The 52,947-nt window shown below is 43.9% G+C and overlaps 2 protein-coding genes and 1 long non-coding RNA gene across 3 annotated transcripts in view; 2 read left to right on the plus strand and 1 right to left on the minus strand.

The window, feature by feature from the left end:
- Nucleotides 1–12,004: 12,004 nt before the first annotated feature.
- LOC109309073 lies at nucleotides 12,005–13,933 on the plus strand. The gene is made up of 2 exons (XR_002100779.1): nucleotides 12,005–12,117; nucleotides 13,277–13,933. It is a non-coding gene; the product is annotated as an uncharacterized LOC109309073 (long non-coding RNA).
- A 1,622-nt stretch (nucleotides 13,934–15,555) lies between these two features.
- On the minus strand, nucleotides 15,556–44,615 carry FSD2 (fibronectin type III and SPRY domain containing 2). Its single transcript, XM_019533680.1, has 12 exons — nucleotides 43,755–44,615; nucleotides 43,573–43,668; nucleotides 41,480–41,713; nucleotides 37,443–37,465; nucleotides 36,219–36,340; nucleotides 34,792–34,947; nucleotides 33,793–33,927; nucleotides 32,585–32,738; nucleotides 31,293–31,426; nucleotides 28,740–28,872; nucleotides 22,360–22,536; nucleotides 15,556–18,074 (listed from the first exon to the last, which is right to left on the minus strand). Exons 1-12 carry the CDS (start codon nucleotides 44,508–44,510, stop codon nucleotides 17,822–17,824), a joined length of 2,373 nt encoding a protein of 790 aa, XP_019389225.1. The 5' UTR covers nucleotides 44,511–44,615; the 3' UTR covers nucleotides 15,556–17,821.
- Nucleotides 44,616–52,766: 8,151 nt separating this feature from the next.
- The window catches only part of WHAMM (WAS protein homolog associated with actin, golgi membranes and microtubules), a 20,676-nt gene continuing 20,495 nt past the window's right edge, over nucleotides 52,767–52,947 (plus strand). Inside the window, exon 1 of the mRNA XM_019533681.1 lies at nucleotides 52,767–52,946. Within this exon, the coding sequence (XP_019389226.1) occupies nucleotides 52,805–52,946 (142 nt within the window). The 5' untranslated portion in view covers nucleotides 52,767–52,804. The remainder of the gene's footprint in view (nucleotide 52,947) is intronic.

Genomic DNA, 52,947 nt, shown 5'->3' on the forward strand with positions numbered 1-52,947 from the left:
TTCCATTCCTGGCCTCAGAGAGACCTCATGGTTCTTTACAGAACTTAATTCACACGGGGAAATACTTTCATTGACAACAGCAACACAGAGTCTTTAACCTTAACTCTTTCTACTCACAGTTACTACTTACAGAGTGGGTCTGACACTTCTGGCAGAAAAAATGTTCAGATAGGGTGAGCCTCAAGCAGTGAATCAGGAAGACACAGAGACAGACTCTCACTGAAAAGCTCCAATAGAGATTTCAAAAGGTCTCTTACCTTGGTTTGGTGCCAGGACTTCAGTGAAGAGATGTCTGTGTCCCAAATGATCACTCTGGGCATCTCTATCCAAGTCACAGCATCAAACTGTGGAAGAAATCAAACTTTGCATCGTGATTGAATCAGAACTGACAGAGCCAGCTTTTCTTTATTTAGGGCTACACTGTGATCACAAGGAGGATTTCATACAGCAAGGGGAATCACCCACTTGTCTGTTTCAAAGAAACCCTCTTCCTCTCTAAGTTTTCAAGCATTTTTATACTTAAGATAAAGAGAGAAAAAAAAATATGACCTTGGAGAAACTAAAACAAGTTTACTTAATTGGACATCTGTGCACAGGGTAATAAGACATGCAAGATTTCTTATCTCAAAACATGTAACTGAAATAAGCAGTATCAGCACTTCTGGTCTCTGTCTGCCTTTCTAGTCAAGTAGGCCAGAAGCCCGACTAAATTTACTCCTACAGAAACAATGTCCTAAGTGAGCAGTTGGGGTTAAGGATCTTCTTTGCTAAGTGTTGGAGCCTTGATCCTCAACCAGGGATGCTATCTAATATAAAAATAAAGCAATAATGTGGAATGGTGCAGATACTCAGAAAACTTGCTGGCAATCTTGTAATCTACCATGCAGTTCAAGGAACAGGTGCTTCACAGAGGAATCAGGAGCTGGACTTCTTGTTTTGTCACGAAACATGGAGTCTCTAACTCCTATAAGTCATCTTACTGCCCTCTTCCAAGGAGACCTGGAAGGAAAGGTAATGAGTTGGCCACACAGCTGCCATGTGATTTATTTTCCAGGCAACATTATATCATTTTCCATATAAATGAGCCTAGTGTAATCTGCTGTAATTTTCCATCTCAAGCTATGAGCAGTCCTTCAGTTACATGAGAGCTCATGAGTGATTCACTGAAAAGGCTCATTTTAACTCCATTAACCCAGAGATTCATCATAGCATCACCAGCCCATCTAGGTCAAATGGAAAGACAACAAGAGCAATGTACAGGTCACCAGCATCTCAACATCTAAGGGCCAGCATTTCTCCATAAGCTTCAGCAAGGTACTGTATTGTAGTAATTTGCCCTTCTTTAATAGAAGTGTGATGCATCATCCTTGAAAAGGGCTGATCAATACAATTCCCTGAAATGCACACTGAGACTACTGCCATTGCTTTGTATACGGAGCCGTGCTAACTAGCCTGCTGCCCCAGGCAGATTTACAGCCACATGGATGCACAATATCTCATCTGACATAAAACAGTCCATCGCAATCACTTAATTTGCGGCCTCTGAATGCTGCATTGTTTGTTCCTTCAACTGTCTAAATCTCATCGTTGCCAGGGACTGATTAGGACTAAATGAAACCCAGATCCACCAATGCGTCTGCCCTCCTCCAAGAGCTCTTCCTACCCTGGAGAGACCCTGGGGATTATACTTTTCTTCCTTCTTCAGCCTGGCAACTCCTGCTCTCTCCACCAATTAGAAAAGTCTTTTTCTCTCATGTCCCCCCCCAACCCTTCCCTTTTCTTTATAACCTAGCAGCTATCTGCTGGCATTTCTGCTCTGCTATAGCTCTTTTCATTTCACCAGTGCAAAAAGGGCAATAAAAGTGACTGAACTGTGTACCTGGGAACTCTACCTAAGAAGAAACACAGGTTGTATTGTGGCTCTACCAAACACCCCTTACTCTCTTCTATGAGGGGAATGTAGCAGTCTTCAAAGCTTGAATTATTCCTAAGAGACCTTGGCTGTTCAGCATAATTTAAAGCAGTCTTGAGGCCTGAGTCAAACACAGTTAAGCCAGACCCAAATATAAGGCCATATAGATTTATATTGCTTCTTCTAACCTCCTCCTCTCAGCAATCTCACTCTCCCCTTCCTCTCCAGCTGCCACTCAGGGATTTTTCTCACCTGGTCCACAGCTCAGTGATCAGGAACGATGAAAGCTACAAAGGTGACTTAGACCTATGTTAGAGAACCCTAGAAGAGCCTGTCTGTATCTATTAAGAGCTTTCTTAAACCAGAGCTGAAAGCAATGATCAATAGGAGATGGAAAGACGGAAGAAATTAGCAGATGTTTGATATAAAGTGGGAGGTAAAAACAAACGTATATTTAAGCAGCCATGAAGAGAATGTTATTTTACTTTTTAAAAGCATTAGGGTAAAAACAGCATCTCTCCAGTTGCAGGTTCTGTTTCTCTGGTCTTCCCCTGGAGCACTTGACTTTGCTCTACTCTCTCTAGTTTTCTCTCAACAGTCTAACCTGCCAGGCAACAAACTTTTCCCAATGGAGATGTCAGACTTTTAATCCAGACATTCCTTTCCCTTTGGTTCCACTCTAACAAACAGCATGTTCGTATAGGAAAGCCAGAGAGAAACATCCTATCCCACAGCCCTTTGCATTACCTAGGGACAAGCTATCGTTATTAGTGCCAAAGGCCTGAGAGTTACATCATGTGTTTGCAGTTTGGGAAATGGTGGCCCCGGGGGGATGTTTAAGGCAAAGAATTTTCTGATAAACATCTGTATTTTATTTCTTGTTTGAGGCAAAAAAGTGTACAAGTGTCATGCTGGGGAGACTCCAAACTGGTGGCAGTGGAGCCCTTCAGGGTTTTATGTCTCCGCACTTTTTTCCTAAAATTCTCCCATTGAGGTTTATGCTGCTGCAGCTGTGTTTGTGGTTATGGCAGTTAAGAGTGTGGACAAGGTCTCTTTGGCTCTCACTGTGTTTGCTGGCATGGGACTAGGTGTCTACACTGGAAAAAAATGAAGAACTTGCCTGACATTACTCCCAAATGGAGACAAGCCTGCTCTGAGCAGCTTTTGACAGCACAGTGTCTACACTCCAGTCCAGTCGGCAATTTTTTTCACACAAATAATTCACATGACTGTAAGCTCCAGTGTAGGCTGCACAATGATAGGTTCTTTTTCTTCTGGGATTTGTCTTTAAGGCCTCATATTCAGATAGAATAAGACTCAGCTATTCAATGAAGAAATCACCCATTAAGAACTATTTCCTCCTTTTGCAGGATTCAGTGTTTTGATTTACTGTGCTGGTGCTAACAACCTGATTATCACTTTAGATACCTGAGAATAATAAGACAGCAAGGAGGAACTGCAATGATCGCCTGTCTAATGTGGCAGAAGTACTGAATTCACCAGCAAGTCATTCTAGAGAAAATCTCAGACCTTTCAGTAGGCAGGTGCAGAATGGCCAGTAGTAAACTCATTATTACAACAAAAGAAACAAGGCTGACACTGTTCAAACTACTGCTCTGACATGCAAACCAGGCTTTCATACGACAATTTTCCACTGGCTGATCTGAAAATAAAATTCACCTGAAATGGAATAGATGTCTGTTTTTGTGCTCCATTGCCCTTCTGTATGTCTGCCTTTACTTGTCTCAATAGAGCTATCAGTGTAGCATGAACAAGGTGGAATTCAAGCAATAACAATGCTCCTATACGTAAAGAAAAGAAAAAATAAAATATTCTATTAATCCCTTACTGGGAGCTTGGAAAAAGAAAGCACCGGAGAATATACAGTCAATTGTGCCCCTTCTGTGAGACTAAGAGGGTTTGATTCATGAATCTCTCTGTGTAGCACTTTCAAATGAAGTCTCAGAGCTGTTCGCAAGCTGCAAAACAAATAATCTCTCTGCTGAGGTGTGACATCATGCCTCCAAGGTACAGTGCTCCCAAGGGCTCTTGTTAAACCATATCAGGATGGATTGCATTTCACTGACACAATGTTTGGATAGAGAAAACAAGCCTTTGCGTTCCTACAGCGCATCTGCTCAGTCAATCCTGGTGGGTCAGAACACAGGGGGAATTGGAGTGTTTCACGTTCTTTGCTGAAGCTGTGACCCTGAGCTAAATGCAGTCCTGGTACAATTCCACTGTGTGATAGTTCCAGCTGCCTGTACTGAATATTGAAAGTGCAAAGCATCTCCAACAATGTAATTATACTGCTCCCTTATTCATGGTCTTTCCTCTGAGAATGTAAAACCCACAGCAAACCCCAGTGAATTTAGCCTCACAGGACCACTGATGCTTCTTACAAATGGGGCAACCAGGATACAAAGGGGGCCCAGACCCTCAAAGGTAATGAGCTGCCTAACTCCAATGCAAAGCAACAGGGTCTTAGCCTAAGAGACTTGCCCAAGGTTATGTGGTAAGTATAGAACCTAGGTCTTCTGACTTTCCAAGCCAAGCTTCAATCTCTTGGTCATGTTTTTTTATTCTTAGGAGGTTGCTCCAACTCCATGGAACAATTTCCATTAACTTCAGCAGAGATTGGATCGTGCTCAAATACCTAGGTATTGTACTGATTCTGCCATGCAATATCTGGCATTTATGCTATGTCTCTTGGACAGCCAGTAGACAATATCCAAGCTGTAATAAGCCCGGAAAAATGCCACAAATTAGCTTGAAAACTAGAATCTAAAGGTGGGTAGTAAATAGAGGGGTTCTGTAGTCATGTATGCAGTTTACAAGAGTAAACCTGTTTCATGTCAAGTGGTATATCCAAACCCTTTATGCCTCAGTGGGAAATTTGGAGGATTCATGCCAATTGATAACACATTCTATAAACCAGAGATGCTTGCTGAAATTGGAATCTATCTTTGCTTGATTTCTTCCCACCCTCCTCAAGTGGGAACTCATAATGTAATTATCGCTAATAATAAGATAATCTGTCATATTTCATTTCACAGTAATTAACAGGAGTCATTTCACTTCTCCCAGGACACACTGCATCAGCTCACAACAACGATACTGAGCAGTTTAGGACAGGAAGTAGAAAAGTTTACTACCTCCCTTTGAAACCAAGGTAATTTTTTGCCAGAAGGTAGTTACTTAAATGAGAATTAGGTCATGTCTCTCTACTATTTCAAAGTGGGATCTTTATGTAAATCTTTTAGTGGAGCTCATTACATAAGCTCGTCTCAGATAAGCCTGCTCCTTTTCCAAGATGCTGAATGCCAAGTTTCAGCCTGGAGCGCATTTTACAGTGAAGGAGAATAATGTCGTCTTAGTCATGACACAATATCCTCAATCCTGGAAGGAGATGCATTGTGTCTTCAGCCATAAAAGTGAAATGGAATCTTCTTGACTGATTTCCTTAATAGTGCAAATAGTGTTACAAGTCGTGGTTTGTGCCCACACCTGGGAATGCATCATTGTATCTAGAAAGGCATTCTCCTTTTTTTTTTGCAGATTGTTTTACAATGCTTTTCATCTATAGCTCCCACAGTGCTCCACAAAGCGCCAACATCCTTATTTCACAGATGGGGAAATCAAGATGCAGAGAAGAGCAGTGGCTGTCTGATTCCATCCACAGGACAATGACAGACCCAGGCCTGGAGCCCAGCCCTCCTGACTGCTAATCCACTGCTCTGTTTGTGGGTCATCTTGCTCCAAGAAGTGATTTTGATATGGTCAGTCTCCTCATGCCCTTTCAAAGCTGCATTACAGAGGTGAGTTGGAACAAAACCTGAATGTAGTCCCACATTCTCACGGACTTCAGCAGGTCTTTGTGAGCACAGGAATTACTTTCTGAGGGCACATGAGGGTCTCATCTGGTCCTTTGTTTAGTCCCCAACAGCATCAGGTATTTCTGAGGGAGATGCAAGAAATCCCAAGCTTTGCAAATGTGAAGTAACTTACTGAACAAAAGAACTGCCTTCCTTATCCTCAGCAAGCAGCATTAAGCATAAAGTTTTTTTGCAGGTTTTCAAACAAACTTAAACTAGCTTTGTTTTTGGTACATAAATGAGATAGCAGTTCAATCTCTCTTATGAGTACAGGTGTGAGGGAGCTTGGGAGGCAGCTCAGCTTATACACACAGGTAAAGTTACTGGACGCTTTACAGCACATACAGCATCAGAACTGGCTTTTGATGTTACCTTGAGAGAAAAAGAAAAATCTGCTTGTCTGAGTAAACTGTTGCCAGTGAAATATCACAGCAGACTGAAATCTTGCATACCCAATACATCCTGGCAGACACGGTTTGAATGTCCTGTCCTGCATTATGACAAATACCTGAGAAGCCACATTCAGACAGTAGAAAGCTCTTTCCACTCTGCTGTCCTAGGAAGAAATGGAGAAAAAAGCCTGAATATGTTTTAAAATAAGCTGCTTGAGTAGGAAATGTTCTCTGAAGCATATCAGAGTACATGCCTAAGACTGTTCGTTAATTAAACATCAGTGACATATTTAATGCTCTCTATACATTAACAACATGGTATTTGTATTGCCTTTGCTAAAATCAGAGGCTGCTCCTACAGGAATGATTGAAGAAGTTAGAATTACACATGCAAACATTGGCCCCAAGTAAAGCCCCTTTTCAAAGATATTAGATCATATTCTGGACTCAGTTACATAGGAGTTGCTCCGCTGATTGCATCCCTTACTCCATGGTTTAGCTTAGGTCAGGATCTGACTCCTAAGGATACTGTTTACCCACAGGTCATTCTTTAAGATCATTTTGGCTTCCTGGGAAAGTCTGATCTCAGACACAAATTTACATTGCAATATCTTGGGACTCCAAATGTCAGTGCTGAGTAAAGTTCAGATCCATCATATCCATTTTGATTATCCTTTCCTCTAGAGATTTTCCGAAAGCTGAGCACTAGCACTGTGAATTCATGCACGTGTCTCACACATGCGTAAGCCCACAGAGCTAAAGGATAAGAACACTCTACAGGCTTAGCTCTGCACTAACACTACCAACATAAGTGATGCTATACCAGTAGTGAAACAGGGCTCCATCTTTTGCTACTGAGACCAGATCCATTTGCAAAAGGTGCTTTGGGCACTGACAGATGTTACATTTATTATCTGATTATGTTACTTACATGGTAAATTGTAACATTCCACACATTCAGCCAATTATGGCAAAATAAAATGGCAAACCAGCCACAAAGAGTTTCCACATTTAACATGGATTGTCTTTGTGACAGGTCTGTATTGTGCCTTGAGTGTGTGGTATGTGTCCCACACCTAGGGCTGCCCTGTTTTTAGGATGGGCATAAAATTCTTCAGATCCCAATATCCAATGATATTAACATCTGGCAGAAGCCTTACTGTGTTGTTTGGGTTTTGTGTTTGCTTTTCTTTTATGAATCAACTCTTCATCTATCATCATGAAAAAATGGCACTCTGATCACTAGATGTAACCTACCTCTCCTGCTAAATGCCTGAGAGTGAAGCAATTCATAATGCTTTGACCAGCAAGACAGTATTTTCCATGATATGGCCAACTAAATTCTTTTTTTTGTGCTAAACAGACAGAAAAGTCTGGACTGTTTTTCACGCTATTACTACCCAGGCAAAGTTTGCTTTTCCACTGTTACAGAATTAGGTCACTCCTTCAATTAATCTTCTATTTCCCCTGTAGTACCTTTGCCATTTTAGCACATATGGTCTGACCTTTTTCCCCTATTGTCTCCCATACAACTGAAAACCGGAATGAGCCCCCTACCTGACAGCTCCAACCTTTTGGAACCATTTTTCTCTCACACGTATTTATCTATAAGATGCCACTTAAAAAGCATATAATATTACAATAATTAATAACAAACTATGGCAAATAATAACACCAAACATTATGAGCAAAACCATGCTTGGCATTCCTTTCTTCCAAACTACTCCCAAACACAGATTTGTCTAGACAAGTTTAATTCCATGCTCTTGCTATAAATAACATCGAGGGCATCTATAGTCTCTGCACTGTTTTTACTTTAGAACCTTCTACCAAAAAAATGTAGCCATTATTTTAGCTACTAAAGGATCCAAACAGTCTCAACCAGACTAGACTATAGTAATGTCAAGGTCCTGGGGAGATTTAAATCCCAGTAGCCCATTTTTACATAAAAGATACTAGTATCATAAATAAGGGTGTGTACAGAAGTAGCTTTTTTTGCCATTTAAAGTGCTTTATAGCTGTGCTGTGACTTAACAGATGTGCACAGCTTTACAGCACTTAAAAATGGATACAGTGCTTTAAATTAACCCTTGTTAAATGAGGTATTAAATTTGAAGCATTGTATTTTATGGCACTTTCACAATTTACGGCATTTAAATAACTTCTGTAGGTTGGTCAAATTTCTGACCAGTGGAGAAGGCCCAGGAGGCTACAAAGCACCCCTTGCCACCTAACCTGAAAAGTACAGTGAAGCTCAGAGGTCAGCTGCCTCATCCCCGCAACACTACACCTCTGTCATATTTAAGAGTGCTTTAACTTTATAATGCTATGAAAAGTGTTCTAAATTGCAGTGCTGTAAAAGTGCATGGAGCGCTTCTGTACATACCCATAAGGCAGCTAACAGGATACAACTCAGCAATTGCTGTACTTTGTAAGTTTTGTGCCTTTTTTGTAAGCTTAAAAAAGAAGTCTTGAGTTATTGCTAGATGAAGCTGAGCATGTGCATCTGTTTCTGCCTCAGCATCGTTTTAGGACTTCCAGACACCTTTACTTTTCTCAAAGGCATATCACAAACCTAAGGTTAACGGATAGATGGATGCAAAGTAAAAGAGCAGGTTGTGAGCTTTATGATGCTAAGTCTAGAAATGGCTGCTATTGAATCCTGGTAGACATGAGCCGGAAATGTATGTTTTTTTTTCAAACTGATGGGTTATGACTGAGGCTGTTATACTGCTGCTTCTAAGATCCCTTTCCCATGTGTCAACATGAGTGATCTCTGAGCATGCGCAGAAAATAGGGGCTTAGTGGAATTGGCATTAACTCATCATAGAAGGCCACGCACTTCCATGTATGGGAATGGGAGAGATGTGACCTTTTAGTGCATACTAGTGAGGGGATGTTGTTGAAGAACAAAGTTCATGCTCTGTAGGATCAGAGTGGAAAACTTGTAGCTCATAAATCAGATGGGAGCTTCCCTAAAACCAAGCCATTGAAATTTCATTGAGGCTCTGCAGGCAAAATGACACACATATTTTCATCTGCAAGCAGTGTCATCACAGGTCGATACTGTGACTTCCTTTTCTTTTACATCAGAGCAATCAAAGCCCTTTACCTCCCCTCTTCACTTGGTGCAAGTTAATAATAGAACATGTTGTGCAGGTTTGGAAGAGATTTTGCTTAGATATTACTCTTTGATAGTCTAGTACAGTAAAAGCCAAACTTTTTGGCAGGTGAGAAACAAATTAGCCCCTCACCCTCTCCAAGTGCCACTCCAATCCCCTTCCTCTGCCCGATCTGCTGCTCGGCTTCCTTCCCTCTAATCCCTACCTGATTTGCTGCTCTGCTTTTTGCCTTACATGCTGCTGCCTGTCCCTTACCCAGTCTCCTGTGTTACACACACAGGTTGCCTGTGCCACTTGTGGCACCCTGCCGCATGTCGGCCACCTCTGGCGTAGTACATGGGGTAGGAAGCAGAGTCTACTGTATTTGCTGCATCAGTGGCTCTTTAGAGATTTGTTTTGCAGGTTCATTTCATGTGTAAGAGAGTCCAGGTGTAAACGGCCACTCCAGCGTACGGGAATTTGTAAGGGGGCTTAGAGCCATTACCTTGCAGTCCCTACACAGGAACAGAAAAGCAATGAATCCAAGCCAGACTCTACTTAAACATTTAAGCAGCTCATTGGGGCTTACTCGACTGGGCTGCTGATTATTAGGGACAGCCGTTTCACCCATGCAGCTTACTCAGGGTCTCTGTGCTCAGCCTTAGGGGCCACGTCTGCCTTGGAGGGCTTCTCTCTTTGCCAAACCGAAGGAGACAGCCGACAGCGGGCGGCTGTCGCTACCCGGTGGGTTTCACAGGCCCTGCCTGAGTCTGATCTCTGACAAGGGACCCGCAACCCGCACTGGAAAAGGGGGGGGCAGAGGTGGCTCGTTCTGCTGGTCGTTTGGCTCGCGGCCCGCGCTTCTCCAGTACCCGTGTACCGACAGCTCCGGCACACGCGGCCCTGCAAGCCCTAGCAATGGGGCTGGGAAAAGCCACAAAGCCGAGGGCTCCCGGCGGCTCCAGGCCTAGCGCTAACCAGCCCGGCCCCCCCAAGGCCCGACAGGGCTACGGGGCCGGCGCCGAGACGCGGGGGGCGGCGCGCTGGGTCCCGCCCTCCGGGGCCCGCGGCTCGTCTGGGCTGAGGAAGCGCCGTCAGGCCCCGCCTCGCCTGTGCCGCCATTGTCCGGGGCCCGCACCGCCTGGGCCCGGCCTCGGCCTCGGCCTCGCGGGGCCTGAGAGCCGGCGGCCGCCGGGAAGGCCGAGCCCGGAGCGGCGGGCGGGCCCCTGGAGGGAGCAGGTGGGGGCGGTGCTTCGGTGCCGTGCGGAAAGGACAGGGCCCGACGGCGCCCCCCAGTCATGACTGCCCTCACCCAGGCAGCCCAGACAGGCGTTTTTCTTATCTTTTCTCTGTCTTTTTTTTAAAGTCAATATGAAAAGCCCCGGCTTTAGTGAAGCTGGCCTGAAAGAAAACGAGCCCCGGCGGCGGGTAGAGGACAGCGTGGTGTCTCCCGCGGTAGAAACCTGGTTGCCTGGGGGACGGCGCAATCGCCTCCTCTTGACAAGGCGGCCTCTGGGCCCAACGGCATCGGGAAAACCCTAGAGGATGGGACACTTCCGTCTCCTCCATCTTTACAGTCGTGGAGATCCTGAAGGCTTCTTCCACCTGGTCCACTGTGGAGGACTTGGAGTTGGACCGTGGTTTGTCTAGTACCTCCCCTCTGACCTGTTTGCCATGGGTGACCCTGCCAGGAGCCTGCGACTCCAGGCAATGTAGCTCTGAGGATTGGGGGGACATGCAAGCCTCTCTACCACTACAAGGTCTTGGTCCACAGAGGGGGTGGAAAAAGCCTTGTGTTAGTTTCTTTTATGACAGAAACTTCTCTTCTGTAGAAGCACAACAGGCAAAAAGCTCTGGGCCACCGTCAGGGCCCTCCCTGAAAGGCCCTGTGTGCAGGGACACCTAGAAGTGCTTTGTGTGGCCCCCCGCCCCCCTGGGCACAGAGGACATGCCCAAGTGGTTGTGGGTTAAGGCCAGGCTGGAAGGAAAGGAGGTGTGCAGAGGATTTGCACTGTAGCAATATTGCATTTTGCAAGATCTCAGAGAGACCAGTGCAGAGGGGAACAACTGAGGGACGAACCAGCCCCCGTGGGTGTCATTCGGAGCGGTGCACACTGTCTCCATCTGTTATTTCACCAGAGCGGTGAATCTGGCTCTTTAGAGCAGGGGTGGGCAAAATGCAGCCCGCAGGCCGGATGCGGCCTGCCAGGCCATTCCATCCAGCCCTCAAGGCCCCTAAAAAATTTAGAAAATTAATATTTATCTGCCCCTGGCTGCCTGTCATGTAGCCCTTGATGGCTTGCCAAAACTCAGTAAGCAGCCCTCCGCCTGAAATAATTGCCCACCCCTGCTTTAGAGCGTATCCTGCAATCTCCATCTCCCAGGGAAACTAATCCCTTTGCGAGTTGTAGAAACAACTCTGGTTTTACAGAATTCTTATGCAAATCTCTACCCATTGGTCCAGCCAAATAGAAAAAGAGTTTAAAAAGAGACATATTTTGCAGGTCAAATAAAGTTTGCTGAATAGCTTGGCTTGTTAACCGAAATAGAACTGCATTTAGCCATCCTGAAGGGAGATGGTGACTGCTGCTCAGTCTATAGCACCCTCTTGTGTGATAAGAGGGCTGTATGTGATTATTATGCACAGCTTCTTGGCTTTGACTTGGAGTAGGTATTTATATTTAATTTATAACTGCCTGTCGTCTTGTGTTTGTTTATTCTAGATGCATCAGTTGGTGATATCTGCTAGTGTGCTTTGGTCGTACACTGGAGACCCTTCTGTCTTTTCAGCGCCTTTACATCACTTCCATCAATGGCTGCTCTAGGGCCCTTGTCAGGTAACATAGAAGTTTCTCTGACTTCAGCATTTTCTCAAATTAGAAAGGCAGGCAGTTATTTTTTGCGTTATCCATCAGGTTTTCCTGTTGGGAGGGTGTTGGTTCAGAGAAGCAAAGATCAAGCTGTGTTCAGGGGGAGGTTCAGACGGGCTTGGTGTCAGGCTAACCTGGGCCTTCGTTTTCCATCACTGCAACCTTTTCAGCTGTTAGGTTGCCTCCTAATCCCATTTCGGCACTATTTTAGGGTAGCGACAAGGATTTCATTTGTAAAAACTGGCTGCTGGTGTTTTCAGCTTAAAATGTTGTGAGAATGGGTCTAATGAATGTAAAGGTGGAAACATCTAAGCCCTGTATACGCCAACACTGGCTGTTTTTAACAACAGTGGAGCTACACTGGCTCTAGTGCAACAATGAGAGAATTTAGCAAAATTTTCTATGTTGAAAGAGCTTTCTTGGAAGATCTGGAAACCAGTCCAGTTTAATTTGTGTGGCACGCTCTCAGTAGGTTCCAGACTCTGGCTTACATCTGTTTTAAATAAGAGGTGATTTCTTCACTATTAGTTATGGAACCATTATCAGCCAGTTGTCTAAAATAGTGAGATATAAACATACTTATGAGTTATGAACTCGTTAACTCTTGTATAGGAGGAAATTAGGGTGAAGCAGCTACTTTCTAGGGCAGAGGGCGGGTCTTGTGAGTAAGCACTGGACTCTGCAGGAAAGCTGTATTCAGTTCTTGGGCATGGGGACTGTGACAAACTCCAGAGGGTGTTTGTGTGATCTTCATTTGGAGGACTAAGAAAGTAGAGCTAGTCAAGTCCAGTTGGCTTTACTGATACTATCCTCCTAGATTAAACGGTGGAAGAACAGGGCCTGTCTGTGAGATGGAGTCAGGACCTACTTCACCTACCAACAGTAATTTTTTAGTTTGTTGCAGATTCTTATAGCAGTTAAAGGGATGTGACCAAGTTGATGATTAAGTTTTATAGACAGAGCTGCTGTCGCTAGTAATTACCTGTCTGAAATTTTCAAACTCCTTTGTACCTTTCCACGCTGCTTCCTGGTGGTAATGTCGTTTTAGGCACATCAAGCTGCATGTTGTTAAATTCTTACTGTTAAATTTTTGCATCTTGTCTAATCTGCTTATGTTTGTTTGTAGCATCCTGGATCCCTTCGTCCCAGGCTCCTAATTGGGCTGGACTCGTGAGAGAGGCTGGCTATATGAAAGATCACGGTAACCAGTTTGCAAGCTGAAATTGTGCTAACTGAGAAGCTGTGTTCTGCAATTATCTCGTGAACCTGTCAGCTCTCCAGCTGGTGCTTTCATGCTGCTGCTCACTATATCACAAAAAATGCAGTCTTAAAACAGCTTCATTTGATGCCCTCAAGTGGTGACACTGTGTACTGGTATATATAAATTAAGAATGCACAGATGAAATGGTAGCAGTCAGAAAAGTTCATTAAATACTTGGCAGCCCAAGTGACACAAACGCCAGAGTCTAAAATTCCTTGCTCTCCCATGGGCTCTCTGTGTGGCCTTGGCAATAGAGTATTATTCATTATTTCTATTACCACGTGGCCTAGGATCCTTGAGCATCCTGGTTTTCTCATCTACAAAATGCAAGTTGTGCCTCCTTGCCTTGGCAGATGTTGTGAGTGTAAATGTATTAATATGAGTAAGCTGCTCGGATACTGAAATGACAGGGAACCATAAAAAGAGACAGAACCAGCAGGGGGTGGGGGAATGGACTGAATAGAGACCACCGCCATCACTATCTGAGACAGTTGTGTTATTCATGACCTTGTCATGCTGGATGAATAAGCAAAAGCAGCCTTGGAAAGAATACTGAGGAGTGAGCTAGAAAGTGAAACTATCAATTTGATTTCTTTTGCAAAATCCTAAAACAGATTTAGCTCTAGGGTCATCACAGAAATGGACACAAGCACAACAAAGCATGTATTGAGTTTTATGGGAGAGTTAATCCAGCCTGCTCTCAGTAATTTAAAGGGACAGTGGATACTTGCAATCAAATAAATGAAAGACTAGAAGTACTTTCAGGTGCTGTGCTTGTCTCTCAGCCCTATTATACAGGATTGTGGTTTACCATCATTTTCTTCTTCCACAAGCTTCTGTTTTTCAGTGCTGCACTAGTGTGAGGCTGAACTCAGCATGGTGCTGTCAGACGCAGTTAATAAACTGACAAAGTAAATAAAACAGCAACAGATTGGAAAAAAATAACATGGAGCTTATTGTAACAGTTGGAGGTAGGCTGTTTTTAGAGACATGTAGACTGTTTTAGATGTGCCAGTGGCCCCCTACATGATCTACTTTTAGCACTGAGCCACATTTTCTTTGGCCAATCCAGAGAGGAGAATTGATTTTGCTTTATTCATAGGTTCGTCTACCCCTGAAGTACCGATTATCCAGTGACATCCATAATTAAGGAAAATACATTAGCAGGAACATTCTTTTCTCAGATGAACCTGGATGGAAATGCTGTTAGTCTGCTATGGGGCTTCCCTGTTTAACAAATGGCAATATGCTCCAACTTAAGGAGGAAACTTATGCATCATTTTCAAATGCAGGTTTCAGTTTAGTATGGGGTTAGGCCCTCATTATTTTCAGTACAGATGCACTGAGCTTTCTCTTCTGTGCGAAGCATGTCTGCAAAACTCTGTATTGAAATAACCTTACAAGGATTGGGTGCATAACCAAATCCAGTCAGTAAACTTTGTAATGGAAATGGTGCTAAGTCATATATTTGCAGGTAACTCGGAGTGACAACTGGATTTCAAAAATTCAGGTTGTTTATGCCTATTTCCTAGCTGCATAAATATTTAAGTAAGTGACAAACTTTGGTTTCCCATGGGAGCCCCTTGGGTTACAGCTGACAAGTGAAGCTTTTATTAAGCAAAACACAGCAAACTAATTTCCTATATTGTTTATAACCAGGTAGTTAATTATTGGCATATCTGTTTTTAGATATTTTTGCAGTTCACTTTGTCAGTCACTTCCTGTCTTTGGTAATGCACACTAAATTCTGTTGTGCTCAGCATCCAGTTCAATATTAAATTGGCGCACATGCTGCGTGCTACAGATTTATAAAGTAAGCAACACAATGACCTAGCTATATGGCACTAGTATAGATCACCACTACCATCTTGTCTCAGCAGCTTACAATTGCGTAATGTATTTGCCCTCACAACACCCTTGTGTGGGAGCAAAGTCTTGTGGCCCCTGAGGACAGCTTGCCAGTTGAATCTGGTAGCACCTTAGATGAATGCACAAATGAAAGGATAAAAACATGGATTAGCACCTCATTAGGATGTAAAGCTGTTAGCATGTGGAAATCAGTTTGTATATCCACTATCTCTACTTTGGGAGTGCTGCTTACTTGCTAAGTTATTCAGTCACCTTTGTGCCTCTTTTCTGTTTTGCTTTACTTCTTTCAGATTTTTTTTCTATATGTGAAAAAAATTGATAGTAAAGAACTCTCAACAGGTAAAGGCATAAGAGTATCCAGTGGGTGGAAGCTGAAACTGGAAATAAGGCACATTTTATGAAGTGAGGATAATTAACCATTGGAACAGCTTACCCAAAGGTGTGGGGGAGTTATCACTTGAGGTTCTCAGTCCAAATCGAAGTTGGTGTAACCTGTCATTGTGCTGCTGACTGCAGTAGAACTGTGATGGTTTATACCAGTTGAGGATCTAGCTCTTGATGCCTTACCAAATTCTGGCTTTTGGTCAATCAGAAATGTCACCCTTTGAAGTTTATCTTAGTAGCAAAACATAGAGATTTTGGTCAGACTAGAGGCTATAGAGAGAGAAAGAGACAAACAGACAGACCACTGTAATCCTCTAGTCTGACTAAAATCCCTATGTTTTGCTACTAAGGTAAACTTTAAAGGGTGAGATAGATAGATAGATGTATATAGATATATGTAGCTATTAGGAGAGACTTTAAAGGGTGATACTTTATTTTGATGCTAAGCCCCTCTTGATAGGGTGCTTACAAACCTAACCTGACATCCTCTAAGAGAAGACAGCAGCCATCAGTGTCTTAACTAGATGTCATCTCCCACTTTAATTGTTTCTCTTAACTTGTTTTACAAGGTCTTTGTTTTATTCTTTTGAATGTGCGTGTTGTAGATTTTGGCCTTCCCTGGAGCATCCCAGGGTATGGAAAGCTGTAACAACAATTTTTTAAGAAACAAACATGGTGAATAAATCTGTGATAATACATCGCAGCCAGTTATTTTGTTGTAATTCAAATTGTTTTGATATACTTGAATGAGGGTGGCTGTAGCTTGAACAGCTTCAGGACTGACTGTTGGTATATAACATGTACATTTTACGCTACAGATAATTACAATCCATACACTAAGTCCAAACAAACGCATTGCATCTGAAATATAGTAATTGGGCAATTGTGAGGCATTTAAGAAAGGGTTTGTGAGTTGCAGTGTAGCTGTTACGTAAGGGTGTAAGTGAGGCTGACTAAGGTAAAAAGATACCTCTGATGCACAGGTCGAAGGTGTGCATTTATGCTAAAAAATGGAATGAAAATCACAGGGATTTTGTAAAAATATCTTTAATGTGTAAAATACATGCTGGAGTATTTCAAAAGGTCTTGTTTAGAGTGGTATGAGTCAAGTAGATGATTCACATACGCATGAGACATTTGATCGTCTTGTTTCATGGCATTAATGCAACTGTAAAAACATTTGATGTTCATTTTTAGGGGGAGGGTTGGGTTATGAGTGAATTTTGGCTTTAACTGTTGCGTAGTGATTAAGCCTTTTGCTGCTCTTATCATCTTTCTTAGCTCAATCTCAAACAAACAAGAATAAAATTTGCTGACTTAAAAAAAAATTTTGGCTAAAGATACTGGAATTCCTTAGGCCTAAAGTGAGGACTGGACAAGCTTTAACAATACCGATTTGCATCAAATCTCAGCTGACAGGATCCACCTCTTGAAAAGGGAAGGTAGGTCTCTGTCTGCTGCCAACAGTGCAACCAAATGTTAGGATGCCTCTTGTAATCTGTATAGCTTTCCACTAAGATCAGGGCTGACCTTCCCTGTCCTTTCTCCCATCCTTTTGACAAGGTGTTAATGGCATTCGCAGATTCATTGGAATCTGACAGGCCGCAGCATAAGCACTTCTGCTATGGCCTCAAACTTGTGACCTTTGAGCTGTCAACCATGCAACTTCAGGCCCACACTACCCCAGCCTCCTCATCAGGGCTGATACTGTAACATTCCTTATTGACCAACTTGTTTCTACTGTTAGCTTGCAGAGGATTCAAAATCTATATCCTAAAAATGACACAGCTTCGTTGCTTATAGTCTGTATCCCTGGAGTATTTCCTCCATTTCTGTGAAAGTTCATAAGCTTGTAATAATGCTGTAAAAGTGTTAAGATAAAAAACTCACCAACCTTTCAGAGCTTAAAAGCACACTGAATGAAGAAGAAATGATACGAGTCTGAGGGCTCAGTCCTTCAAGTCTTTAGTTCACACAACTCACTGTTTTCCCGCAGGAATGTGTCCCACGAACATGCAGTAGGTGAGCCTTTCATCATTTACTGAGGCATAAAGAGTGTGTGCTTGAGAGTGGGGAAGTGATTGTAAAGTAAGGCTGTTGTCAATTTGCATTAAGCACAGATGTGACATAATTTGAGTAGCAACTGTTGAGCATAGATCACGAAAGTGCAATAAATGTGGGTGCTGCAATGCCATTATGGATCCTCATGAAGCCAGGCCTTTCTAAAGCAAAGCAGGGGTGGACATAGTGCTGAAAGTGACTGTTGAATGTATAGAAATGCTGTGCAATATCCAGGTTAAAAAATGACAGTTTGCAGTTGTCATAGTCCAGCAGGATACCAATCCTTTTTGGAGGAACTGTAATCCTAATGTCTGGTGTTGTCCCACTATGCAGAAATTCATATTTGTGCCTGCAAGTGGAAACAGGAAGGGGAAGAACAAGTCTTGACACTCAGCATGTTTGAGAAGGAAGCTGTGTTCCTCTGAGTATATGCAGGCCACGCCCATCCTCCCATAGCAAATGGACCACCTCACCAGTCTAAGACTGGATGTGCAGCCTTATTCTTCCCACAGTCTGGGTCTGTTTTGGAACAGATTATAACAGGATGTTTTGGCTGCAGTTGTATTCACCATCATTTACAAAGGACCAATGTCTCCCCATCTGGAAAAAGTCAGAGGAAGAAATTGGCCTCTTGTGTTTCTCTCATCTATGCAGAATACACAGGGGTTTGACCTCAAAGCACTGAGGGCTGGAAGTCCAACAGCCACCTTCACAATTCCTGAGTCCACTTCCTACTCCATATACGAGCTGTGCTGGACTCTCTGCCTTCCCCTTCAAATGCATAGGGAGATTCAAAGGGAGTTACAACTTGACAGAGAGCAGCATTTTCTCCTCAGATCTGCAATTGGATGATTGGAGGCTCTGGGAGGAGAAAGGCAAGAAGAATACCTACTCTGCTTTTCTGCTTGTCCTGGGCAAGCCCTTTTCCCCAGTTACTCACAGAGTCCAAGCACTGTGGTTACTTTAGAGAAGGTCCATGAAGCTGAACCAGGGGTAACTAGTGCTTTCTGAGTCTGGGGTGGGGCACAATTGCAGATCAGAAACTGCAGACTGGAAGCAGCTGGCCCAGCAAACTGTGGACCACCAGCCGGAGCACAGGTAAAACTACCCCCATCCCCTGGTGGGGGGGTGGGCCCACGCTTCAACCATGGCTGCCATGGGCCCTTGCAGAAGGGGCTGTGGCCTCTCCGCTTGGCTCTGTGGGGCTGTGGTTTGCCATCCTGAGCGGTGCTAAGTTAGGGGCCAGCCTCATGGGGGACATGTACCCCTTCTACCAGTCGCCTGTAAGCTGAACCATGCTCCTAGTGCTTTGGGAAGCCAACATTCACTTCACATATGTGTTAGCAGATGCAAAATGTATTCTATCCAAAGCCATCTAAATGGCTGGCTGGATGTCAGCCAGAATAATATCTGCACCTGCTTACGAAGCCACTTTTCCTATCGGCATTTCTCAATCTATAGGTAACAACCCAAAAGTGGGTTGCAAGAATATATAAAAGGATCATGATCAAACTTTAAAAATGAATTGTCCTTTAAAGGAGAAAAATGTGGGAAGCCAGGACCCATTTGTAAATATTGATGGGTAGTCCAAACCCAGAGCTCCATACACCCACCCCTTGCTCTACACACTGGGGTAGGGCTGAGGCCTTGGGGGCGCAGGAGGCAGCAGATCAGGAATGAGGGACACTGGGTCAAGACTGGCCATCAATGTTTACAAATGGGTCCTGGTACAAAAACAGTTGCGAACCACTGTTTTAGATAGCATCTCTGGCTGCTCATCCCAGAGGAACTCCCACCTTAAGTGGAGTGACACTACTAAGAAGTTCCTCTGAGCTTCAGCCACTGCATGTTCATGTCCCTCATTTCCGAGAAGATGAGCTTTTTACGTCGTGGCTCCTAGGGCACAAGTAAAAATCACTGCAATTGTCACTGTGATTGGAACATTTAATGGAACACACGGTGTCTAATGCAGCCAGACCTTTTATTCTCCATTAAGGCACCATTTGAATAATGCAACAAATGCTCAGACACGCAATACCCTTCCTACGTGCAAAGTGTGACAGTCAAAAATACAGGTGGCTTAACAGTGAAGGGAGGTGGAGTCTGCAGCCCTCATTTCTTCCAGCACTAATGAATAGCTGATACAGCATCTCACAGGGTCCAGCTTCTTCCTCAACCATCCTTGCCTGCACCAGTTCAAAGGGTTGGCAGCTTTTCACAGGGAAATGTCTCACCTTGATGCAGAAGGGGTTTGCCCTAGTCAGGTTTTCTTTTCCCTAATAATCCTTATGAAATACCTCTAGAGTAGGGGTTGGCAGCCTATGGCCTGCAGGCTGGAACCTTTGGATCTGGCCTGCAGAGGTGAGGCTTTGGCAGCGGGAAGAGGTGGGGCAGGGGATTGGAGGGGCACCTTCTGTTCTCCATGTGTCACTATAGCAACAGATGCCAGCTGCAGGCACTCTTCCCTCTATGCTGCCCTGAGAAGATGTGCTGGATGTGGACACTTTTTCCTGTGGGGCTGGGGAGACCGGCTTAGCCTAGGCATGGTCCAATTAGAGGTCTGGTTCAATGTAGAAATGGAAAGCATAGAGGCTGTCTGAGAACTGGTCCAAGACTGGATGCTTATGTAACAGTTTGGCATTTTCTTTTGCTTTGTGGCAAAGCAGAGATGCACTTCTGCAAGCACACTAACAACATGGCAGAGCCCTCCCATTCCTTAGTCCATGCACTAAGGGAACTGAGTGCATAGGATTTAAGGCCCATCTTCTCCAAAGCAGGTTTGAAGCTCCAGCGTCTGCTCCCTGCTCACCACTAGGCTAAGGGTTAGAACTTTGCCCTCTTCCTGAAACTGACCTGCTGCATCTTGTATTTAATACTCATTAGCTAAATCAGAGTACAGATACTGCCAGTGTACTGGGCCTAGCTTGGAACCCACAGCCTCAACTTGACAGGGCAGCAGCCTTGTCACTGAACCACACATACCTTCTGCTTTGTTTTTTTCCTCCTGGTCCTCCATACCTGCCTCTGTTGGCTGCTTAGCATGCAGGTTTCAAGAGGACAGATAGTAACAGCTGTGCATGATGCCCAGTCTGTACTCAAGTGAGCAGAGTGCTTTACAAAGAGGCAGGTGATGCTGGTTCAGATCCTTGCTGCGCTGACATGTGAGAGCTGCTGTCTTCTGACTAGTTCTTACTAGTTCTGGGACTTTGCCCCAGGGATGTATGTGTCCTTATGCATGTAGCTGGTTGTTATTAACACCTATTGGTATTGCAGAATCTTTGAGTGAAAAATCCATAACCAGTCTTAGGAACACGAGCCAGCACTCAAGCCCACTTGTTTGGAGCAGGAGTCTCCCTGGGCTTCTACAATGCCTACAATGTAGGAGACAGTGAGGCTTCTACAATGCTTACTCTCCTTTTGGGCCCATGGGTGCTCTATAGGCCAGCTTCAAGAAGAGGATGAAGGGATGGAAAGTTCTCTCGAAAGTTCTCTCGAAAGTTCTCTCAGCCATGACTTAGGGTTTAGGGCATGTAGCCAACCCACAAATTGTATAGGTTCAAGTGAAGCTTAGAATCTGGGTGTCATGTCCTGGACAAGCTGGCTAACTGTTAGGCTGTGCCAGCGGTGTTGCCTACGTGGATGGCTAGCTGCCAGGACAAAAAAAGCTAGGAGAACTACCTGTCTTCATAGGCACAACAGGGTGCCTCCCTGCACATGATCATCTACAGCATGATCTTAGCAGCTGCTACATGCGCCATCTAGTGGGTAAAACAGGCTTTAACACTTGGGGGGTGGGGCACACTTTTGTAGCGCTATAGATGCCCTTAGAGCATTACTGAACGCAAGCATGTTATGTGGTCAGGATGTCTGTGAGGTTATAAAAGCTGGTGGACTCCACCACAAATATGGCCAACAGAAATTTCTCTGTAGTGCTATGGTTTTATAATGTTACATGTAATATGTGGACAGTTGCATGTAATGGTACGGGGTGGGGAGGAGTGCATCTCTTTATTCACTCCCTCCCTCTATAGTGCTGTCAGAGAGCTGCTGCTGCTGCTCCAGGGGCACAGCAGCTCTTCTAGGGGGTGCTGCTGTCACCACTGTAGCACTTTGTGCTACAGATAGACACATGTCCACAGCCTGAGGCCCTTCCAGTTGGGTGTTACTTAGGACGAGGGGTTCAGAGTATGAATCCCAGTGTCACATAGGCTCCTGCTTCCAAGAAGATACCCTTCCCCTTCCCTCCCCTGGGTAGTGTTTCCTATTGCTTGACTTAGTCAGCCTCTTGCTTAGCGTGCTGTCTGTTATGGAACCCCAGTGCCTAATTCTTCCCATTTAAATTACAGGACTTGCTAAGCTGAATTCGTGACTTCCAGCCCTAGAACAGGTAATCTAACTTTTAAGCAGGGGAATGCTCAATGCCACCTTATCCAAGTCCCTTTTTAAATCTTGTGCCTCTCTATTCTGGCCTTGCCAATTCCTAAAACTGAAGATGGAAATTTACAGCCACATATTTTAATGACTGACTTAGTCTTCACTTAATCAGCCCCAGCAGCTAAGGTTCCAGCCACCATACATAAAGAGGAGCTACATTTGCTGTTGTTACCAAAAGAACAGAAATGTAGAACCGTTACCTTGATGGCGTGACAATATGCCTCAGGCACCAGGATGAGTTGTTTGCCCCCAGGTACCCATGCCGGTGTGTGTTTTCATAAGCCACACCAACCCTGTATTCCGTATCTTCTTCAACTTCCACTTCCCAGTAATGCTTTCCTTGGAATGGTATCATGCTTCCCAGGATAGCAATGCATCTGTGGAAAAGATGAGAGGCATGTCTTGTTTGTTTTAATATGCATTTAAAGGATGCAACTTTTGTGCACAAACATGAAATATTTACAGAGAAGAGTGAGGCGGACTGCTTCCTCAGCAACACGACCTAGCTCTTGCAGCTGCTATAAACTCATGCAGCTCAGCTGAGCAGCTGGCCCAGAGAAAGGACAAAGTAATCATTGACTTATTTTATGACATCCAATGGATTTTTACATATATATTGCATGGGTTTTTGAGGTGTGCTTTTTATAGCTAGTTTTACTGTTGCTAGTTGCTGTGCCTCCGGTTCAGGCAAAACACAGAGCACATATCACCTTCCTCCCTCCCTCACCTGTCAGTTCACCCATGAGACTGGGACTGAATGCTATCTTGTAGTACACAAGGGCTCATTTAGTTCATATTCAGTTGTGACTCCTGGGCTTATATCTGCAGCATCTTGGAATGCCACAGTAGTCTCCCATCCCTGTACTATCCAAACCTAGGGCTGTTTACCTTCAATAGTCAGGTGCAGCTGCTGTGATCATTGTAGTATGCCACACTGAGCCAAACAAATGTGCCAGAGTATGGCCTTGATCCCAGCAAACCTTCCATTGACTGCAACAGCAGGCCTGCTAGCAAATGTCTGAGTTTTAAATAATTACCATAGTGGTCTTGTGTTAAAAGAGACAAAAATAGATGAATATCACCATGGTCTGCTCACTGCTACTAGCAGAATCTCGCCATACTGCTGGCTTAACTGGGTCGAAGTGGTACGCACACTCCCATCATAGCAAGGTAACTACAGCATGGGCAAGCCCTTTATCTATTTCTTCTCTTACAACCCAGAGCTTCATTCTTCTTTTCCTCTTCAACCACCCATATGCAGACCCCAACATCGCAGCTCTCTTTAACAGGACAAAGAACCTGGTGACTGCTTCTGTCCTCCCTGTTGGGCGTTGCTGAGCAGTCACAGTGCTTGAGGGACTAGCCAGGATGCACATAGCCTGGATGCAAAATTAAGGTTTAAGACAAGTAATAATGGACCAAAACCTGCTCCCAGCTCTGTGCAAGCAATTCAACAGCAGTTTTTCTATGGGAAATGAAGTTGTCATTGTTACGGTTATGTCTGGACTAGTGTCTTCCTCACACTGGGTGCGTCTTGACAAGATTTTTTTACTGTGCAGTTGACTATTTAACTGCACAGTAAACGTCCCAACATCTACACACGTGCCCCTCTTAAGATGCATGAAACTAATTAACTCTGCAGCAAAGTAAATACAAGTACCACTCCGCTGCAGAGGTTATTCGTGCTCATTAATTACACATGTAGGTTCATACACTCAGTAGCACCTTGCTTCACATATTAGACATAATGGAACTGATGGTGCTACTAAAGACAAGCTGAGACTCAATATAAAAATGGCTGGCAGCACCTACCACAGCACCTGCTGTGTCTGGTTGTCAGAACTTTATGAAACACTTTCCATCTCACTTGTCCATAGGGCTGTTAGCCAGAGACTAATTTCATTTGTTTGATGCCTTTAGCAGTGTACAGTATATGCAACTTTTCAAACTTACCAACGACACTTTAGCAAGGACAGTCAGTCCTACAGAGTAAGCTAGCCACAGTCGGGCATCCTTTTAGAAGACACATACCCATGGTGCAGCAGCCTTCATGCCAATGTCATGAAGGAAAGACGGTATTAAATCATACAAATAAGGTTTAAATGTGGATTTGCAGACTGTATTCCTCTGATGGAAATAAATTTGGAAAGCAAAGGGCTTAGCTGTCAAAAAAACTCCACCTCAGCCTCCAGGTGATACTGACGGATGATTAAAATCCTAGGATGCTGGGAGCTGGGGGCGTAATGAGCTACATAAGCAGCAAAAGAAGACTGTGAGCCCCTCTACCACCTAAGTAGCAAACCCTTACAGTAATCCTGTAGTTCATTAGGGGCCAGTGTTAATGGCTGAGAGGAGAGTAAATGACTGCTGAAACCTGGACTCAGTTAAGAATTCCCCAACAAAACAAAACAAGCTAGCAGCCTGAAAAGCAACCATGCCAAACGGATGTGTGAGCATCTATGAATAAAGTATTACCATAGTAATAAGAATTTCAAAGCCACCAAGGCAAGCCTGAGTCAGATTTTGAAGGGCTGCCATGGCTCAGAAATGGATTACTCTCTAAGATTACATAAACTTCAGAAAAAAAGTGTTTGCTGTGTAATTTTCTTGTAGCCCATGTACGAGTATTAGTCAGGGGCTTTTTTTGCCAATATCCTGGTAAAAAAGGAAGGGTCAGGGAGTTCGCAACAGCATCAAAAGCTTAGCCTCAGAGTTGAGGATTATTTCAGTGCCAGCTCTGGCTGTTTATGTGCAACATAAAAGAGCCTCTAGGATGGGAGATGAAATCCCATTTAGAATCATCAGGATGTCTTTAATGAAGAGAATCTTCTAGCTCCTGGCTCTCTTCCATTTTGCCCTCTAGTTACACACTCATCTTATTGGCAAAAGGGCCTCATGTTTTGCAGAGAAGATCTAAGGTTCATTCTTTTTCTATTCAGTGCATTAATCCATGCAGTGGTCCAGAGTGCTTATGTGTTCTTTACTTGGGAGAGACAAGAAATGGGCAGTAATAACATGAGCTAAATATTAGCTGTTCCAAACACGCAATCATGACTGAGGCGGGGACGGCATTAAATAGCAAAGGGCCTAATTTGGGCTACTAATTGTGTTCACTTTGTTATAATAGTGAACACAAGTTAGTTTACCTATAATGCCAGAACACAAGGAAAGGAGGGATTATAGAGTCCCTGCTAAGAGCCAGGGTTGCCTAAGTACAGGACAAGACAAGATGGTTCTCTAATACCCACAGGGCCTGGAATAGCTTTGTTGACATTTCACCAAAGATGATATGGCTGCACCCAGGAGGCTGGGGGACAGCTGCATGACATGAACATAACAATGGAGAGAGGCATATGACCAAGCAGGGTGGCAGCTCCTGGTGGAAGGACTCTGAAGAGAGGAGCTGGAGTCAGAGACCAGGAGAAGAACTCTGTGAGCTGGAGAGACTGAAAGGAGAAGATCAGAGCAATCTTGGAGGGTGCTCTGGGCTGTCTGGGTTAGATTGGGACAATGAAACTGCTGTAGTCTTTGTGGTGACGGTGGGGTGGTGTGGGGGAAACATGGGTAAGCAGAGACCCTCTGACTAGTGGGCCTTTGCCCCATAAATGCCTTTACTGAGAGACTGTGCTTTGCTGCTTGAAACTTTGGGGTGCACTGCATCTCCTCAGCAGAAGGCGCAGTTGTTCTCAGGAGCAGAACTGGTGGATACTAGCTCCAGGAGTCAGGGCCATGGAGAATGAGGGAAGGCAGGAAACCAGAAGGCCAGGATTACAGAGTGGGAAGCAGTCTGGGCTCTCCCCCTGCTCTACAAGCCACGGGCTGCTTTCAGGGGATATTCTCAGAGACCAGACAAGGCCACAGTGCTCCCCAGCAAAGGACGATCTGAGACAGCCACCACTGACATACAGTAGTATTTAAGAGCTAAATCCACAGAGAGGCTGGCCTAACTGCCTTTCCAGGTGCCTAAAAAAATCCCAAATTTAGTGTCACAAAACTTGGGCTCAGCCACCACCTAATGCTGGACATGTCTAAAGCCTATTGGGTTCTTAAAGTTTTTAGTATGAATGTTTATAACATGCTTACAGTTCTGCTTCTGCACATGAAGTGCCTCAATCTTGACAGTGCTGAGTAGATCATGAACTCACCCACCCCCGAGCCCCTAGCTCCATCAGGAATCACCAACAAGCTGCTCCTTGGCTTATCTGGCCTGTGGGACCATCTCAGATAGATGATCTCAACAGACCAGGCTCCGAACAGAGCTGAGCCAGAAGAAAAGTGATGGTCTAGCATTCTCTGGTACAAAGAACCCAGGTCTTCCCATCTCCAGCCTCAGGCCCTACCTTGTAGTCTACAGAGTTGTGTTAATGCCACCTCTCCCTGTCTGAATCAATTAATATTGAATTATTCATGCAAAGCGGAACACTTTCAACAGGATGGGGTAGAAAGCACCCATCCCTAGAATATCTGCAAGCCTGGTGGTTAGGGCACTATTCTAGGAGCGGGGAATTTAGATCTTTTTAGTACAGAAGAGACTTGAATCAAAGTCACCATCATCAGAGTGCTCTAACCACTCAGCAGTGTGGTTGAAAAGGTAATGGAGTGGCACTGCCCCTTCCTGTTCTTGCTGTGTATTGCTCAGCATGCTGCCACTCTCGGGGCCGTCTCCTCTCAGGAACTGGGGTGCCCCTCAGGACAGCAAGGTCTCATAAAGATTCGGCAGCAGATACTCAATGTTTTGATGCCCACTTTTGGGGTGGGGGGCTCTAGCTCAAGGTCCCAAACCCAATTCAGCCTTTTTTAAACCCCCATCTACATCTTTAGGCATCCATGCGCTAGAAAGTTTGGCTGTTAGGCTTCTGAATTGCAGCAACTTTCAGGGAGGTTTAGATTCTTATGGGCCAGATTTTTAGAGATATTTTGTGCCTAAAGCCACAGGAAACAGTGGGATTTGGGCCCCAAGGCACTCTAACATTCCCACAACACCTAGCTGTATATTTAGGCAACTAAGAGCCTTTAGAAATCTGTCCCTTACTGCCAAAGTCACTTCTGAGAAGTGAACGCAGACTCCTCAACCACTTAAGGGCTCAAAAAGTTTAGCCATAGGAAAGGATTGTTTCATAACGAGCCAGGTAGGTGGTTTCCATTCATTAGAGACGTATAAAAGCAGCCCCCAAAATCATCATCCATGAATAGCATGAAAAAGGAATGAAAGGCGCAGGCCTGTGCTCCGTGACGTGTGAGGTACCATTGCCATGGCAACCTTGGCAGCATTTAGAAGTAAGGAAGGGGAGAGAGAGAGGAGGAAGGAGGAAACTCTTGAAGCCTCTCAAGTGTGCAAATGTTGGATCACTATAATTAAAAAAAAAAATCTAGTAATTATGCTAATTTAAAAAATCCCACTACTGTTGGATTAAGAGCACATGGTTTTGATCCGGTTTTTGTGACACTTGTCTTGGGGCTTTGGGCTCTATCAAGAACTAAAAAGGAAATGAGTTTCAAAGGCAAACATAAGTCTGTGGGCATGAGTGTCACGCAGCCAGGAGGAAGATAGAAATTACATAACACGAGATGAGCCCATCACCGAAGTTCTAATAATGCTAAACCAAGAAGAGCAAGCAGCAGAACAGGCCCTCCTGGATGGCTGGGGCAGTGCTGGACAAGGCTGGGCAGCCCCAGGGGCCGGAGACCATTGAACATTCTACTCTGCAAAGGGCCCGTGTCACAAATTGAATTCTTATGTTAAGAGCTGTGGGTCAGTTTGTCTTTTCCCCAGGTACCCTCAGATGTGCTTTGTGAAGACAAAAATAGCTTTTTTATCTCCCCTAAACCAGACTGAAGAGCTAAAATCAATTTTTAAAACAATTGTTCATGTGCTGAGACCAAGCAGGACATTTCAGCCTCCAGGGAGAAATCTTTTCAGAAATTTCAAATGATGTGAGAGCAGTGAATCACACTGCAGGCCTTGATGACATTCTAAGTGGAGGTTTGTTAGCAGACTCCCACGAAGACTCACAGCAATATAATGGCCTCCCATTTTCAAAAATAACTCATGATTTTGGGGGCCCAACTTGAAATGCTTTACAAGGGTTTTTCAGAGTAAATTCTGGCTGTGTCTACACATGTGCCTGACAACTGCGCAGTCATTTAGTACTTGCTTTAGCAGAGCTATTACTATGCAGTCCCAGTGGCACACAGGTCATTTCCAACCCTACTACACAGTAGCAATGAGCTACTGTCGGCATCACGGTTCATGCCCACCGATGCTATGTTGCTGAAGCTCACCGCTAGAGTGATGTAGTGTCTCGTGTAGATGCTCCCACTGTCTACTTTTAAGATGTGTAACCCAAGAATATGGCCTCCTTACCCCTTTGAAAAAACACATTACGTACACAGCACAAAAAGGGAACACATAGCCATAAGGCTTTCATTTGGCATGGTAGAAATTAATCTGTGCCCAGCTTGAACATGAAACAGGTCAGTGAATCAGTACACCTCGTCAAGAGGATTTAAATCCTCATGACAAAAATTAGCAGCCGTGAAAAACATACATCAACTGTGAATTCTAAGGTCCTGCATATACCTTGTAAAACTGTTATCACGGGATGCCAAATCACATTCTGGGTTTTCTATTTCACTGCAAGCAATTGTAAATCCATCTTCTAGAACAGACAGCAAAGGATGGGCACTGTCCTCATTAAGATAGAAATAAGTGCCTGTAAAAAAACGAAAATTTTGTGATTGATTTCAGTCTCAGCACCTTAAACCCACAATCAGTTATAGACCTGTAACCTAGCTTCAGTCTAGAGAGTGGTGTCTCAATCCAGATTAGGGCTAGCCAGCAGACTGGAAAGGGCCCTGAGGCTGATTTAACGAGATTTCCTCCATTTGGGGCCCAGATCTCATAAGCAAACCTGCTTATCCAAAGCCTTAACTGAAGCCAGAAAATACATCTCATCTAGCCTTGGACTTAATCAAGGAACAAACTGACTGCATTGGGTTGGAATGAGAGGGTCAGGTTTGGTCCTTTGCTACCATAAACTAAAAAACCTGTTTACTTAAATTCTGAATTGGGCCAGACATTTAACCTATTCACAAGGAACTCGATTCTGCTGCTGACTTGGGGTCCTCTTTGGGCTGCAGCTGTGGTGATCCTGGTGGCCAGCCAGGCTCCAGTTTTGTGAGGCATATGCTGCCTTTGCATGTATCACCCCACTTTTTTTTTTTTGCACAGGTTTTTTTAGCCCTGGGATCTCCTGGAGTCAACACCCTGCCCCACGCTGCTACCTTGCAGCATGGCAAAGAGCTGAATGTGCAGTATATGGTGCCACAAACGTGCCTGTGATGCCACATACTGCATGGCCACAGTCATCTGAATGCAGCCCAGGTATCCTTCAGTGCAGTCCTAGAAGATCACCACTGAGGATGGCTCTAGCAGCACAAAGGGCTGGAGCAGGGCTCAGGAATGCAATGCAGGGTCAAGCACTTTTTGTGCTAGGCCCTCACCAGAGGCAGCGCATGAGACCTGCTGGGCTGTGGTCACTGCAGGCAGATGGCACAAAAGCAGAAGTGAACAAATCTGAAAGAACCAAACTGTCAAATCCCACAGAAGCAAAAGGAGTATCTCCTGCATTTCATGCCCATGCTGTTGTAATAAGCAGAGTTGGAGAACAATATGGGGCCCAGCTCACTGGTGAGAAGTGGGTATAACACCACTGTTACCTAGGAAGACTCCCTGGCACTTGCAAAGAAGGAATAGGTAGCCACAGCAACTCCCAGCACTAGGGGGGCATACCAGAATACTCCAGGGAGTATAGGATGAGCATTGTGAATTGCTGTTGAACTCCCGCTATTGTTGCGACAGTGGCCACTGAGGTATCTAGGCAGGCGGCTGTAAGCTAGACAAGTCCTTAGTGGCCTTTTGGCAAAGAGGAGATACAAAGACAGGGAAAGCACTGGATTTACGCTTTCTCATGTCTAAGCCACAGGTGTTTTAGCTGAAATTCATATGTATCATTCCCAGCAAAAGCACTTGCAGGTGATAACGGCTATTTTCATTCCTGGTGACACTCCTCACACCTTGGCTGCACATTTACAGTTTGTAATAATAGCAATCTACATCAGCTGTTTGCACAGTGCAGATTCGGGGGGAAAGAAATCTCTCCATACCAATCCCAAGAGAAATCAGCATAATCAAAATGCAGTTACAACAGTATGAATACAACACAAACAATAATGTGGCAATTATTGGCATGCATTTCTGAAAGTGAAAACTTTGTAGTGGGCAAAGTAGTTAGGAGGCTGTCTGTAATTTAAAAAACTCGGTTTGATTAAAGCACATTGAAATATCACACAGTTGCTGAAAACATGATTGCAAGTGTGTAGGCTTGGATGTGCTGGCGAATCGCTTCTACCCATTGATTGAAGAATGACCTAGGAGCTTCCCTGGGAATTACAAATGCAATACAAAGCAGACAAACACTTTGTTACTGAATTTTTGTCAGAATTTTGGTAAATAGTTACTCTATGAAAGTTGCCCAGGGAATGAAAGCGTGGCAGAAAGCTCAATTTAACCTGTATAATTGTTGCTGAAAGCTCAGAAGAGAATTGCAGGAATGAAGTAAAGTGAGTTTGTTGGAAACTGGAGTGTTTCAAGATTTCTGGTGCTTTTACAGAATCATTACAGTGAAAGGCTGGAACCGCAATGAGGTAAAAGCAAGTATCCACATACTATCCCTTACAAATTAGTTCTGATCAGGCAATTTGGAGGGGGCAAGAATGTCACTCCCTAGTGAAAATCTCCCTGAACAGGTATCTAAGCTTGTTAATAAATGTATGTGAGATTATTTTTTTGGTGGCGAGCACTTGGCAATTACTCAGTCTCAGGCCTGGTATGGATTGGGGTATCATCACTACCAGGGCCACCACTGTCCACCATCACTACCCTGGAGAATTAACCTCCCAGCACAGTTGTCTTTCACCGCACATTAAAAGATGCTCTAAACTGGACTGAAGGGGGAATGAGACAAATATCCATCCACAGGGCCAGTTTGCAGATGCTCAAAATATCTGTAAGGTGGATTTGCATAACATAACTCTTATCAGAAGTGCTGATGAACTACCTCTTCCACAGTACCTGTGGTGTGGACGGAAACAGGCTCACTCCTTTCACTGGAACCACCCATGTTGACAGCTCTGACAGAGATAAGATAGCTATGTCTTGGCTGCAGCTGAATTAGAGCTTCACAGTTAGGAATTCCCACAATCGATCTGTAGAAAACAGAGGACGAATTATGAGCTACAGAATAAAGGCAAATCCTTTGAAGTTATTTTCCCAAAGAACACATAGAGAATTGGATTGAACTACTCATACCTCCAAGTATTTCCTTGCTTTTGCCCTTTTCAGGTTTGTTATTACTAGAATGAAGCTGAAGGGAAACTTCTGTGAATTATGCTGTCTTTAAATTAATGTGCTTCACCTGTGTCCCAGAGCCTTGTATGTTCACTTTCTATAACTGTTCATGCAACTGAGTCTGCTAACAATAAAGCTCACCAAAAGTAATTATAATTCAGCATCTGGGAAGTAAATTAAAGTTTACTTTCTGTGAGCCTTTTCAGCAAAATCCTGATAAGAGTTGCCGTTAACTAATCAGGGAACAAAAATAAAACCACATCTCATCTGATCAGTCATGAGAGGAAAACTGCTTAAATTGGGGATTTTCAATTTAAAGCTATTGGCACGGCTGTAATACGTGAAAATCTTCATCAGATCATTTCCACCAACAAAAAAGGAGAACAGTCACAATCTGTTCATTAACAGCCCACAAACAGACAAAATTAATAGAAATAAAGTACTTGTTGTAAAACATTCACAGTTTGAGGTGCCACTTAACAACTGCATTAGCTGATCTGAATTAGTTTTAAACCTTCTATATTTTCTGCTTTTTCTAAAACAAAATGCTTTGTTTCAGATGGACTTTTGGCAACAGAGCTCCCCCCCCTTGGTTTTAGAATCTGATGGATGGATCTTCAAAAAGATAAATTAAGGACCTATAAATCTCACACACATTTATTAACAAGCCTAGACAAGTGTCCGGGAGATGCTTAATGTCTGTAACATGGGAGCTGTGATTAGATTTCGATTACTGTTTAATTTTGCCTGGATTAGACAGAGCAATCCATTACCTTTCTAGTGGTATTTTCAACTTCATATTCATAGTAGAGCCAAAGTACAGGCCTATAAAATATCTGCTTGTCAGAGGTTGCTCAATCAATTTCTTCAGGTACACTGAACATCATACCCTCACATTCAGGAATTCTAGTCTCATCTCTTTGGCCTAACAGTCTTGGTACTTCGAAACATACCTCATGCCAGCCAACACAGAAGAGCTTCATATCTATATACTATGTGACAGTTTATTGACTCACTCTGTAATAACATCTCCATTCTCTCCATTTGTTACTTTGGACAATTCGACCGTGTAGGACTCAACAGGATTAATGTTTCCTGATTCCCAACATATCAGAGCTGCATTTTCACAGCTTCGGTTCTCTTGACTTTTAATGATAGGTGGTGAAGGTGCTAAAATGTAAGCAAAGTAGATTCTAAGCAATTTTGTTATGGGCTAAATGTGCTTTGTAGATAACACTCCCGGTAGTTAAAAAAAATCTTTTTTACAACAGAGTTGTTTTCTTTATAATAAACGGTAAAAGAAACCCCTTTATGGCTTTCCTGATGTACTATAAACTGTTGGGTAGATAGATGCAGGTACTATTTAGGTAGCTTATTATTTGAGCTGTTTAAGTTATGAGAGCAACCACAAAACAATTGATTAGAAAGAAATGTGGGTGGATGCTAGTCCAACAATCCTGTTCATTTTTCATGTTGTTTTGTCCTTGTCATGGTAATTTATCTTTACTGAATGGATTCTTAATTTAAAAACAAGAAGGCATCATCCGTCAACCATCAGGCTCGTGGAGACCATCTGATGCGAGTGCCTGAAGATCTCACTTTCAATGACTCTTGAAGAGTTGGAGACCAGCGTTTTACAAAAGAAAACTAAGGACCGTACTGGATTCTGATGCATTTCAATGTATAGGGAGTCCCACAGGACCATGAATCAGTGCCAGTGGTCTGACAGGTTTCCCTATTCTGCCACATTCTTCACCATAGCGTTTCCTTCTTTAAAAATTAAACTCAAACATTGCTGAACTTAAATGAAGCTAGGATATCTGAAGCTAACAGTTATGACTGCCTTTTCACAGTGATGGGCTAACCCATGGCCCTTGATCTGAACACATTAAAATGCAGGGATGTAGATCTGGATCTGAATCTTATGTGGCTCCATCTCATTTCTAATCAAACTCTACTGTGCTGAATTGTCATCACAAAGCATGTCTGACATAGAAATGGTAAAACTTCAGAAAGCTCTGAAGACAGAGCAACTTAGGTTTGTCGTTAGATACAAGAACAAGACCCGGGGTCTGTTCCCATCTCTGCCACTGAATTGTATTTTATCTTTTTCAGAGAAAAACACCATCAGAGCAGAGACAGGTCCAAGAAAAAGTCCTTAAAGCATCATTCATGTTCCCCATAAAAATCACTTGCTTGTATTATATTAACAAAGTTAATTTACCTGTTACATAAACTGCTCTTTCACTAGCTGGACTGATGCCAGATGCATTTAAAGCGCTAACCCAAAATTCATATTGTGTATTAGGGACCAGATGAGTAACTGTGTGGTATGTTTCTTTTACCTTGATCACCAGCTCTGAAATGAGAAACACAGGGTGTTCACATAAGACTTTACACAGTCTGCCTCATATTTCTGCCTAACCTCCTCCAATTACAGCCATTAAAACATGGTCTTTGGGGCTCCTAATTTATGTGTCATATGCTTCACTTTATCATCCTTTTGACTAGCTGTCATACTGCCAGCTCATTCATGGCACCTTCTCCCCTCTGTCATTTGAAAAGATGTGAATCTGATGAAGTATCAGCTTCTGTAGCATGAAGCTGCCCAAATCAAAGTTATACTTAAAGGCTAAAGATGTGCGTTGTTCCCTTGGAGCAGAAGTCTTCGGGATGGGCTCTGCACATCTCTACTCGGAGGCTGCTGTCTAAGCTGCACTGTCAGCTCATCCTAGTACTTGGACACTTGTTGAGGCCTTTTAAAGAAGAAGGTACCGTGTATTTTTCACAAGCTGTAAAATTTTGCCAGGTTCAGTTTGTCTTTCCAAACAGGCCATTTGGCCCTATAAGGCCTTTCTGGAAAATTGTGCTTTAACAAAGGAACTTACAATTAGTATTAGCTAATTCAATCCTGCCACTTAGCTGTACGGAATCTGCAACAATAGTTGTGTGGTTCTTCCTTCTGTGCATGTGGGTGGTGAGGAGCTGCCATCTATAAATACCAGGCATATAAACTGCAAAATGAGCGTGGGCTTTTCATGTAGCGCATTCTCTAAAAATACCTCTGATGTGCTCATCTGCCCCCCCTCCCCAACCACTAGCAGTGACAGGTACAGCTATGTTCACAGAAACCATTTCAAAGACCAGTGTTCAAAATGGTTCCAGGATCTAGTTACTTTTCCAGCTGGCTTCTATACAAGCCCCTGAGTTAGTGCCTTCTTACCAGCTTGCTCCTCACTGGGTGTGTCATCGCTCACTTGTTTATAATAAAGCTGGTAACATTCAATGCTGTCATCTGAGAAAAGGCCCCAGCAAACTCTCACAGAGGTGCCAGTTGCTGAATTGGGAGCCTGGGGATTTATCACTGGTGCAGAGGGAGCTGAAATGAGGACAAATGATTCATTTCATGAACACACAGGTTCTGTATAAAGGAATAGGGTGAGCTGTGGATCCCTCTGCTTCTACAGAGTAGCCTCAATGGGAGCCTGTGGAGTTGTTCACAAACAAAAACCCCCCACCAAACCCTTTAAATTGACACTGAGCCACATCTCTGATCAGCATGGGTGCATCCTGGACCTGATCCTCCACTCACTCATCCTTATATAAACCCCGGAGTCAGTGGTGTAAAACCAAGGTGAATGGGTTCTGTGGGCTGGTCCAAGCTCACCCAGTTCCTGTAATTTGGCTTTCGAACAAAATGACAGAAACATAACGCTAAGCTTACAGCTTCTCCCGAAGCCTGACTGCCCCTAAGGCTACCCTGCGAGTGCCTGCACACAGTGGAATTCACTCTTGGGGAATAAGGGAGGAGAGCACTGGACACCGCCTCCTATTAAGCAGGATGCAGAGCTAACAGGATGCTATGGGAGAGAGATTTGTATTTTTCCCTGCCAAGAGATAAAGCTGTTAGTTCCAGTACTTAAGAGCATCTGGTGGTAAAGTTGAAAGCACAACATTGAGGGGGAAGTACATGTCAAACAGTTGGCTTGCAGAATGCAGAAGTGCAAACAACCCAAATAATGCATGAACATTGCTCCAGTGGACACTTTAAGACCCAATGAAACAGAAAAGGGCTGGGGCCTTTTTGACTCATTATAATGTATAAAGAAAGCCTGAGTTTATTTTGAAAGCATCCTTTTCCCTGTGCTTATTTTTTTTAATCATTAGAAATTCAAATCTCAGCTACACTATTTTCCATGCAAAACTCAATGGAGACTTGGAGAACGACTTGAAAGATACCAGAGGGGTAAGCAGCTACAAATCTGATTCACTGAGAGAAGTGGTTTGGGCTTTTTCTTAATTTCAGCTAAATTCAACTAAATTCAAAGTGCTGGGAAGAAAGATGAGCTGGTTAGAGTCAGTACCACTAGTCTTGAGGCTGAGACAATTCAGAGCTCCCTTCTCCAAGTCTTCCCAGAGAAGACCAGACTTGACAGCCTTGATAATTCCAAGATAAAAATAAGTTAGTTTTCACTTTCAATAAACTAATTTTCAATACTCCTTTATCTGTCATAAACATCACAAACATATATGGGGCCTGAGCTCCTGTCTTCCCTCTTACAGGTCCCCTTTAAAAGAAAAAAAAATAGGCTTCCAATTCAACATATACACCTTAATGTGAATAGGTTTGAAATACGGATCAAACAGTACCTGGAACAGTATTAATGGAGTCCATTAGTTGTTCCATATCAGAGAAATCTATGGCTCTGTCTTCAAAGTCTGGCAGTGCTGAAAGCTCTAAATCCAAATCTTTTTTTAAGAATTTTTCCAGCCTATAAGTGTAAAAAGAGTCTAATTGCTATAAGATGATAGTACTGTACCCAAAGAGAAAGGCTTCTGACAGTAATTGTGTTAATAGTAGAAAAAGAGCTCTTTATTTTACCATTCAGCAGAGAAGCTGGTTTACCTCTGGTGACACATGAAAAACCCACAGCAACATCCCTAAAACAATGTTTAGATGTCCGTATGAAAGCCATCCCTCATACTTCATTCACCACCCCAGCCAATACTGTTTTTTCAGAAACATAAGGAGAGATTTGTATTAAAATTTATTTGTATGAGATTTTTACTAAAAATTATTTATACCCAAATTTGGCTGAAACATTTTACATTCTGTCTTCGTGCCCTTCTTGGTCTCGCAGTGGATTAGCTGATGTGATGGCTCTCTTCAGCAGTTGATAGGCAATATTTCCCTTAATACTCCAGTTCTGAAGGAATCTGTAAGTGTAGCCAGGTTGCCTTGTGCAAGGTACTGTATGCACACAATTTTAAAAGTGAGCTCCCTTTCTCACCTGCTTTCTTTTACTTGTTTTCATGATGGACTGAAGTGAATTAAAACATGCATCTTGCCACTGATGTGGCTCTTTCTTTACTACTGCTATATTTCACACCATCGGTTTTGCAAACTCACCCCTGGATTTGCTAAACCTCTATGAATATATTAATAAGCTTGTTACTAATCTGTAGGTTTAGACAGCTTGGTTTAGGCAGATTTCTATCCTGAGCATTTCTTTGAGATCTTAAGCAATCCTATTTTTTCAGCCACTGAAATCAGTTTGCTATGACTAAGCTGAAGAGACACGGGTTTACTCAAGTTCTAGCTCTTGTGCATGTGCTTTGTAAGATCAGTTTAACATTACTTTCAAGCTATTAAACTTAATTTGGAAACTTTTCCAATTGTAATTTAAACCAGATTGACCAGTTCATGAACAGCTTTGTTAGCTTCAATAACATCCTGTTGCTCCTCTGTTCAGTATAGTATATTGTCACAAAATAGCAAATAATTGATAACTGGGGATATCTGACGTGAGCAATTTCAGATGACTATACTGGCCATACAGGAATTAAATACAAAATCTTGACTACTGATATTACCTGTCAACCAGGGTCACTGCATCCTATAAGAAAAAGGGAGAGAGAGAAAGAGTTAAAGATAGAAAGTCTTTCATGTCTGCAGGAGCAACTCGTCTGATTAACCAGTGGAGACTACTGAATGCCAGATTTAGCTGATACAATTTTGTTAAAAATGCTTTCAAAGCATTTGCTCCAAAGCCGTAGCTAACCCTCTTGCTCTTAGCCTTTCGGCTACCAAGAATAAAGCCCTAGCAAATCTTGTTTTCAGATGGCCAGTTACTGGCTTAATTTACTTACTGGCCACGTCTACATGAAATGCTTAATGCGCAGTAACCTAATAACACTGCACAGTAACATGCTGGGCAAAAACTGTGTTAATATGCTACTGCGCAGTACTATTAGGCTACTGTGCAGAAAATGTCACTAAAAAACCGTGCACTGGTGCTACTGCGAAGTAGCTGTAGTTACTGTGCATTTAGTTAGTACTTCATTAAGCAAGTGCTAAACTGAAGAGTTGTCGTTCCTCAAGGACAGGATACTTGGAGCACAAAAAAAGTCCATTCCCATGCAGAAGAAAGGTAGCAGAAGGGCTGGGAAGCCTTCTTGCCTAATAGGGATGTCATGGTCCTCTTGAAAAAAAAGAAAGAGGCACACAAACAATGGAAGGTTGGGACAGTCCCCAAGGAGGACCATACAATAATGGCCTGCACTTGTAGGGAGCAGATTAGAAAGACTAAAGCAGTGACTAAATTTAAAATAGCAACGGAAATCAAGGACAACAAGAAGTCCTTCTTTAGGTATGTAGGGAACAGGAGGAAAACAAATGGAAGAGTGGGGCCATTGCTTAAGAACTCAGGACAGCTGGTTACCCAGACTCAGGAGAAAACTGAACCCCTAAATGACAACTTTGCTTTGGTATTTCAATGGAAAATCATGCTAGATAGAGTACAGAATGGGCATGGTGGGAATGACCGCCTTCCTACTGTTGATGTTGAGCTGGTGCATGATCAGTTAGAACAGTTAGACATTTAGAAGTCAGCTGGACTGGATGAACTTTGCGGGTCGGACTCGATGATCTACTGAGGTCCCTTCTGACCCTAAAAATCTATGAAATCTATGAAACTTCATCCGAGAGTGCTGAAGGAGCTGGCTGAAGTCCTTGTGGGACCTCTGGCGAAATTCTTCCAAAAGTCGTGGCGCTCAGTCCATTGCATTGGTCCTGGAAGAGGGCCAATGTTGTGCCCATCTCGAGAAGGGGAGGAGAGAGGACCTGGGCAACTATAGGCCAATTAGCCTAACTTCTATCCCAGGGAAAATCTTGGAAAAATTCATCAAGGAATCTATGTGCAATAGGCTTGCAGAAGGTAGGATTCTGAACAACAGCCAGCACGGCTTTGTCGTGGGCAGGTCTTATCTTACCAATCTCATCTCCTTCTACAACCAGGTAACACGCCACCTGGATAAGAGAGAGGAAGTCAACATTGTATACCTAGACTTCCAAAAGGCCTTTGTTCTGGTATCCCATGATGTTCTCATGGGAAAATTGGAGGATTGTGGGCTCAGCTGCTCTACAGTCAGGTGGGTAGGAAGCTGGCTGCGAGGTAGGACCCAAAGAGTTCTCATGAACGGATATGTGTTGTCCTTGTGAGAAGTGGCCAGTGGTGTCCCTTAGGGGTCTGTGCTTGGTCTAGTGCTTTTCAGGATCTTTATCAATGATTTGGATATGGGGGTGAAGAGCTCACTGGCCAAGTTCACGGACAACACCAAGTTATGGGGGACTGTGGTCACACTTGAAGTTAGGCTGCAGATACAGGTGGACCTAAACAGGTTGGCAAGTTGGGCAGATCAGAACCAAATGAAGTTCAACATTGAGAAGTGTAAAGTGCTCTATCTGGGGATAAACAATCCCCAACATACAGGCTCAGTGGCGCCAAACTGCCTAGCACCATGGCTGAAAGGGACCTAGGGATAATAACAGACCATAGTATGAATATGAGCCATAAGTGCAATGCTGTAGGCAGCAGGGCAAACAATACTCTGGCATGCATCAACCAATGCATCTCAAGCAAAACTAAGGAAGCGATTCTTCCACTTTACTCAGCATTGGTGGGACCAGAGCTGGAGTACTGCATCCAGTTCTGGGCACCGCACTTCAACAAGGACATGGATAAGCTTGAGAGAGTCCTGAGAGAGCCACCGTATGATCAGAGATTTGCAAGACAAGCCATACAAGGAGAGGCTGAGGGACTTGGGTCTCTTCAGCCTAAAAAAGAGAAGGCTGAGAGGGGACTTGGTAGCAGGTTACCGCTACATCAAGGGAATACATCAAGGGCTCTGCTAACAACTGTTCACCAAGGCACCCTTGGGAAAAAGAGGAGTAATGGCCACAAACTTCTTGAAGACCATTTCAGGCTTAACACTACAAAAACTTCTTCACAGTCAGGGTGTCCAGACTGTGGAATAAACTCCCTCCAGAGGTGGTGCAATCACCTACCCTGGAAATCTCCAAGAGGAGACTGGACGGTCGCCTTGCTGGGGTCATCTGACCCCAGGTGTTTTTCCTGCCTAGTGCAGGGGGGGCTGGACCCGATGATCTTACAAGGTCCCTTCCAGCCCCTTACAATCTATGAATCTATTAATTTATTAATCTAAATGCACAACAATTACTGTGCATTAATAAATGTGTAGATGTGCCTCTTATGTACTTACGCAAGTTATAATTCAGCACCCAGTGTCTGTCCCTCCACATCCCACCTATGCTTCCAAGAATGCAAAGTGCTTATTAACGGTCACAAGCAGGAGCAACCAGCATTTGGGGCAGGAGAAGAAAATCTGTGGAGAGCGCTGTGTGTTCTTGGTAAATATACTGGCCAATAACAAAATGCATCCCACCAGCCCCACTGAAGGTCACTCATTTAATGGAAGCTGTGATGCACACTAATGTAGGACTTTGCTTAGCTAAGGGCTGCATTGATGAAATCCCAAAAATCTAAACACCATCCTTGATTTGAAATCAATGAAGCAGCTTATAGCTACTCTTCTCTTTATTCTAGAAGTGCAGCCCCTAGATAACTGAGGTCCCAGCATGCAAGCTGAACAGCTGATTTGAAACCTGTCTCCATAAACTCAAATTCAAGAAATTCCCTCTACAGAACATAATGGGGAAGGCAGACTATGGTCTCAGAAGAGATTAAAAGCAGTTACTAGAGACAATACAAAAGCACTTAAGGGCTAGGGAAGAAACAAGGTCATTTCCAGGGATGCAGAAGAAAAAGGAAATGTCAGCTCATCAAGAGTTTAACAGGGTGAATGAGAATAGTGAAGAGATGTGCAAGTGGGGGCTTCAACTGGGATATGATATTAGCTTCACATCCTGTTTGGACATCGCAGTGGCCTTGCTATAGAAATGCTCTCATACTCCATTCCTGGAACAGCTCAGATCAGCATGACTGTGAACATCCCAGAGACTGACAATCTTTCAAAAGGGGGGCACTTGTCAGAGAAAATATCTCTCTGAATTGCTTGAGCAGCGGGGTTCATTAATCATGTTGCAGGAGCTGCTAACATATTCAATTTGGAGCCTCCTGGTAGTTATATATTTGAACTCCTTGGCAAAATGAGCAAACAGAGAAACAGAGAAGCAGAATCTACTGAAGTAAATGCTTCAAACTGCCTGCTGGGAGCCCAAAATACAGCAAGGAAGCCCAAACTGTATGAGGCATGCAACACTGCTAAGTCCTTCAAAAGCTAAATAAGAGGGGAGGCTTGGAGAACAAACAGTGTTTTCCTCAAACCAGAATTCAACTTGTGAATGATTGAGTTTGTTACTGACAAACCTCTGATTATGCACTAGAGTTATGTTAAATTGAGCATAACTAAGTATAACAGTACAGAGTGCTGGAAGCAGAAACAGAAGAATGCAGACTCAACTCTGAATGTTCTGTGGCCAGTCACTCGAAACCTTGGTGCTACTTTTTTCTACTCTAGATTGGAAAGTACTGGGGAGCTATCAGGAAATGTATCAGCCAGAAGGGATCTCATGAATGTTATGTCCTTACCTTTATAAAATCAACTTTCTTGTTTTCCATGCACAGCTCCTGAATAGTTTCCATCAGGTCCTTGCAAGTGTCAAGATCCTTTCCACAACTGACCAGTTGTCCATACAGGGCTTCCAGCTTTAGCTTCTTCTCTTCCCCAAGATCTTGCAACTTTTCTTCATATCTCTGAGCAAGTGTTTGCATCACATCATTGCAACGCATCTCAAAGTTCTGCTCCTGTCTCCCAAAATTCTCCTGAAAGGCATTTGAGTTTTATGTTGTTATTCACGTAATGCCTGATCCAAAGCCCAGTGAGAGGGAAAATCATACTGAAAGCCACTGAAGGGATCATTTGAAAACATATATTATGAGGAAAAGTTGGAGCAATTGGGATTATTCAGTCTAGAGAGGATTTGATTAATCTTCAAATGCAGGAAGCATTGTTTTAAAACAGCTGATCAATTGTTTTCTGTGTGGACAAGGCAGGACAAGAAGTGTAGTGGGCTTCATTATAACAAGGGAGATTTAGGCTGAATATAGAAAAGGACTTTCTAACTATGAGGATGATTAAGCACTGGAAGAGATTGCCTAGAGAGGCTGTGAAATCTCCAGTGTTGAAAGTCTAAGTGCAAGTTAAATAAGCATTTTGTTGGGATGGTTTAGACAGAGGTGACCCAGCTTGGGACAAGAGGTCACATTAGATGACCTCCTGAGGTTTATGACTAAATGGTTAACAAGGAGACAATGCCATTACATACATACAGACTGTCTACGTGAGCAGCGCACTATGCATAAGCAAGTACTAAATGACCAGTGTTAGTGCTCAGTACCATTACTACACATTTTTTTCTGACACTACTGTGCATTAGCAATGAGCTACTGCACAGTAGCATCACCGCACAGTTAATGTCTGGCAACACTCTGCACGCTAGCTCATTACTACTGCGCAGTATCATCAGGACCCAATGATCTTGCGAGGTCCCTTGCAGGCCCTTACAATCTATGAATCTATTACAATCTATGAATCACTGCGTGGTTAGTCCCTGGCAACACTACTGCGCAATAGCAATGAGCTCGTTGTTACTGCACAGTAGTGTCTCATGTAGACACGCCTATGCGAGATTATCATTACATTAGAAACAATTAGCAGATTTTTCTATTAATCTCTCTCACCCACCACAAGACACTATGGGGTACACATTAATTCTGAACATAATGAAGCAAAACTAACCTAAAGCCAGGATCACAAAGAAGTACATAATAATCAGGTGTTTCCACATACGAAAAGCACATCCAGGTACCAGGAGAATCATAGCAGCCACTTGGGGATCCCTGGTTTCACTCTAGGGCAGACAGGCTGAGCAGCTAATGCTTACACCTTTGCTCTCTGCCGGGAGAGACACTGGGAGGGCAGATAAAAGCGGAAAGCAGGGCTTCCTCACCAACTGCCTCCCACTCCTTGTACAGTGCTGCCTGGTTCCAGCCACCCCCAGCAGAGGGAAGAGGTTGGCTACATGGCGCTATAACCTGCCTTCTGTTTGACTTTAGGCTAATGAACATCTCTCGCTGGATGGTACTACTACAGTCTTCCTCCAGTCAGATTTCCTACCCACAGGGGCCTGACACCCTGGGATAAACTGACATAAACACAGGTGGACTCTAGCCCTTTGTGTGCTGCATTGCATCAAGGGCTCAATTACATGACAGAGATCATGGGAGTTAATCTACCCTAACTGAAGGTGTAAATTTAGAGTAAATCTGCTAAACCACATGAAACTCTCTTATGGACATTTTCATTCAGAATCAAAGGGGCCTTAATTCAATTTAACTGACTTTGTTTCCAGAGTAAATTAAGATAAACTGAAGAAAGGCCACTTTAATGCTGAATAAGAGTGTCTATACAGTGGCTGAATGTGGTTCAAGTAAATTACTTTAAATGTTAATTTAGATTAATATTTCTAAATGTCCCCATGTCGGCAAGCCCCAAGTTAATTAGGAGTTCTATTACTGTTATTACTCATCCTATTAAAAGCTGAACATTTTACTCTTGTCAAAACAGCAATGAACCCAGCTGGTACCACACTGCCGATTTAACCAAAGAATAAACACCTTACCTCTACAGTGATGAAAATTTCTTCCAAATGGCTGGCAACATTTTCCATCTGAGCAATCTGCTCTTCGAGCTTACACATGTTTTTATGAACTTCTTCCTGCCAAAGATAGCATTATCGACACACTTGATTACTGTTAAACAGACATCTAGCACAATGGGAATGTCCACTCAAATACTTCTTACCTTTGCAATGTCTGCTGCATTGGTGAGCTCAGTCACCTCATGATCCTTGTGACTGCCAAACAGTTTGTCAAAAGCTCTAATTGGGGTCTTGCAGGTGGAGCAATAAATATCAGCAGCTTCCTCCTTGCTGTTCAGCTCACGAGCCGGCTCATTTTGCAATCCATAGGTTTTTAGGTCTTCTCTGGGGCATGCATAACTGTTCAGCTCCTCATGTGCTCTCCCTGCTTGTTGTAAGTGTTGGTTTTCAACCTGAGAACCTTTCTCAAGAAGCCTTTGTTCCTCCATGCTTTGTTTTTTAGGTTGAGAGCCTTTTATTGGAGAATGGCTTTTTGGTGCATTATGCACAGAATCAGATGACACTGCTGCTACACCTTCCATTTTAACAGGTGTCTCCTTGGTCCTTATAATTCCAGCTTTAACTATACTTCCAACAAGGAGATCCCCCTCTATTCCTTTGTCCTCATCAAGGCCATATAGCTTTGCCAATTCTTCAACTTCCTTTTCCACATCATACCCCATTTCAACTGGCCTTTGAAACTCTTCGCCTATCCTTGCTGATTCCTCCTCAGTTTCACCCAAAGGTCTGCCAGACGGCTCTTCAGGAAAGATATTTAATCTTTCCCTTGTTTCATAGAGATCCATGTGATAAAACATTAAGCCTCCAGGCTCAGGATCATTAGATTCTGGGAGTATCATGGAAGCTGATGGTTTGAGATCTTGATCAAAGTCTTCTGTATCATTAGCTTCGCTCTCCATTATAGTGTCTGGGCTGGATGACTTCTGTATTTTCTCCCCAGTAAGGCTTTTGAGATGTCCAAATGAAAAGTGTCTCAATCCTGCAAAATAAAGGGATAAGTAATTACAAATGATAAGGAATGAGGATTTTGATTTGAAATACACAGGCAGTATAAGTTGCTCTGATTCAGAGCCAGTCATGCGAAGTGTCAAGAAGCACGAGACCACTATTGCTCAACTTGTTGGCCCCACGGGCTGGACTGGTGGCACAGAACAGGTCTGTGGATTGGATCTATAGGATCTGCCCTCATGTTCCAATCCCACCTTGTGCTGCCTGGATCCCTCTGCACACCATCCAGACCGGGGTCTGCACTGCACAGATTCCAATTTGCACTGCCCTGATCAGGCCCCACAAGCGCAGATCCTGCTTTGTGCTGCCCAGATCAGGCCCTGCGTACCCAGATCCTGCCTCAGGCTGCCTTATCCCACGTGCCCAGATCAGGGTTTGTGTGCTACACATGGTCTAGGACACAGAGCTATGGCATCTGCCTGCACGGTTCCCTATACGCCCATATATTTGGCACACGGGGGTGGCAATTAATGCTGCTACTGTTCCCCAGCTGCCAAATTTTTAGATCCATGGCCATTCCTGTAGGGAAGACAACACGGCTCCTGGGCCTGGATCTCACCCACAGGCTGGAGGTTCAGCACCCCCATACTAATTTCCCAAATGGACTCTTAATTTTATCAGTAGTGGCCTATTCACAAAGTGGCATAAAATAAACAGAGAAACAGAGGTGGGCATAAAATAAACAGAGGTGGGCACCTGCAATTTTTTAGATTCTACCAGAAGAGCTCTTATCCATTAGGACTCGCTGTGCAGTTGCAGCTTTGAGCTGCTGTAGGTTGGTCCAGGTGTAGGGCTGGGGCTGAACAGCTTTAGGCACCTGATCTGAAAATGAAGAAGCTCTGCTGTGAACCAGGGGTGTCAAATATACGGCACATGGGAGTGGGCCACCTGGCTCATGGGGTTTTTTCCCTGCAGCAGTAATGTTAATCCCGCTATTAATCCAACGCTTGCCTCTCCTCCTTACCTGTTGCCAAAATCAGGGTTTTTAATTGCCCAAAGTGACTAAAATCAGCAGCAAGAGAAAAGACGGGTGGGGGCAAGCAGCAGTAACATTCACTTTATGGGCTCCACAGCTCTGTTGAAACAGTGGCTTGGGTAGCCACAAGATTTAATGCCACCACTGGGCTGGCAAGGGGACAAGAGGAGAAAAGCGTAACAAGGAGAAAGGACTTGGAACTGGGTGGGGGGTGGCCTGAGGGACACGAAATCTGGGCTGCGAGTTGTGGTGGGCAAGGCTGGAACTGCTGGGGCAGGAAGAGGCTAGGGCTAGGCTCAGTGAGGAGGCAAGGGCTGACTAGGTAAAGAGGCAGCAACTGGAACCCAGGAGGAAAATGAGACAGTGGTTTGGGAGCTGTGATGTGGGAGTGGAACTAAAATCAGATTAAGAGACATGGGGGAGACTGGGACTGATGACTAGAGGCCAGGGCTGGGGAGAGAGATAGAACTGAATAACACACAAGGATGGGGCAACTGAGACTTCCTGGGCAAAGAGGCAGAGGGGAGGATGCTCAGGGTTAGGGGGACAGAACTGGGGCTAGCTAAACAAGGAGACTGGGACTAATATGGGAAGTCTGCAGGGGGATGAGTCTAGGATTTCCTGGGAAGGACACTCGGCTTGCAGTGAGAAGCCTGAGGGTGGAAACCTGGGCATGGCTAGATGGGGAAACAGACAGAGCAGGACAGGGGAACAAGCAGAAAAATCTGTGCCTAGTAGAGAAAGCTCCTACCCAGCACCTCAAACAGGAACCATGATTCCCAGCTGCTCCCATTTTTTCTCTTGTCAATGAATATTGGGGTTCCGACCCCTCAAGTGCTTGTTCAAATGGGGAATAAAAACCTACTACTCCTGTCAGTTACTGTGTTAGTTCAAATGGCAGAAACTTCTAGCATGAATCAAAATGTTCTAGAGCCAGCATTCCTGTTGAATGTGCGGCGGTGGTAATACGTCAATACAGGCAGGAAGTTCTCTTTCCTGTTTGCTCTTTTAAAAACCTCAAAACAGATACAAACATACCTCTTACATTAAAGAACATTCATGTTATAAATATAGCTGTATAGATTCCTTCATGTGCATTTGTCTATCTCTATATCAACACCTTTATAAAGTCTGTAGCTCTGATACAGTGGAAGCTTGCTGATCCCTCTACCACAAGATCTTGAGTTCAAAGCTTTGAACTCAAGTTCAGCAGCCGTGTTTTGACACTGGGGTGGAAGAGTAGGGTTAGGATCCAAAATGACCTGGGAAAATCATCTAAAATCAGATGACATTCAACAAGGACAACTGCAAAATGCTGCACTTGGGATGGAGTAATTGCATGCACAAAGACAAAGACAGACTGGGGAATGATTGGCTAGGCTGTAGTATTACAGAGAAGGACCTGCAGGTACAGTTGACCATGAACTGAAGATAAGCCAACAGTTTGCTCTTGTAAAAAACCAATAGCGTACTGGCTTGTATTAACAAGAGTCTCTCTTGCAAATCAAGGGAAGCGATTCTTCCACTCTTTTTGGCAGTGGTAAGGCCACACCTGGAATACTGTGTCCAGTTTTGGGTCCTACACTTCAAGAAAGATGTGGACTGATTGGAAAGAGTCCAGGGGAGAGAAAAAAAAAGGGCATAGGAAACATGACTTATGAGGAAAGTCTGAAAGAACCAGAACTTTAGAATTACATATCCAGAGAAGAAAACTGAAGGGAGGTTTCGATAAAAGTCTACAAATACCTGAAAACAGATTACAAGATGGAGATGGTGGGTGTCGGGGACAGGACTAGGAGCAATGGCCTCAAATGGCAGCAGATGATTAGGAAGAACTTTATCACTATGAGGGCCAGTGGCAATGTGTAGGGGGTGCATGGGGGTGCACATGCACCCCCTGAGAGTGCTGGTGCACCCCCTGAGAGCCGCACTCACTGCTTAGGCAATGGGCAGTGGGGCAGGCAGGAGCACCGGTGCCCCTTCTGAAAGCCCTGGCCAATCACTGCACTCGCTGCAGCCACTTTCGGGAGTGGTTGTGCAGCGATCGGCCAGCGCTTGCTCCCAGAAGCGGCCGCAGCCACTCCCAAAAGCGGCTGCAGCAAATGCAGCAATCAGCCACAGTGATTGCCTTGTCACGTGATTGCCTGGGGGGCCCCGCCCCCCCGGTCAGCAGGACTGGTCGCATGGGGTACACATGCCCCCCCCAAGGCAGCACCAGTCACCCATGATGAGGGTGGCTAAGCACTGGAACAGGCTACCTAGAGAAGTTGTGGAATCTCCATGCCTGGAAATTTTCAAGAGCAATTTAGATTGACACTGAACTGGGATAGCTTAGTCAGGGATGATCCTGTCCTGAGTAGGGGGCTGGACTAGATAGCTGCATGAGGTCCCTTCCAACCCTACATTCCTATGATCTTATGAGCTAGATACACATGTGTGCATGGAGGTACTCTAGATGGAAGGTACAGTACATGTTGTTCATCATTAACATGATTTTATTGTTCTGTTACAGCAAAGTGAAAATAATGTACTATGTCCTACACATTCTTTATGTTTGCAAAGTCCTCCACATCTTTATTGTACAATCTCTATAATAAATTCGAGTCCTTTTAACTAGCCTAAAATTAATATTAGAATAAGAATTAAATTATTATGGAGAGAACATAGGTCTGTGCCATCAGTTTTGAAATGTCACTATCAACATCATACAGCTCATCAGTACTACAAGATCATGGCTACAAAGAGTATAATTACTTGTGCCTGTTTCTCCAGTAGTTTATTATTATGGTTACAGAGTTTTTAGAAATATTTCAAGCATTGAAGATTAATGAACATATCATAGTGACATTCCCTATCTAGTTACAACTTACACTCAGCATTTTAAAGCTTCTAAAATAGCAATCTGTGCTTCTTCACTTTACTAAGGCAGCCAGAATTGTCAGACGTCAAGTTTAGTAAAGCCATTTTTAACTATAGCTTTGATTTCCCAGTTTCCATGGGATCCTAACCCCTTGCATTTATTTTTATGATTTTATTAATCTTCTTGAGACCTGGTTGGCTAACAAAGTCTTATTCAAATATTTTTCTCTGCTTTTATATTTTTTACCTGTTGGAACATATTTCAGGGAATAATGGTTAACTTCTAAGAAACCAATCAGCCAACCACATCAGTGACTTATTAAAAGGCAAAAGATGCTGATTCTGAAGGAATGAACTAGTGAGAAATTCAGGGAAAACATTCCATTTTCCAGTGTTACGCATAACTGAGAACACAATCATGCCTTGTGGATTTGTATATAAACACAAAGTTTGCAGTGTTCCCTCCAATTACTGAACATGAAATCTAGCAAAAACACATTTTATGACAGACAAAAATGTATAACAGGTAAAAATATTAAACATGCCACAGATGATAAACTATATCATGCCATATTAAAATATAAAAAATGAAAACAGTCTTGAAATATACTGTGAAATATTGTCCGACTCCTGCAAAAATTTTCACGGTAACAATACACAGCTGGTTTTCAAAATATAAATAATCTACTATAAAACCAGGAAAAAAAACCTCAAATATTTTGCCTAGCAAATTGTAATTCAATTATGTCAATTATAACAAGTATATTTAAAAGTGTTTGGAACCTTTTAGCCTAAACAAAACTTTCTGGAGTTTGTGGTTTGCTCAGCTCACAACACAGATACAATTATGGTGCAGTATGTTTAAAGTTCATAAACTTCAATCATCTAAAGCACATAACAAAGAACTGTTACTACCTAAAAACTTGCCTTCTATCTTAAGAATCCATAAATTCTTCTTATGGCCCCGATGACACCAAACTTCCCTTTTATTTCTCCTACTAAAAACTAATCAACAAGATGGCAATTTGCTGCCAGTTTCCTGTGGCTGCAGACTTATTGCAGTAATTCTAGCAGCCTCTTCCCTCAAATAGTAACATACCAGCAATGAGCAAAGGCACAAATATAGCCCTGCCCCAGCTGTCCTTCAGCTTTATGCTACTTAAATGTCTCCAGAGAGAATGTCATATGCTGGAAACCTGCTTTGAAAGTTCTCAGGCATTCCCAGGCTTGAAGTAGTTTAAACTATTATACAACTCCCCCTTAAAAATAGAGGACCTCTTTGTTCTCTGAACTGTTATTAAAGTAATCTGAGACGTCTTGTCACTGAATCTAGGCATATTTCTAAGATTACAGTTCAAGAGCAAGCAAAAATCTCTTACCTTACATTAGGAACCTAGATTTTGCCAAACAGTTTCAGATACACAAACACAAACAGTAGCACTGAACTAGCTAATGTTAAATATGGTATGTTAAAGTCTTTATTGAGTTCAGTGGACAGCAAGATCAGATTCTAGAAAATATGGTTCAGGCAAGCAATGTGTCATCATCATCCTGTAGTAGAAGCCTGCGTGTGACTGCATTTAACAGGAGGGAGCTGGTGTAAGAAAACAACCACATAACGTTAACAAGGTAGCGATCTGGAGGCAGTGGCCAAGAAAAATCCTAGATGACAGGAGACTTCCATCTTTACAGCCATTGAGATCCTGACATCATCTTCTGGCTGATCTGCTGTTGAGTACTTGGGGTTGAACTGTAGTTTATCTGAAACCTCCCTCAGGCCTGTTCACCATGGGTGACCCTGCCAAAAGTGCAGGACCTAGCTCTGAGGATCACTGGGACACACAAGCTGCTCCACGGCTACAAGGTCTTGGTTCATGGTATTAAATGTTTATTTATATTAATATCAATATATGCACCTTGCAAATACCTGGAAGCTGAAAATACAGAAAATGGCTACTGACTAGATAAGTGAAATGTCTTATCAAGAGGAAATGACTTTGCACTGATAAATTCCATTAAAAGACACTGCACAAATCATAATAATAATAAAAACAATACAGATTACAATAGCATTTTTAGGTAATGTCCAGTCAACACCACTGACATCTTAACTCAAACCCTGGCACTGATCTGCTTGCAAAGCCATGAGCAAGCATTAATCACAGAAATTGAATGTATTTAAGAACATTGCAGATAACTTGCAGTTGGACAAATTGGTGAAATTCCTTCACTAGGCATCCATCTCAGTGTCCACATGAATCCTGAACAACTGGAAGGGCCAGTGTAGTTATAACAACTTTGACAAGCTGTATTCTGTTTCACTGGACAAAGGGGAAAAGGTTCTGCGTCTTTCTTTTCCTATCTTGATTTTTATTGCTTCCTCCCTTCAGCTTGTGTTCCTCTAAATGATGAGTTGTGGATGCAGTGACTTTTCTAGTGACCTCATGAGTGTCTCTAGCACTTGGGGGCCCATTTTAAATGGATTATGATAACATGAAAAGAATCGGCAGAACTTCAAATTGTGCAGTGCTGCCTGAGTCTTTGAAGTAGTAAACAAGGACAGGAGGTCTCACAGAGGTATATTCCCTTCATTTATGTCAATGGGGTTTTAATACTGAACATTAAAGAGGGCAGTATAAATAGCATCACTGTTAACCTCTTCCATACTAATTCCGTCAATAACATCTAGACGCTCTGGGATGGCAGACACTTTTTCTCATCCTGAGCACCATCCACATCACCTTTCATCCCAAAGCTGTCATTTCTAGCAGCCCCATCCCAGTAAGACCAGACTGATGCATTTAAATACAGAAAAAGCAGCACCAAGTTCTGGCTGAATGACAAATATCATCTGTATGTTTTGCAGCAGTCTTCCAACCATCATGATAAACTTGCCAAACTATGTGCTTTATAAAGCCTTACAAAGGTACGATAGAGCATAAACACATGAGGCAAGGCCTAGGCACTGGATGAGACACACATAGCCCAACTCTTCAGGTTTTAGGGATGACTCCATGGGATCAGTTATCTTGCAAGGTGATACAGCTACCCCTGCCAGCAAAGGGAAGAAGGGACTGATTGAAACATAGAAGGGTTGGAAACTGAACCAAGAAAAGGACTAAAGACTACTGAGGAGCAGGACCGGCAATGAGAGAAACCTGTTCCCAGGAAGAGTTTGGAGAAGAAGTTTTGGTTCTGTTTGCTTTTTGGACACTAATGCCGGCAGGGGTGGATTTCTGCACCTCAGTGCCCTAACTGCTGGAGGACCCTGGGGTGCGGTGAGGAGAAGACAGGAAGATGAGGGACAGCAGGATGGCCATGCTTGTCATTTGTAATATTAGAAGCAGTAGTGGAAGCATGCACTATTTTTCAGTGACTGTTCCAGTCACATAACTCCCCTCAACATAAAATGGAAGGGCACCTGTCCCTCTCCATTTTCTACATGGATTATTTGTGCTCAAGCAATTTCCCAGTGGCTGCAGGTGCTTGCAGTCCTCCCATGCTCTGCTTCTGAATTAAACCTGGGAGAACTAACCATGTTTAACAAAGTGCAGAGGCAGTTCCCTGTGTTGGTCTCAGCAGCATAACTAGCACGTGGTGACTTGGGCCACTGGCCCAGGTGCCAGCATGGTGGCAGAGAAGGGGCAGAAAAATAACACAGCCCAACAGCACCAGTGGCACGGCAGCCACCAGACACTGCCAGCACCCCTGTGCAACCCGCTGTCCCTGGGTGCCTGGCTGCCCTCTCACACCTCTGGGTGTCAGATCAAGTGCAAGGCTGGGCGAGGGGCAACCAGGGCAGCCCATGACTCTGAACCAGCTAGAGAGAGAGTGGAGGGGAGTTGTAGTGCTCTGTGTGTGTGCGTGTGTCTCTAGAGATCTGTAGTGGTGTGTGGGGGGGAAGGTGGTTCTAGTGCTGTGTGTGTGTCGAAGAGAGTTGTAGCGGGGGGAAGTGTGGAGGGGGGGTTGTGCTGTGTGTTTGTAGAGGGAGCTGTGGTGAGTACGTGGGTGGAAGTGGGGGGGTGTAGTGCTGTGTGTGCGCGCGTGTGGAGAGGGGTTGTAGTGGTGTTGGGGGGGCGGGAAACCTCCAGTGCTGCGTTTTCAAGTACAGCCCTCCCCGCCAGGTGCACAAACACCTACCCCCACTCGTCACTTCCACCAGCAACTCTTTTTCCCCCCTTCCGCCCGTCCTCCTACACCTGCGCGTCACTTCTGGGGGCAACTCTTTGCCCCCCGCCCCCCAAGCGAAGCCACCAATGGGCAGCCTTGGCCGCGGTGACGCGGGGCACAACACTCTCCAGCCCAGGCCATGTCACTTTCCCTTCCGCCGCCCCGCGGGGCGCAGGGGCAATGGCGGCGGCGGCGCAGCCCGACAGCCTGGAGGGGTGGGTGGCCGTGCGCCAGGCCGCCTTCGCCGAGCCGGAGCCGGGCGCGCTGCGCTTCCTCGTGGGCTGGAACGCGGCCGAGGCCCAGTTCGCCGTGACGTGCCACAG

Source organism: Crocodylus porosus, unplaced genomic scaffold (assembly GCF_001723895.1).
Source record: "Crocodylus porosus isolate Cpor-Errol unplaced genomic scaffold, CroPor_comp1, whole genome shotgun sequence".
Classification (NCBI taxonomy): Eukaryota; Metazoa; Chordata; order Crocodylia; family Crocodylidae; genus Crocodylus; species Crocodylus porosus.

Bases quoted from the DNA above. Each gene is read 5' to 3' on its own strand.
- FSD2 (XM_019533680.1), bottom strand. From the start codon at position 44,510: ATGGAGAGCGAAGCTAATGATACAGAAGACTTTGATCAAGATCTCAAA. The intron at 33,928-34,791 runs GTAAGAAGGCAC...TTCTCATTTCAG, and splicing joins ACCCAGTGAGGAGCAAGCTG to AGCTGGTGATCAAGGTAAAA. The intron at 22,537-28,739 runs GTATATGCAGGA...TCTTTTCCACAG, and splicing joins CGTGATAACAGTTTTACAAG to ATGCATTGCTATCCTGGGAA.